Below are 72,089 nucleotides of genomic sequence, written 5' to 3' on the forward strand. Positions count from 1 at the left end.
CGAAGAGAAAACGTCAACGTCTGAACCCCTACCCGACATGGGCTTGGGTGAAAAATATGACTCATCAGGCTGAACAAACACTGAAAGTTACTGGAACTCCCATGACTCCAGATAAGCTGTTTGTGGCAATGCTAGCTGTTCTCTTGTTCCTCTGGGGTAAGTGCGGAATATGTTTACTGGGCATACATACCTAATCCACCCTTGTTATCCATAATGGATTGGGTCGACAAGGCCCCTGTGGTATTCACCAGTGACAGCCTGCACTTCCCAGCTCCATGGTCAACACGAAGACCAGTTCATGAAGAAGATGAAGGAAGAAAAATAAATATTTCTATTGGATTCAAAACCTTACCCAAATGTTTTGGATCTCACCCTTTATGCATGACCATATTTGCACAATGGTAGGCTTACTCAGCACACAATGGTTCTGCCTATCGTATAGGAATGTTTGCAACCGCATCCTTCCTGCTAAATGGCTCTGAGAGGCATTATCCTGGACAAATAGTTAACTATACTAATTCACTCTTCCGGCCTGAAGAACCAATATGTGATGTTGTATCATGAAGAAGGAACTAATCAATTCAATCTCTATATTGGTCAGATTGTTGGGGACAGTTTGGGAAAACCTCTATCATTCAGCAAAATCAATTTATATTTAAATTCATTGACTGGGGACCCCACGGATTGTTTGTGAACTGCTCTGAGGAACAAGAAAAGAACCATAACTGTTCCTGGTATAATAAGTCCAACGTGTGGGGATTTCATAAGACCAATACTAGATTTTGGACTGATAAGGACGTACTGTTAAATTGGTATAATGGGGGATTGTCTCCACCTTGACCCAGAATCATAGTCCCTATTGTGGGACCTGAGCAATGGCATGTGTGGAAGATTCCTGCTGCATTGGAGCGCTTTGCCAGTGTGTATGGGACTGCAAAAGCCTTAAAACCTCAAAACTATACCTTTTTATACAATAGTACAGGTTATATCCAATCTTGTGTGCACCTCCCATACATGTTTATTGTAGGTAACTTTGATATAGATCTTTCTGCTAAGATTGTTAATTGTATAGCATGTGCCTTGTATACATGTTTAAACCATACTATTTCATATCATAATGTCAACATTGCAATAGTCGAGCAGAGATCTGAATTGTGGCTTCCTGTTAACCTAACAGAACCATGGACCGACTCTGTATTTCTCTCAGTGTTACTCAAAAATGGCTTAAAGACGTCAAAGTGCATAATGCTAATGCTAAGCTAAGTCACTTCAGTCGTGTCCAACTCTGTGAGACCCCATAGACAGCAGCCCGCCAGGCTCCACCGTCCCTGGGATTCTCCAGGCAAGAAGATCCTTAGTCTAATATCTATTACAGTAGGAACCCTATCTGGTATGGCACTACACAATTCTATACAGAATCATGATTTTATAACTGCTTGGCACAAAGATTCCCATGATCTCTGGACTCGACAAGCTCAAATAGATCAACAATTGCAAACACAAATTAATGAATTACAAACAGCGGTAATTAATGTAGGAGATCAAGTACAGCAACTTACTTTCCAAACACATATACGTTGTCACTGGAATTTTACTTCTTTCTGTATGACTAACATGCCCTATAATGGCACTGAATATCCTTGGGATAAAGTTAAATCACATTTGCAGGATCTCACGGATAACTCAAGTTTGGACATCAACCTTCTAAAATGACAAATTGCTAATTTTCAAGTTAAAATATCTAAGGAATTATATAGCACCCAATTTTATGATACTTTAACCAAAACATTATCTTCTCTGGATCCCAGGACTTGGTTTTCAGGAGGCAACCTTTTTATGTATATATTAATTGCTCTGCTTTTTCTGTCCTTGTTTGTAGGATACAGACGTCTCTACTCAAGACTCCGTGCCTCCCACAAAGGAGTCCAGTTAGCAGCTGCCGTGCTTAAACTAAAAACAAAAAGAGGATATGTTGGGAGGCACAGTGCAAAATAGCCTTGAAGGAGAATGTCCTCAGGGAAATGGCAAAGGGCCAGAAGTACCCAGGCATTGTGTACTGATAGCTGAAAAACATTTCCTGCCTTTGGCTATGCTCAGAGCCAAAATTTAGTGATTAAACATTAAAGACGTTGCTTGAGAAAATGGGTCATGGATAAACACATGGGTCGTTAAGAACGCACTGGTCCTTGAAGTATCTTTTACTGATTATATCTTAGCCTTGTAGGTGCCCTGCTGGCCATATGTTCTAAGCTCTTTGTTCCTTGCTCCTATAAAAAGGCTTGACTACAGAAATAAAGTTGTCAGTCTTTGCAGAGACTGTCCGAGCGTTGTTCTTTCAGGTTCGCTGTTTCCAAGTCCCGGGAAAGAAAATTCCCACAGGGTGCATATATATTTATAATTGTTATACCTTCTTCGATTTATCCTTTGATCATTATGTAGTGTCCTTCTTTGTCTCTTTTTACAGCCTTTGTTTTAAAGTCTATTTTATCTGATATGAGTATTGCTACTCCTGCTTTCTTTTGATCTCTATTTGCATGGAATATCTTTTTCCAGTCCTTCACTTTCAGTCTGTATGTGTCCCCTGTTTTGAGGTGGGTCTCCTGTAGACAACATATATAGGGGTCTTGTTTTTGTATCCATTCAGCCAGTCTTTGTCTTTTGGTTGGGGCATTCAACCCATTTACGTTTAAGGTAATTACTGATAAGTATGATCCCATTGCCATTTACTTTATTGTTTTGGGTTCGAGTTTATATACCGTTTTTGTGTCTCCTGTCTAGAGAATATCCTTTAGTATTTGTTGGAGAGCTGGTTTGGTGGTGCTGAATTCTCTCAGCTTTTGCTTGTCTGAGAAGCTTTTGATTTCTCCTTCATATTTGAATGAGATCCTTGCTGGGTACAGTAATCTGGGCTGTAGGTTATTTTCTTTCATCACTTTAAGTATGTCTTGCTATTCCCTCCTGGCCTGAAGAGTTTCTATTGAAAGATCAGCTGTTATCCTTATGGGAATCCCCTTGTGTGTTATTTGTTGTTTTTCCCTTGCTGCTTTTAATATTTGTTCTTTGTATTTGATCTTTGTTAAATTGATTAATATGTGTCTTGGGGTGTTTTGCCTTGGGTTTATCCTGTTTGGGACTCTCTGGGTTTCTTGGACTTGGGTGATTATTTCCTTTGCCATTTTAGGGAAGTTTTCAACTATTATCTCCTCAAGTAAATACTCATGGTCTCATGGTCTTTCTTTTTGTCTTCTTCTTCTGGGACTCCTATGATTAGAATGTTGTGGTGTTTAATATTGTCCTGGAGGTCTCTGAGATTGTCCTCATTTCTTTTAATTCGTTTTTATTTTTTCCTCTCTGATTCATTTATTTCTACCATTCTATCTTCTATTTCACTAATCCTATCTTTTGCCTCCATTATTCTACTATTTGTTGCCTCCAGAGTGTTTTTGATCTCATTTATTGCATTATTCATTATATATTGACTCTTTTTTTATTTCTTCTAGGTCCTTGTTAAACCTTTCTTGCATTTTCTCAATTCTTGCCTCCAGGCTATTTATTAATGATTCCATTTTGATTTCAAGATTTTGGATCAATTTCACTATCATTATTCGGAATTCTTTATCAGGTAGATTCCCTATCTCTTCCTCTTTTGTTTGGTTTGGTGGGCATTTATCCTGTTCCTTTACCTGCTGGGTATTCCTCTGTCTCTTCATCTTGTTTATATTGCTGAGTTTGGGGTGGCCTTTCTGTATTCTGGCAGTTTGTGGAGTTCTCTTTATTATGGAGTTTCCTCACTGTGGGTGGGGTTGTATCAGTAGCTTGTCAAGGTTTCTTGGTTAGGGAAGCTTGTGTCAGTGTTCTGGTGGGTGGAGCTACATTTCTTCTCTCTGGAGTGCAATTAAGTGTCTAGTAACAAGTTATGAGATGTCAATGGATTTGGAGTAACTTTGGGCTGCCTGTATATTGAATCTCAGGGCTGTGTTCCTGTGTTACTGGAGAATTTGCGTGGTATGTCTTGCTCTGGAACTTGTTGGCCCTTGGGTGGTGCTTGGTTTCAGTGTAGGTATGGAGGCATTTGATGAACTCCTATCGCTTAATGTTCCCTGGAGTCAGGTGTTCTATGATGTTCTCAGGATTTGGACTTGAGCCTCCTTAAGGACTTAAGCCTTTTCAGTCTTATTTTTACAGTAGTCTCAAGACTTCTTCTATACAGCACCGTTGATAAAACATCTAGGTTAAAGATGAAAAGTTTCTCCACAGTGAGGGACACCCAGAGAGGTTCACAGGTTTACACAGAGAAGAGAAGAGGGAGGAGGGAGTTAGAGGTGACCCTAATGAGATGAGGTGGAATCAAAAGAGGAGAGAGCAAACTAGCAAGTAATCACTTCATTATGTGTGCTCCACAGTTTGGACCACTCAGAGATGTTCATGGAGTTATACCGAGAAGAGAAGAGGGAGGAAGGAGACAGAGGTGGCCAGGAGGATAAAAGCGGGGAATGAAAAGGAGAGAGACAGATCCAGCCAGTAATCAGTTCCCTAAGTGTCCTCCACCATCTGGAATACACAGAGATTCAGAAAGTTGGGTAGAGAAGAGAAGGAGGAGAGAGGAGACAGAGGCGACCTAGTGGAGAGAAAGGAGAGTCCAAAGGGGGAGAGAGCAGTCAAACCAGTAATCTCGCTCCCAAGTAAAAATAGGTACTGAAGATTGGGTTCTTAAAGGTACAAAATTGATAACAAATACCAAAAAGCAAAGATTAAAATTCTAGAGTAGAGGTTGTATTTTCAAAAATACCATATTAAAGAAAAGAAGAAGAAAAAAAAATTCACAAAAGTTATTAAAAATATATATATATATGAAGTTTGCTTTTAGTCTTTTTTGAAAAGTAATAGTAAGTTATAAAAATGAAAATTAAAGGAGTAATAGAGGACTTAAAAAAAGTTAAAAAGAAAAGAAAAAGAAAAAAAGAAGAAGAAGAAAAAAGAAAAGAATGATCATAAAAATAGTAAAAATATATCTAGGACTTTCTCTGGTGTTGTTGTGGGCAGTGTGGGGTCAGTTCATTTTCGGATAGTTTCTTGGTCTGGCTTATATTTCTCAGATCTATAGGCCCCTTCCTATGTAGTTGGTACTAACTACAGGGTTTTAGTCTATTGCACCTGTCACTTCCAAGGCAGTTCCCTCGGGTTTAGCTTCTGTTTGCTGGTCTCTTCAGTGTCTGATTTCTGTCCTGACACAAGGAGGGTGGTGGTGGACACTTTTTTAGGCTCACTTGTTCAGTTGTGCTGTGGGGAGGGAGGGATGCTGCAAACAAATAACACTGGTGTGTGCTTGTAGTGTCTCAGCCACACTGGGCTTGCACCCACTCATGGCGCGTGCACCCTCCCTGCCCACACAGCTCAGGCTCTAGGTTGCTCTTCCTGGAACCGTCCAAGGCCGCCCCTGGGCTGCATGCACCTCCCAGGTCTAAGCCACTCAGGTTCAGGCACTCAGGTAATCCTCAGAGGCTCAGACTCCATTGGGCCTGCGTTTTGTGCCCTTCCCAGCTCCGAGCAGCTCAGGTAATGAGGTGTTTGGCGAGCACGGTCACTGCGACTTATCGCCTCTCCCGTCGCTGCCACTCGGTTTTCTGGGTGTACAACCGGTGCACCTTCTCGGTGGATGACTGTCCAGAACCCCAAGAAGTCTTAGTAAGCAAAGAAGCCTGCTTGAAGTTTGGTAGATAATGTCTCTCTGGGGCTGTGATTGCCCCCTTCCGGTTCTGGCTGCCTGTCGCCTGTCACCGGAGGGGGAAGGTCTGCAGCCGGCTAGTTCTGTTCTGCCCTTTGTTCTGTGCGCGGCCCTGGTGGTGTCTTAGGGCTTTTTGCGGTAGCTATCCCACAGTCTGGTTTGCTAGCCCAAATTAGTTCACTCTGATTACCCTCGGGGGCATTCAGGCCCGATTCTTACTCTAAGCAATGCAGCCCGCACCTCCCTGCCCAGCCCCCGCTTGCTAGTGGCGGGCGCAGGCGTCTGTGTTGCTTCTCCACTGGGGGAGTTACCATTGGGCTCGTAATCTGTGGGTTTTAATTATTTATTTATTTTTCCTCCGTATTATGTTGCCCTCTGTGCTTCCAAGGCTCGGCACAGACTCGGCAGTGAGAGTGTTTCCTGGTGTTTGAAAACTTCTCTCTTTTTAAGACTCCCTTCCCGGGACAGAGCTCCATCCCCACCTCTTTTGTCTCTTTTTTTGCCTTTTATATTTTTCCTACCTCCTTTTGAAGACAATGGGCTGCTTTTCTGGGTGCCTGATGTCCTCTGTCGGCTTTCAGAAGATGTTTTGTGGATTTTACTCAGTGTTTAAATGTTCTTTTGATGAATTTGTGGGGGAGAAAGTGATCTCCCCATCCTATTCTTCCGCCATCTTAGGACCGCCTCTAAAACTATTTTTTTATATCTCAATTACAGTTCCCATGGTGTGTATTTCAACAAATGTTTGGACTATAAATTAATTTTCAAATTAATAAGATGGTATGTGTTCATGTGTAAAGATTATGTAGATTAGATTAGTTCTTCCCTGCTGGCAGGTAATACCAGATATATACCAGATAAATATATATGTATATATACATACATATATACACATGCACATTATATATTCCTGTAAAAATGCCTGTGTATATGTATGTGTGTTTACATATACATGTAGATGTATATACATATGTATTCTTTTCCTTTACTCTCTATTTTATTCATCTATTTATTGTCAATATAAATATAGGTTCTCTTACTTAAGTTTATAATTTCTTGATATCTAAATTGTTCCCATTTGCAGAAGCCTTGTGTTATATGGTCCTTTTAGTTCCCATAGGCGTATTAGAATAATTTGTCTAAGACAATAATAACTGTGAATCAATTATTTCCCTAAGAATCCCTGATTTCTTATATTGGAGAAAACATATACCAAGAAAAGGTATGCTTATTCTACTGGGTGTCCATTGCACCTAAGCCTTTTCAACGTACAGAGCTAGGAAATATATGAAATATATGTAGACACACACATGTGTATCCATATATGTTTTAATTGCAGTCTATATATTGCTCAAACTCCTTTCATTCATCCGGAGAAGGCAATGGCAAGCCACTCCAGTACTCTTGCCTGGAAAATCCCATGGGCAGAAGAGCCTGGTAGGCTGCAGTCCATGAGGTTGCTAAGACTCCGAAACGACGGAGCGACTTCATTTTCACTTTTCACTTTCAGGCATTGGAGAAGGAAATGGCAACCCACTCCAGTGTTCTTGCCTGGAGAATCCCAGGGATGGCGGAGCCCGGTGGGCTGCCATCTATGGGGCCGCATAGAGTCAGCACAACTGAAGTGACTTAGCAGCAGCAGGAGCATTCATTCATACTGGTATCTCCATCACCATAGAGTTCTCTCAGGGCATTCACCCTTTATTTGCAATTCCTTTCTCTGACAATAGCAAGCTGAGTTTTATTGTCTACAATGTATTTACTGATTTTTGCAGCCCAAGTTAAAGCAGTGTAAGAATTGGTATCCTAAAACTGTGAAAAACACTTCCAAAATAGAGTGCATAACTTGCAGTTATTTTTCTTTCAGTGTATTTTACAGCATATTCAATATTTTTATTTATTCAACATTTTTGCACATCTTTTCCTTTCTTACATAAAAGGTAGCTTATTAGGGATATTCTTTTGCACACAATGCTTTTTCAATGAAATTACCTAAAAAAGAGAAAGTTAAATGCAAGAGTCTGTCAGTTTTAAAGTAACATGTCATTTGAAAATCCTAATGCATTACATAAAAGACATTAAACATTAAAGTTAGGATTTGTTATGGTTCTAGTTTTTATTCTTACCAATTGGTGTTGGTATCAGCAGAAGGCCAACACCGAAATCAGATTGATTATATTCTTTGCAGCCAAAGATGGAGAAGCTCTAAACAGTCAGCAAAAACAAGACCAGGAACTGACTGTGGCTCAGATCAGGAACACCTTATTGCCAAATTCAGACTTACATTGAAGAAAGTGGGGAAAACCACTAGACTATTCAGGTATGACCTAAATCAAATCCCTTATGATTATACAGTGGAAATGAGAAATAGATTTAAGGGACTAGATCTGATAGATAGAGTACCTGATGAACTATGGATGGAGGTTCATGACATTGTACAGGAGACAGGGATCAAGACCATCCCCAAGAAAAAGAAATGCAAAAAGGCAAAATGGCTGTCTGAGGAGGTCTTACCAACAGCTGAGGAAAGAAGAGAAGCAAAAAGCAAAGGAGAAAAGGAAAGATATAAGCATCTGAATGCAGAGTTCCAAAGAAGAGCAAGGAGAGATAAGAAAGCCTTCTTCAGTGATCAATGCAAAGAAATAGAGGGAAACAACAGAATGGGAAAGACTAGAGATTTCTTCAAGAAAATTAGAGATACCAAGGGAACATTTCATGCAAAGATGGGATCAATAAAGGATAGAAATGGTATGGACCTAACATAAGCAGAAGATATTAAGATGAGGTGGCAAGAATACATAGAGGAACTGTATAAAAAAGATCTTCACGACCCAGATAATCAAGATGGTGTGATCACTGACCTAGAGCCAGACATCCTGGAATGTGAAATCAAGTGGACCTTAGGAAGCATCACTATGAACAAAGCTAGTAGAGGTGACAGAATTCTAGTTGAGCTATTTCAAGTCCTAAAAGATAATGCTGTGAAAGTGCTGCACTATATGCCAGCATATTTGGAAAACTCAGCAGTGGCCACAGAACTGGAAAAGGTCAGTTTTCATTCCAATCTCAAAGAGAAGCAATGACAAAGAATGCTCAAACTACCACACAGTTGCACTCATCTCACACACTAGTAAAGTAATGCTCAAAATTCTCCAGGCCAGGCTTCAGCAATATGTGAACCATGAACTTCCAGATGTTCAAGCTGGTTTTAAAAAAGGCAGAGGAACCAGAGATCGAATTCCCAACATGTGCTCGATCATCAGAAAAGCAGGAGAATTCCATAAAAACATCTATTTCTGCTTTATTAACTATGCCAAAGCCTTGACTGTGTGGACCACAATAAACTGTGGAAAACTCTGAAAGGGGGGAATACCAGACCACCTGACCTGCCTCGAAATATGTATGCATGTCAGGAAGCAACAGTTAGAACTGGACATGGAACAACAGACTTGTTCCAAATAGGAAAAGAAGTACGTTAAGGCTGTATATTGTCACCCTGCTTATTTAACTTATATGCAGAGTACATCATGAGAAACGCTGGGCTGGAAGAAGCACAAGCTGGAAACAAGATTGCTGGGAGAAATATCAATAACCTCAGATATGCAGATGACACCATCTTTATGGCAGAAAGTGAAGAGGAACTAAAGAGCCTCTTGATGAAAGTGAAAGAGGAGAGTGAAAAAGTTGGCTTAAAGCTCAACATTCAGAAAACTAAGATTATGGCATCTGGTCCCATCACTTCATGGCAAATAGATGGGGAAACAGTGGAAACAGTGGCTGACTTTGTTTTGGGGCTCCAAAAATCACTGCAGATGGTGATTGCGGCCATGAAATTAAAAGACGCTTACTCCTTGGATGAAAAGTGATGACCGAGCTAGACAGCATATTAAAAAGCAGAGACATTACTGTGCCAACAAAGGTCTGTCTAGTCAAAGCTATGGTTTTTCCAGTAGTTATGTATGGATGTGACAGTTGGACTACAAAGAAAGCTGAGCACTGAAGAACTGATGCTTTTGTAGTGTGGTGTTGGAGAAGAATCTTGAGAGTCCCTAGGACTGCAAGGAGATCCCACCAGTCCATCCTAAAGGAGATCAGTCCTGGGTGTTCATTGGAAGGACTGATGTTGAAGTTTAAACTCCAACACTGTGGCCACCTGATGCGAAGAAGTGATTCATTGGAAAAGACCCTGATGCTGGGAAAGATTGAGGGCAGAAGGATAAGGGGATGATAGAGGTTGAGATGGTTGGATGGCATCACCGACTCAATGGACATGGGTTTGGGTAGACTCTGGGGGTTGGTGATAGACAGGGAGGCCTGGCGTGCTGTGGTTCATGGGGTTGGACAGATTCGGACATGACTGAGCAACTGAATGACTGAACTGAAGTGAACTGAAGAGACTGTTTGATTAAATTAACCATGGGAAATCACAAAGTTATACTTTCCCAGAACAGAGAAGGCTATCTTATAGGCAGCATGTGAGGAAAATGCTATATGAAAACATTTACATATTTTACAATAATAATTTACAATAAAATTATCTTAAATATTTAGTAGGGGATAAAAAGCATTTAATGTACTCATTGGATCTGTTGATGGGGAAACACTTGTCTATGGTTCTTATTTTAGACTACACAGTTCATGCTAAATAATTGTGCTGACTCAGCAACTCTAGGGCAAAATAAAACCCTGATAGTAATGCAGAATGGACTATCCACCAACAATTAGCAAAATTTTCATACATTTTACGTAAGGCCGTCCATCTTACAGAATTCTTTTTTTATTTATAACCACCAAGTCTCTCTGCCAAAATTTTCCTATAAATGCTTTATTAAAGAGAAGGAGATAGAAAAAACTTTATATTATTTTCTGCAAATCAAAATAAAAATTACCAGTTTGGTAAAATATCGTTATTTCTAGTGAGTTCACTAAGGTTTCACAAAACTGGGAAAAGTCTAAGAAATAACTACATACACAACATATACATGTACAACATAAAGAACAAATCTCACAACAAATTAAAGTGTTTTCTTTCCAAAAATATGACTGTCTCTAGGGACCTTTGTTACCCTTTCTCAAAGCATGTCTCCACGTTGGTACCACAAGCACAGCAATTACTAAAAATCTACATTATACATGCTATATGATTTGATCTTAAATTGGATCTACCTTATCACTGAAGTAACATGAATATATTTATTTTTCCACCTGAAATGAAAAGGTGTCAGATCAATTCTTACTCTCTGATTTCTGCCTTTGACTCTGACATTATTACAAATTGCCCTAAGGCATATCTTTTCTTTTAATACACTGTCTCAAATGCAAATATTCAATGGTAGTTATTGTTCAACATTATATAACCAAGAAGAAATGCCACCTAGTTATTAAACTGTCAGAACATTAAAAGTGAATAAATCATAACAAGCTTCATAGTCTATAAAGCCATAGCAACAGTCAGTTTCTTCAGAAGAGAACTTGGAAAGTGCATAGAGGGAACTAAAGGACCAAAACTGAGAGGAACAATTTATTATCTTCAAACATTTTTGACTCTGTCATGAAAATTAATAAGGATGTAGAATTTCCCTTGTACTAACCATCCTTTTATTTTCTAATATGTGACTTAGTTAAGGGAATATTTCTAACTATTAAAATATAGTTCCTTGCTGAGTAGCTCTAACAAAACACCACCATCTGATATTTAATTGTAAAATGAAGTCACCCCAGATATCTATTTGTGAATACTTTGGATTTAGCTTTACATAAGTTTCTGTTACATGAGAAACATATTTTTTTTCACAGGAAAGAAATATTATAATTTTCTTTCTTATTCTCTCAGTGGCCATATCAACATAATTGAGCCATATCATCTTTAATTACAGATTTTTTTCTACAGTGTGTAAAAACGGATGCTTTCATCAGGTATCCTCTTAGGACAAAGATAGCAAAAGGTTTTGTATAGTAACTCAAATGGAGTTTTGTTGAGTTTAATTAACATAATGCACTATTTACCTTTCATTGCAAACTGAACAAACATAAAAGTAGAGCCTATGAAAGCAAAGTCTTTGACGTGTTTATAAAGTCCTAAATTAATGTTGCAAATTACAGGGTTGTACAAAACAAAAGTAGCATGGTATCAAGTGACCTAAATGACTGTTCTTTCAGAAAGTAAATAGGGAAAGATATAAAACTGGGCATTCCATGGCAAAACTATGTTACAATGTCTTTCAGCTGCTCCCTGTATTTTGGACACAGTGTAGCCAGTAGAGATCATCAGCAGGTACTGGAGTAATATATGTGTTTTCACTCCTTCTGACCATCTGAAGTGACCACCAAAGTTGAGATTGAAATTTCAACCCCAACTAATCTATTTAAGCTATTCTAATTAATCTATCATCAATAATCTCAGCTAATTTCTACAATAAATTATAGTCCTTATTGCTGCCTAAGAATATAACTGAATCTCAAACTCTTTTAGCCTACCATAAGCAATGAACTTTAATAGGTAGATATGCATTCCTTGTACTAGTTGGTGAGACATTAACTGCCCATAGTTTTCTTAGTACAGGATGACTTGATGGATGATGGTTGTCATCCTCTTATCTTGCAAATTTATTTTAATAATGGGACAATATTTGGCATGTTTTTGTTACATAATCGACTTCCAGGTACAAAGGCAGAACAGGTCAATCTGCACATGTAACTATTTGTTGCCATCAGATATAATTATATTAAGGTATAATCTAAAAGATAAAATTTCATATTTGATATTTCTCACACAGATGTGTAATTTCCTCCATTCTTTGACTTATGATCAGGAAGGAACTTAGAATATCTCTACTTTATAATGAGGGAGAAAGAGTAAGTCTTTTGTACTTTTCTAATTCTGATTTTCAGATTTAAAGTGATAATGGGTCACTCATAGATAAAAGAGAGAATGCCAGGCAAAACACAAAAGAATGTCAAGAGGGAGATATATCTGACACTTACTTCTAAATAGCATATACTATTGTACATCCTTCCAGGGAATCACTTAGTACATTTGTTAGTGAGGAGGCTGTTACCGTATTCATCTACTCATCATGTAGCAGCTGTTAACGTCATTGTCACAGATGAAATGCACTTGGATTCCACAACAACAAAAAAAAGGGGAGGGGGAGGGAGAATCAACATAAAAAATGTATTCAATTTTATTTGTATTATTTCATTTTCATGTTCATTTGGTAATAGTTCAGCTTTTTATTTTCTTACATATAATTGAGCTATTTTAACAAATAAAATACCATGTAGGAAAAATGCAACAAATTGGTTTTAATGCAACAATTTCATTTTTTAAAGATTGCTTCCATTACTTAGTGCAAACAATAAGGATGAGGTGGTGCTCCAGAAAATGTTGGAGAAGGGGAATTTTTGAATTTTGGGGTGGAAGATTTCAGCATCCTATTGTGAGAAACTTGGTATAGAAAGATACCTTTAAGTGCTGTAAATTATGTGAGGAGATATCAAAGGATGAAAGGTCAAATAGATTTAGGAAACACTGAGTTTATTAAAAGTAAACAAGTTTCTTTCATTCAGATCTTCTTTGAGCTTTAAATAAACAATTTGAGCCCATGTGAGAAGATAGCAAAATAGAAAATGTGGAGAAACCAATGAGGAATGTTATATAAGGAAAGCTTTGAAAAGATAAGGTCAGGCTTTATAAATTCCAGATCTGTTGTATAGCAGATTACCTTGGATGAAAATTTTAATTTATTTAAACTTATTGCCTAATTAATAAAAAATTTAAAATTATACCTACCTTTGAGGAATGTTGTGAGATATATGTGAGGAAAATGCTAAATGCAATTTCTAGGCAATAACAAACCTAATCTTCCAGGTACATTAATAAACTTCATACTAGCAAAAAAAGACCGATGAGATCATGTTTTATGTCCCATAAAATCTTTAAGAAGATAAAAATAATTTTTTTCTTTTTTCATTGTTCAATTGGTGTATCTTAGTGCCTGAAAGTGATACAATGAATCAGTACTCAAATGATTTTTTTTAAAATTAAGTGTATGAGGAGGAGGAGCTAAGATGGCGGAGGAGTAGGATGGGGAGAACACTTTCTCCCCCACAAATTCATCAAAAGAACATTTAAATGCCGAGTAAATTCCACAAAACAACTTCTGAATGCCGGCAGAGGACATCAGGCACCCAGAAAAGCAACCCAAGTCTTCGAAAGGAGGTAGGAAAAAATATAAAAGACAAAAAAAGGGACAAAAGAGGGAGGGATAGTGTTCCATCCCGGGAAGGAAGTCTTAAAAAGAGAAGTTTCCAAACACCAGGAAACCTTCTCATTGCCGAATCTGTGCCGAGCCTTGGAAGCACAGAGGGCAACATAACAGGGAGGAAAAATAAATAAACAATTAAAACCCGCACATTGCGAGCCCTACGGTAACTCCCCCAGCGGAGAAGCAGTGCAGACGCCTGCATCCGCCATTAGCAAGCGGGGGCTGGGCAGGGAGGCGTGGCTCGGGCTGCATCGCAAGAATCTGGCCTGAATACCCCAAGCGCTATCTGAGCGAAATAATTTGGGCTAGCAAACCAGACTGTGGGATATCTACCACGCGAAAAGCCAGCCCTAACCTAAGACATCGCCAGGCCCGCGCACGGAACAAAGGACTGAACAGAGATAGCCGGCAGCAGACCATCCCCCTCCGGTGATAGGCAGCCAGAGCTGGAAGGGGACAATCACAGCCCCAGAGAGACATTATCTATAAAACTGTAAGCAGGCTTCTTTGCTAACTAAAACTTCTTGGGGGTCTGGACGGTCAACATCTGCCTGAGAAGGTGTGCCGGTGCACACCTAGATAACCGAGCGCCAGGGAGGCGATAAGTCGCAGCAATCGCGTGCGCCAAACACCTCATCACCTGAGCTGCTTGGATCTGGGAAGGGCACAAAACGCAGGCCCAACCGAGAGTCTGCACCTCTGAGGACTACCCGAGTGCCTGAACCTGAGCGGCTTGGACCTGGGAAGTGCAGGCAGCCCAGGGCTGGCCACGAATGGTTCCCGGCGGAGCAACCTAGAGCCTGAGCAGTGTGGGCAGAGAGGCTACACGCGCCGTGAACGGGGGGCAGACCCAGGGTGGTTGAGGCACTGCGAGCACACGCCAGTGTTATTTGTTTGCAGCATCCCTCCTTACCTCCCCTCAGCGCGACTGAACAAGTGAGCCTAAAAAAAAAAAAAAAAAAGTGTCCTCCACTGTCCCCTTTGTGTCAGGGCGGTAACCAGACACTGAAGAGACCATCAAACATAAGAAGCTATAACAGAGGGAACCGCCTTGGAAGCTACAGGCAATAGATTAAAACCCTGAAGTTACTACCAACTACATAGGAAGGGGCCTACAGATCTTGAGAAATATAAGTCGGATCAAGGAACTAGCCAAAAATGAACTGAACCCACAATACTCACAACAAAACTGGAGAAAGTCCTAGATATATTTTTACTATTTGTATGATCGTTCTTTCTTTCTTTCTTTCTTTTATTATTATTTTTTTAGTTAAAAAAAATTTTAAGTCCTCTATTATTCCTTTAATTTCCACTTTTATAATCGATTACTTTGCAAAAAAAAAAAAAAAGAAGACCCTATTTTTTTAAGCAAACTTCATATATATATTTTTATAAATTTTTGACCTTTTTTTCCTTTTCTTTTTCTTTAACATTGTATTTTTGAAATTCCAAACTCTACTCTAGATTTTTAATTTTAGCTTTTTGGTATTTGTTATCAATTTTGTACCTAAAGTTATTATTATTTTTTTTTTATAATTTCTGTGACCCTTTTTTTTTTTTTTTTTCTCTGTTTCTTTCTCTTCTTCTTTTAAATAACATTGTATATCTGAAATTCCAAAATCTACTCTAGATTTTTAATTTATGCTTTTTTGGTATTTGTTATCAATTTTGTACCTGTATTTTTTTTTTTTTATAATTTATGTGACTTTGTTTGTTCTTGTTTTTTTTTTTTCCCTCTCTCTTGCTTTTTCTTCTTCTTTTTTTAACATTGTATTTTTGAAATTCCAAACTCTACTCTAGATTTTTAACTTTTGCTTTTTGGTACTAGTTATCAATTTTGTACCTATATTTTCTTTATAATTTTCACAACGTTGTTTGTTTTTGTTTGTTCATTTTTTCTCTCTTTCTTTTCCTTCTTCTTTTATTTAACATCGTATTTTTGAAATTCCAAACTCTACTCTAGATTTTTAATTTTTGCTTTTATGTATTTGTTACCAATTTTGTACATTTAAGAACCCAATCTTCAGTACCCATTTTTCACTAGGGAGCGAGATTACTGGCTTAACTGCTCTCTCTCCCTTTGGACTCTCCTTTTTCTCCACCAGGTTGCCTGTGTTTCCTCCCTAACGCCTCTCTACTCTACCCAACTCTGTGAATTTCTGTATGTTCCAGACGGTGGAGAACACTTAGAGAACTGATTACTGGCTGGATCTGTCTCCCTCCTTTTCATTGCCCCCATTTATCCTCCTGGCCACCTCTGTCACCTTCCTCCTTCTTCTCTTCTCTGTATAACTCTCTGAACAACTCTGAGCGGTCCAGTTGTGGAGTGCACATAAGGAAGAGATTACTGAATAGCGCACTCTCTCCTCTACTGATTCCACCTCATCTCATTCGGGTCACCTCTAACTCCCTCCTCCCTCTTCTCTTCTCCATATAACGCTGTAAACCTCTCTGGGTGACCCTCACGGTAGAGAAACTTCTCATCTTTAATGTAGATGTTTTATCAGTGGTGCTGTATAGAAGGAGAAGCTTTGAAACTACTGTAAAAATAAGACTGATAACTGGAAGCAGGAGGCTTAAGTCCAAACCCTGACTCCAGGGAGCTCCTGACTCCAAGGAACATTAATTGACAGGAGCTCATCAAATGCCTCCATACCTGCACTGAAACCAAGCACCACACAAGGGCCAACAAGTTTCAGGGCAAGACATACCAAGCAAATTCTCCAGCAACAAGGAACACAGCCCTGAGCTCCAAGATACAAGCAGCCAAAAGTCACCCCAAAACCATAGACATCCCATAACTCATTACTGGACATTTAATTGCACTCCAGAGAGAAGAAATACAGCTCCACCCACCAGAACACTGACACAAGCTTCCCTAACCAAGAAACCTTGACAAGCCACCTGTACAAACCCACACACAGCGAGGAAACGCCACAATAAAGAGAACTCCACAAACTGCCAGAATACAGAAAGGACACCCCAAACTCAGCAATTTAAACAAGATGAAGAGACAGAGGAATACCCAGCAGATAAAGGAACAGGATAAATGCCCACCAAACCAAACAAAAGTGGAAGAGATAGGGAATCTACCTGATAATGAATTCTGAATAATGATAGTGAAATTGATCCAAAATCTTGAAATCAAAATGGAATTACGGATAAATAGCCTGGAGACAAAGATTGAGAAGATGCAAGAAAGGTTTAACAAGGACCTAGAAGAAATAAAAGAGAGTCAATATATAATGAATAATGCAATAAATGAAATTAAAAACACTCTGGAGGCAACAAATAGTAGAATAACAGAGGCAGAAGATAGGATTAGTGAAATAGAAGATAGAATGGTAGAAATAAATGAATCAGAGAGGATAAAAGAAAAATGAATTAAAAGAAATGAGGACAATCTCAGAGACTTCCAGGACAATATTAAATGCTACAACATTCGAATCATAGGGGTCCCAGAAGAAGAAGACAAAAGAAAGACCATGAGAAAATACTTGAAGAGATAATAGTTGAAAACTTCCCTAAAATGGCGAAGGAAATAATCACCCAAGTCCAAGAAACCCAGAGAGTCCCAAACAGGATAAACCCAAGGCAAAACACCCCAAGACACGTATTAATCAAACTAACAAAGATCAAATACAAAGAACAAATATTAAAAGCAGCAAGGGAAAAACAACAAATAACACACAAGGGAATTCCCATAAGGATAACAGCTGATCTTTCAATAGAAACTCTTCAAGCCAGGAGGGAATGGCAAGACATACTTAAAGTGATGAAAGAAAATAACCTACAGCCCAGATTACTGTCATTCAAATATGAAGGAGAAATCAAAAGCTTCTCAGACAAGCAAAAGCTGAGAGAATTCAGCACCACCAAACCAGCTCTCCAACAAATACTAAAGGATATTCTCTAGACAGGAGACACAAAAACGGTGTATAAACTCGAACCCCAAACAATAAAGTAAATGGCAACGGGATCATACTTATCAGTAATTACCTTAAACGTAAATGGGTTGAATGCCCCAACCAAAAGACAAAGACTGGCTGAATGGATACAAAGACAAGACCCCTAAATATGTTGTCTACAAGAAACCCACCTCAAAACAGGGGACACATACAGACTGAAAGTGAAGGGCTGGAAAAAGATTTTCCATGCAAATAGGGACCAAAAGAAAGCAGGAGTAGCAATACTTATATCAGATAAAATAGACTTTAAAACAAAGGCTGTGAAAAGAGACAAAGATGGTCACTACATAATGATCAAAGGATCAATCCAAGAAGAAGATATAACAATTATAAATATATATGCACCCAACACGGGAGCGCCACAATATGTAAGACCAATGCTAACAAGTATGAAAGGAGAAATGAACAATAACACAATAATAGTGGGAGACTTTAATACCCAACTCACACCTATGGATAGATCAACTAAACAGAAAATTAACAAAGAAACACAAACTTTAAACGAAACAATAGACCAGTTAGACCTAATTGATATCTATAGGACATTTCATCAAAAAACAATGAATTTCACCTTTTTCTCAAGCGCACATGGAACCTTCTCCAGGATAGATCACATCCTGGGCCATAAATCTAGCCTTGGTAAATTCAAAAAATAGAAATCATTCCAAGCATCTTTTCTGACCACAACGCAGTAAGATTAGATCTCAACTACAGGAGAAAAAATATTTAAAATTCCAACATATGGAGGCTGAACAACACACTGCTGAATAACCAACAAATCACAGAAGATATAAAAAAAGAAATCAAAATTTGCATAGAAATGAATGAAAATGAAAACACAACAACCCAAAACCTGTGGGACACTGTAAAAGCATTCCTAAGGGGAAAGTTCATAGCAATACAGGCATACCTCAAGAAACAAGAAAAAAAGTCAAATAAATAACCTAACCCTACACCTAAAGCAACTAGAAAAGGAAGAAATGAAGAAGCCCAGTGTTAGTAGAAGGAAAGAAATCTTAAAAATTAGGGCAGAAATAAATGCAAAAGAAACAAAGGAGACCATAGCAAAAATCAACAAAGCCAAAAGCTGGTTCTTCGAAAGGATAAATAAAATTGACAAACCATTAGCCAGACTCATCAAGAAACAAAGGGAGAAAAATCAAATCAATAAAATTAGAAATGAAAATGGAGAGATCACATAATACAACAGAAATACAAAGGATCATAAGAGACTACTATCAACAATTATATGCCAATAAAATGGACAACGTGGAAGAAATGGACAAATTCTTAGAAAAGTACAACTTTCCAAAACTGGACCAGGAAGAAATAAAAAATCTTAACAGACCCATCACAAGCACGGAAATTGAAACTGTAGTCAAAAATCTTCCAGCAAACAAAAGCCCAGGTCCAGATGGCTTCACAGCTGAATTCTACCAAAAATTTAGAGAAGAGCTAACACCTATCCTGCTCAAACTCTTCCGGAAAATTGCAGAGGAAGGCAAACTTCCAAACTCATTCTATGAGGCCACCATCACCCTAATACCAAAACCTGACAAAGATGCCACAAAAAAAGAAAACTACAGGCCAATATCACTGATGAATATAGATGCAAAAATCCTTAACAAAATTCTAGCAATCAGAATCCAACAACACATTAAAAAGATCATACACCATGACCAAGTGGGCTTTATCCCAGGGATGCAAGGATTCTTCAATATCTGCAAATCAATCAATGTAATACACCACATTAACAAATTGAAAAATAACAACCATACGATTATCTCAAAAGATGCAGAGAAAGCCTTTGACAAAATTCAACATCCATTTATGATAAAAACTCTCAAGAAAGCAGGAATAGAAGGAACATACCTCAACATAATAAAAGCTATATATGACAAACCCACAGCAAACATTATCTTCAATGGTGAAAAATTGAAAGCATTTCCTCTAAAGTCAGGAACAAGACAAGGGTGCCCACTTTCACCATTACTATTCAACATAGTTTTGGAAGTTTTGGCCACAGCAATCAGAGCAGAAAAAGAAATAAAAGGAATCCAAATTGGAAAAGAAGAAGTAAAACTCTCACTGTTTGCAGATGACATGATCCTCTACATGGAAAACCCTAAAGACTCCACCAGAAAATTACTAGAACTAATCAATGATTATAGTAAAGTTGCAGGATATAAAATCAACACACAGAAATCCCTTGCATTCCTATACACTAATAATGAGAAAACAGAAAGAGAAATTAAGGAAACAATTCCATTCACCATTGCAACGGAAAGAATAAAATACTTAGGAATATATCTACCTAAAGAAACTAAAGACCTATATATAGAAAACTATAAAACACTGGTGAAAGAAATCAAAGAGGACACTAATAGATGGAGAAATATACCATGTTCATGGATTGGAAGAATCAATATAGTGAAAATGAGTATACTACCCAAAGCAATTTATAGATTCAATGCAATCCCTATCAAGCTACCAACGGTATTCTTCACAGAGCTAGAACAAATAATTTCACAATTTGTATGGAAATACAAAAAACCTCGAATAGCCAAAGCTATCTTGAGAAAGAAGAATGAAACTGGAGGAATCAACCTGCCTGACTTCAGACTCTATTACAAAGCCACAGTTATCAAGACAGTATGGTACTGGCACAAAGACAGAAATGTTGATCAATGCAACAAAATAGAAAGCCCAGAGATAAATCCATGCACATATGGACACCTTATCTTTGACAAAGTAGGCAAGAATATACAATGGATTAAAGACAATCTCTTTAACAAGTGGTGCTGGGAAAACTGGTCAACCACTTGTAAAAGAATGAAACTAGAACACTTTCTAACACCATACACAAAAATAAACTCAAAATGGATTAAAGATCTCAACGTAAGACCAGAAACTATAAAACTCCTAGAGGAGAACATAGGCAAAACACTCTCCGACATACATCACAGCAGGATCCTCTATGACCCACCTCCCAGAATATTGGAAATAAAAGCAAAAGTAAACAAATGGGACCTAATTAAACTTAAAAGCTTCTGCACAACAAAGGAAACTATTAGCAAGGTGAAAAGGCAGCCTTCAGAATGGGAGAAAATAATAGCAAATGAAGCAACTGACAAACAACTAATCTCAAAAATATACAAGCAACTCCTGCAGCTCAACTCCAGAAAAATAAATGACCCAATCAAAATATGGGCCAAAGAACTAAATAGACATTTCTCCAAAGAAGACATACAGATGGCTAACAAACACATGAAAAGATGCTCAACATCACTCATTATCAGAGAAATGCAAATCAAACCCACTCTGAGGTACCATTTCACACCAGTCAGAATGGCTGCGATCCAAAAGTCTACAAGCAATAAATGCTGGAGAGGGTGTGGAGAAAAGGGAACCCTCTTACACTGTTGGTGGGAATGCAAACTAGTACAGCCACTATGGAGAACAGTGTGGAGATTCCTTAAAAAACTGGAAATAGAACTGCCTTATGATCCAGCAATCCCACTGCTGGGCATACACACTGAGGAAACCAGAAGGGAAAGAGACACATGTACCCCAATGTTCATCACATCACTGTTTCTAATAGCCAGGACATGGAAGCAACCTAGATGCCCATCAGCAGATGAATGGATAAGAAAGCAGTGGAACATATACACAATGGAGTATTACTCAGCCATTAAAAAGAATACATTTGAATCAGTTCTAATGAGGTGGATGAAATTGGAGTCGATTATACAGAGTGAAGTAAGCCAGAAGGAAAAACACCAATACAGTATACTAATGCATATATATGGAATTTAGAAAGATGGTAACAATAACCCTGTGTATGAGACAGCAAAAGAGACACTGATGTATACATTAGTCTTATGGACTCTGTGGGAGAGGGAGAGGGTGGGAAGATTTGAGAGAATTACATTGAAACATGTAAAATATCATGTATGAAACGAGTCACCAGTCCAGGTTTGATGCACGATACTGGATGCTTGGGGCTGGTGCACTGGGATGACCCAGAGGGAGGGTATGGGGAGGGAGGAGGGAGGAGGGTTCAGTATGGGGAACACATGTATACCTGTGGCAGATTCATTTCAATATTTGGCAAAACTAATACAATATTGTAAATTTTAAAAATAAAATAAAATTTAAAAAATTAAAAAAATAATAATAAATGATAAATAGTTTTAAAAAATTAAGTGTTTGAATAAAATGATAAAGCACCATTCAAAATCTATGCAGTTTGGTCCCAGAATCTCTGTTCTCAATCACAGTGTGCTGTGGACTTCAGGGAGAGGTGTAACTTTTATGTTTTTAATGTTTTTTTGAGGAAGTAGAGCTTTTAAAATTCAAAATATACAACTAAATAAATGCATCTAATTTTTTCTGCTTTTGTGAAATTCTTATATTTATCCAGTTACTTGTCAATCATTTGTTAAATTATAACTATGTGTGAAATACTGAACTGGCAATAGAAAAATTCATACAAAATTGAAAGACAAAGCTTCTGCTTTTCAGCTCTAATATAATAGAGAAGTGCATGTGTGAGTGCTCAGTCTCTTCAGTTGTGTCCGACTGTTTGTGACCCTGTGGACTGTAGCCCGCCAGGCTCCTCAGTCTGTCCTCCCTCCCCTCCTTCAGAGGATCTTCCAGACCCAAGGATCGAACCAACATTTCCCGTATCTCCTGCATTGCATGAGTATTCTTTACCGCTAAGCCATCAGAGAGAAGAGGAGCATGTAAACAGTTACTTATAAACACAGTTCAACTTCTCATTTATTTATTATTTACTGGATACCAACTGTTTTCTGGGCACTGCACTTTGAACAGATGAGATAAATGAAGAACAAGTAAATAGCTTTATGTGCTTTATACAAAAAGAGCAGAAAACTTTTAGAAAAGGGAAGTCGTTAATCCAGAGGTTACAAGCAGCAAGTTCAAAAACTGGATTGGATATTTCTAAAAACTGTATGCAGGGCACAAAAATAGAACTGAAATTTGCTTGTTTCTACAATTATTGAGCACCTATGAAGTGCATGGCATATAATGAGATCTCAACGTATTGTTCTAATAAGTGAATGAATGATGGTTTAAAGAATTATTTTTAAAGAGTTGGGAGTAGAAGGGATTTACATTGGGAAAATATGTTTAACATTCATTTTGTACTTTTTTTTAGTTAGGGAAAACTGTTTAATATTTCTAGATCAGTTCAGTCACTCAGTCGTGTCTGACTCTTTGCAACCCTAAGGACTAGAGCACGCCAGCCTTCCCTGACCATCACCAACTCCTGGAGCCTGGTCAAGTTCATGTCCATCGAGTTGTTGATGGCATCCAGTCATCTTATCCTCTGTCATCCCCTTCTCCTCCCACCTTCAATCTTTCCCAGCATCAGGGGCTTTTTCCAGTGAATCAGTTCTTCACATCAGGTGGTCAAATTATTGAAGCTTCAGCTTCAGCATCAGTCCTTCCAGTGAATATTCAGGACTGATTTCCTTTAGAATTGACTGGTTGGATCTCCTTGCAGTCCAGGGGACTCTCAAGAGTCTTCTCCAACACCACAGTGCAAAAGCATCAATTCTTCAGCGGTCAGCTTTCTTTATAGTCCAACTCTCACATCCAAACATAACTACTGGAAAAACCATAGCTTTGACTAGATGGACCTTTGTTGGTAAAGTAATGTCTCTGCTTTTTACATGCTGTCTAGGTTTGTCATAGCTTTCTTCCAAGGAGCAACCATCTTTTAATTTCATGGCTGCAGTCACCATCTGCAGTGATTTGCGAGCCCAAGAAAATAAAGTCTGTCACTGTTAAAATTATTTTCCCATCTATTTGCTATGAAGTGTTGGGACCAGATGCCATGATCTTAGTTTTTCTTAATATTTAGTTTTAAGCCAACTTTTTCACTCTCCTCTTTCACTTTCATCAAGAGGCTCTTTAGTTCCTCTTCACTTTCTACCATAAGGGTGGGGTCATCTGCATCTCTGAGGTTATTGATATTTCTCCCAGAAATCTTGATTCCAGCTTGTGCTTCATCCAGCCTGGCATTTCGCTTGATGTACTCTGCATGTAAGTTAACAAGCAGGATTCAAGGTCAGGAGAGGTGGCCTTGAGGAGATACCCCACGTCCAAGGTAAGAGAAACCCAAGTAAGATGGTAGGTGTTGCGAGAGGGCATCAGAGGGCAGACACACTGAAAGCATAATCACAGAAAACTAGCCAGTCTGATCACATGGACCACAGCCTTGTCTAACTCAATGAAACTAAGCCATGCCTTGTGGGGCCACCCAAGACAGGAGGGCCATGGTGGAGAGGTCTGAGAGAATGTGGTCCACTGGAGAAGGGAATGGCAAACCACTTGTTTTATTGCCTTGAGAACCCCATGAACAGCATAAAACAGACAATTTAAGCAGGCTGATCGCTAGAAGGAAATTGAAATTATTTTTAAAAAGTTAAAAACATATAAAGAACTAACATCCATCCTTTAAAAAGCATTCCAAAAAAATTGAAGAGAAAAGAACACTTCCAGATTCATTCTACCTGGGCACCATTACCCTGATACCCAAACCGAACAAACACACCACAAAAAAAAAAAAGAAAAAAGAAAAAGAAAAGAAAATTACAGGTCAAAATCTTTGAATATACATGCAAAGATCCTCAACAAATATTAGCAAACTGAATTCAACAATATATTAAAAGGACCCAAATCCAATGATCCAATTAGATTTATTCCAGAGACATAAGATGGTTCATCATTCAAAAACCAGTTGATACACCACATTAACAAAATTAAGGATAAAAATCACATGATAATCTCAATAGATGCAGAAAAAGCCCTTGAGAAAATTCAACATTTATTCTTGATAAAAACTGTCATCACAGTGGGAACATATTTCAATAAAATAAAGGCCATTTATGACAAACCCATAGCCAACATACTACTGAATGATGAAAAGTTTAAATCCTTTCCACTTAACTCAGGAGCAGGACAAGAATGACCACTCTCAGGCTGCTATTTAACACTGTATTGGAAGTCCTAGCCACAGCAATCAGACAAGAAAAAAGAAATCCAAATGGAAAGGGAACAGGTAAAACTATTTGCAAATAACATGATACTCTGTATAGAATACGCTAAAATTTACACTTAAAAACTCTTAGAACTAATAAGTAAATTCAGTAAGGTAAAATACAAGATTAATGTACAGAAATCTGTTGTTTTTCTATACACTAATAACGAACTATCAGAAAGAGAAAAATTTTAAGTCTCATTTAAAATCACATCAAAAAGAATAAAATAGCTAAAAGTAAACTTAACCAAGGAGGTGACAGACCTATACTCTGATAAACTATAAAATATTGATGAAGAAAAGTGAAGATAAGATAAAGAAATGGAAAGATATATTATGGTCTCAGATGGGAAGAATTAATTTTATTAAAATGGCTGTACTATCCAGAGCAATCTACAGATTAACACAATTTCTATCAAAATACTAGTGACATTTTCACATCACTAGAAAAAATCTATAATTCATATTGAACCACAAGAGATCCCAAATTTCTAAATCAATCTTGAGCAAAAAGAACAAACCTAGAGGTGTCATCCCCCAATACGTCAAGCTATACTACAAAGCTACAGTAATTAAAACAGCATGATATTGGTACAAAAATAGACATATAGATCAATGAAACAGAACAGAGAGCCTAGAAACAAACCCATGCAACTGTGTTTAGTTAATCTATGACAAAAGCAAAAAAATATACAATGGAAGAAAGGCAGTCTAGTCTCTTCAATAAGTGAGGCTGGGAAAAATGGACAATTACATGTGAAAAATAAGACTAGAAAGTAATTTAAAATATATTGAAGCCCTAAATGTTATAACTGAAAGCATAAATCTCCTAGAAAAAAACATAGAGTACTCTTTGACATAAATTGTAACTGCTTTTTTAAGTGTACCTCCTAAGGCAAAAGAAAAAAAAGTTAATATGAATGAATAGGACCCAATTAAAATTTAAATATTTTTAACAATGGAAACCGTTGACAAAATGAAAAGACAACCTACTGAATGGTAAAAAAATATTTGCAAATATTATGATGAACAGGGGATCAGTTCAGTTCAGTTCAGTTGCTCAGTCATGTCCGACTCCTTGAGACCCCATGAATCGCAGCACTCCAGGCCTCCCTGTCCATCACCAAATCCCGGAGTTCACCCAGACTCACATCCATCGAGTCAGTGATGCCATCCATCCATCTCATCCTTTGTCATTCCCTTCTCCTCCTGCCCCCAATCCCTCCCAGCATCAGAGTCTTTAACAATGAGTCAACTCTTTGCATGAGGTGGCCAAAGTACTGGAGTTTCAGCTTTAGCATCAGTCCTTCCAAAGAAATCCCAGGGGTGATCTCCTTCAGAATGGACTGGTTGGATCTCCTTGCAGTCCAAGGGATTCTCAAGAGTCTTCTCCAACACCACAGTTCAAAAGCATCAATTCTTCAGTGCTCAGCCTTCTTCACAGTCCAACTTACATCCATACATGACCACTGGAAAAACCATAGCCTTGACTAGACGAATCTTTGTTGGCAAAGTAATGTCTCTGCTTTTGAATATGCTATCTAGGTTGGTCATAACTTTCCTTCCAAGGAGTAAGCATCTTTTAATTTCATGACTGCAGTCACCATCTGCAGTGATTTTGGAGCCCCCCAAAAAATAAAGTCTGACACTGTTTCCACTGTTTCCCCATCTATTTCCCATGAAGTGATGGGACCAGATGCCATAATCTTAGTTTTCTTTAAGCTAACTTTTTCACTCTCCTCTTTCACTTTCATCAAGAGGCTCTTTAGTTCCTCTTCACTTTCTGCCATAAGGGTGGTATCATCTGCATATCTGAGGTTATTCATATTTCTCCCGGCAATCTTGATTCCAGCTTGTGTTTCTTCCAGTCCAGTGTTTCTCATGATGAACTCTGCATATAAGTTAAATAAGCAGGGTGACAATATACAGCCTTGACGTACTCCTTTTCCTATTTGGAACCAGTCTGTTGTTCCATGTCCAGTTCTAACTGTTGCTTCCTGACCTACATACAAATTTCTCAAGAGGCAGGGCAGGTGGTCTGGTATTCCCATCTCTTTCAGAATTTTCCACAGTTTATTGTGATCCACACAGTCAAAGGCTTTGGCATAGTCAATAAAGCAGGGGATAATGCCCCCAGTATATGAACAGCTTATTATAACTCAATATTAAAGAAACAAACCAATCAAAAAATGGGCAGAAGACATGAGTAGATGTTTCTCCAAAGAAGACATACGGATGGTTGGCTAAGGGACCACATGAAAAGATACTCAGCATCACTATCTATTAGCAAAAGGAAAATTACAGCAATGAGATAATCCCATCACACCTGTCAAAATGTTGATCATCAAAAAGTCTACAAATAACAAATGAAGAAGAGGGGAGCCTATATACTGTTGATGGGAACGTAAATTGATGCAGTCACTACAGAAAACAGTATGGAGGTCCCAAAAAAAAAAAAAAAAATAGAACTGCCACATAATCCAACAGTTTCAGTGCTTGGAATATATCTGGAAAAGAACAAAAAAACTAGTTCAAAAATATGCATTCACCCCATATTCATAGCAGTACTATTTACAATAGTCAAGTTATGGAAACAACCCCCGTGTTTATCAACAGACAAATGGAAACAGTATATACAATAAAATATTACTCAACCATAAAAAAGAATGAAATTTTGCCATTTTCAGCAATGTGGGTGGACCAATAGAATGTTATGCTTAGGACAATAAGTCAGACAGAAAGACAGAAAAATACTACCTGACATCCCTTATACATGGAATCTAAAAAATAAATGAATGTATGTTTAAGGCAGAAATGGGTTAATTGATACAGAAAACAAACTAATGGCTACCAGAGAGGAGATGGAAGGGCAAGTTAGTGTATGAGATTAAGAGATACAAACTATTATGTATAAAATATATAAACAAGAAGGATATATTCTTTAGCATAGGGAGTTATAGACATTACCATGTAATAACTTTTAATATATAATCTGTAAAAATACTGAGTCTTTATGCTGTACACTTGAAACTAATATATTAAATCAACTAAACTTCAATAAAATTATTTCCTTATAAACCTAAAAAACTCCCCGTTGTAATAAAACTTCAATTGTTAGAAAGACTTTTTATCAAATAGACAGTATTTATGATCTTAGATCTTTCTAATGAGCCATTTGTAAAACTAGCTTGAGTTTAAGAAAAGGTACATTGGTAAAGAGACCGAGGAAAAGTGATGAATCAAATCAGAGATCAGGGGTAAAAATAGACTCACTAAAGTTGCAGATTATCATAGCTTAAAAATTTTTTTTTCATTTGTGATTGTTGTTTCATAAGTCAAGACTAATACATAAGGGTGCCAAATTTTTCACAAAATATTCTATAGTCAAAATAATCTTAATTAAATTTTGGAAGCATGTTGAAGTTTTACATGGGTAAATTTAATGTCAGTCATTCAAAAGCCTTGGTAGAGTGGGATGTGCTTGCCTGAGAGACCAGCTAGCCAGCCCCAAGGGCCTCCCAAGGCCACATTAGTCACCTTCTGTTTACCAGATAGTTTCTTCCCTCAGTCTTTCAAAAATAGACGGCTAATTTTTTTTTCAATATCCAAATGTAAAGTCTATCTCTCAGTAGATTCATGTAAACTAAGCTCATAAAACTGATCTGTACAGTATAACTGGCTATTTACTAAATTGTATCTAGGAATTGTTGTCATAGATTTAGATTCCTAAAATCATATATAAATTACATGGAAACAAAATAAGGTTGCAATAGGATACCAAGGGGCAACTATAGAAGTTAATTGAATGTTTGTGTTAGATTGCAATGGTGACCTCATTTTTTAAATTTTCAGCTTTATCTGCACTTTGTCATGTTGTACTACAGTTTCTCACAGTAAGGTAGTGTTTTTATCCCTAAGACTTGTGTTGGTGGTACTCTTTCAATTTGCCACAGATAAGTGATTGAAGTAAAAGCAATGATATACTTGTCTCAAGGCCAGGCTTCAAGAAACATTGTATGGTTTTCATCTATGCCTCCACCTTCACTTGGATAATAGAATTGGGGAGGGTTTAGCCAGAAGATGAGTGACTGTAGATGAAACCTAAGGCCAGCAGAGGTCAACTGACAGATCACTGATTCCAGGACTTGTGAGCAAGTCCAGCCAAAATTATCAGATGCAAGAGCATAAACTCTTACTGTCATATGCCACTGAGCAGCATGATTGTGGTAATATTTGATAGTTAACTGATACATTATTAAACAGAATCAGGTTACACTGTTCTAAAGACTCCAATTAAAACAAGCATGCTTTTGAGAACATGCTTTTTCATCTGTCTCAAAAATATGACAGTGGTGCTGCATATGTTTTTGGACTACACTGGCTTAAGATGTCCTTGTTGCTGTTGTTTAGTCATCAAGTTGTGTCTGACTCTTTTGTGATCCCATGGACTGTAGCCCACCAGGTTCCTCTCTTCATGGGATTTCCCAGGCAAGAATACTGGAATGGGTTGCCATTTCCTCCTCCAGAGGAATCTTCCCAATCCAGAGATTGAACCTGCATTTCCTGCTTGGCAGGTGGATTCTTTACCACTGAGTCACCTGGGAAGCCCCAAAGATGTCCTTACCCAGAGCAGTATACATGGATATATACCAATGATATTTGTTTCATTTCTCTTTTTATGCTTCTGAATTAACATTTTGGCACACAGCTCTCATTTATGACTGTATGTGTTATTAGAGATCTAATTCTTTAGAGAAAATAAATCACACAAAAATACACATCTTTGTATGTATGAAATATAGTAGTAGTCTCACCATTGACACAAAATTCCATTTACTTTCAAAATATGTTCCTTTAGCTTATACTCATATTTTCCACAATTTGCACAACTTTATGACCACTTTTTTTGTCTTTTGAAATCTTTCTGATACTCCAACAATCGTTTTATTTTATTATTATTTTTTATTTTATTTTATTTTTTAACTTTACAATATTTTATTGGTTTTGCCATATATCAAAATGAATCCACCACAGGTATACATGTGTTCCCCATCCTGAATCCTCCTCCCTCCTCCCTCCCCATACCATCCCTCTGGGTCATCCCAGTGCACCAGCCCCAAGCATCCAGTATTGTGCATTGAACCTGGACTGGCGACTCATCTCATATATGATATTACACATGTTTCAATGCCATTCTCCTAAATCATCCCACCCTCTCCCTCTCCCACAGAGTTCAAAAGACTGTTCTATGCATCAGTGTCTCTTTTGCTGTCTTGTATACAGGGTTATTGTTACCATCTTTCTAAATTCCATATATATGTGTTAGTATACTGTATTGGTGTTTTTCTTTCTGGCTTACTTCACTCTGTATAATAGGCTCCAGTTTCATCCACCTCATTAGAATGATTCAAATGTATTCTTTTTAATGGCTGATCAATCATTTTAAATTAAACTCCTCATTTGAGTGTTATTTAGAAACTGTGTACTCCTGAAGTATACAGTATTTGAAATTTTGGATGTCTAATATCCCTTTAAGTCCTTAGCTCATTAAGAGAATGAATAATTCTTTCCCCTTATATTTCTTTTGCTCTCCTGCTTACCTCTTTCTGTCCCCTAGCGTAAAACTGTGTACAGAGTAAATATACAGTAAGTGTGTGTTAACCTCAGTTTATTCTTGAAAGTTAACTTGGTACATAATTTAAGGAACTTAACCCTAGGATTTTATGGTCTCCAGTCAGTTTAAGCTCCTCATGTCATTGATTTGAATTTAATGATGCTAATGCACTTTGCACCTGTATTAACTTCTTAGGGCTACTATAACAAGGTAATAACAACTGGGTGGCTTAAAATATCAAAATGTATGTTTTCACAGTTCTGGAGGCTAGGCACATACAATCAGGTGTCTGCAGAGCTGGCCTCCCTTTGAGACTCTGGGTAGGATCCTTCCTTGCCTCTTCCTAGCTTCTCGTTGTGGCCAGGCTTCCATCTGCCTCTCTCCAATCTGTCATCATACTATGTTCTCCTCCTCTTCTTACAAGTAAACCAGTTATATTGGGTGAGGGCCCACCCCAGTGACCTCATCTTGACTTGATTACCTTGGCAAAGATCCTGTTTCCAAACTTAATCACATTCAGATGTACAGGATTTAAGATGTTAACATATCATTTTGGAGGACACATTTCAACCCATGACAGCCCCTGAGTCCCAGATGATGTTTTGCCCAACTCAGAATTATTAAGAATAAATCCTAAGTAACTAGTGAAATTCTAGAAAATAAATTTGTTCTACTGAACTATAATGCTGGACAATTTTCTGTCAAGCTATTGCAATGCCCACTTAGAAAACCAGTGATAGCATTTACAAACTAGAGACCATTAACCATTATGTTAAAAGGAAAGGGAGGCGGCTGCGACGGGCGCGCTAAAGCGCAGGCGGCTGCGACGGGCGCGCTGGAGTTACCCCACGTCCGAGGTCAGGGGCAGCAGCGGAGAGTGCCAGACTGCGATGGTGCAGGAACGGCCGAGAGGAGCAACCCCATGTCCGAGGTCGGGGGGGGTGGGGGGCGGCCTAGAGGAGTTACCCCATGTCAGAGGTCAGGGGTGGCCGCCGGGAGGAGGTACCCCACGCCCTTAAGCCCGAGGCCAGGGGTGGTGGGTGGGAGGAGCTACCCCACGCCCACACGTCTGAGGTCAGGGGCAGTGGCCGGGAGGACCAACCCCACGCGGTGGCTGCACGCAGGCACAGGAGGGCCTAGAGGAGCTATCCCATGTTGAAGGTCAGGAAGGGCGGCGGTGAGGAGATACCCCTCGTCCAAGGTAAGGAGCATTGGCTGAGCTTTGCTGGAGCAGACGTGAAGAGATACCCCAAGCCCAAGGTAAGAGAACCCCAAGTAAGACACCAGGTGTTGCAAGAGGGCAGCAGAGGGCAAACACACTGAAACCATACTCACAGAAAACTAGTCAATCTAATCACACTAGGACCACAGCCTTGTCTAACTCAATGAAACTAAGCCATGCCCGTGGGGCAACCCAAGATGGGTGAGTCATGGTGGAGAGATCTGACAGAATGTGGTCCACTGGAGAAGGGAATGGCAAACCACTTGAGTATTCTTGCCCTCAGGACCCCATGAACAGTATGAAAAGGCAAAATGATAGGATACTGAAAGAGGACCTCCCCAGGTCAGTAGGTGCCCAATATGCTACTGAAGATCAGTGGAGAAATAACTCCAGAAAGAATGAAGGGATGGAGCCAAAGCAAAAAGAATACCCAGCCATGGATGTAACTGGTGATAGAAGCAAGGTCCGATGCTGTAAAGAGCAATATTGCATAGGAACCTGGAATGTCAGGTCCATGAATCAAGGCAAATTGGAAGTGGTCAAACAAGAGTGAATGGCAACATTCTAGGAATCAGCGAACTCAAATGGACTGGAATGGGTGAATTTAACTCAGATGACCACTATATCTATTACTGCGGGCAGGAATCCCTCAGAAGAAATGGAGTAGCCATCATGGTCAACAAAAGAGTCTGAAATGCAGTACTTGGATGCATTCTCAAAAACGACAGAATGATCTCTGTTCGTTTCCAAGGCAAACCATTCAATACCACAGTAATCCAAGTCTATGCCCCAACCAGTAACGCTGAAGAAGCTAAATTTGAACGGTTCTATGAAGACCTACAAGACCTTTTAGAACTAACACCCAAAAAAGATGTCCTTTTCATTATAGGGGACTGGAATGCAAAAGTAGGAAGTCAAGAAACACCTGAAGTAACAGGCAAATTTGGCCATGGAATACGGAATGAATCAGGGCAAAGACTAATAGAGTTTTGCCAAGAAAATGCATGGGTCATAACAAATACCCACTTCCAACAACACAAGAGAAGACTCTATACATGCATATCACCAGATGGTCAACACCGAAATCAGATTGATTATATTTTTTGCAGCCAAAGATGGACAAGCTCTATACAGTCAGCAAAAACAAGACCAGGAGCTGACTGTGGCTCAGACCATGAACTCCTTATTGCCAAATTCAGACTTAAATTGAAGAAAGCAGGGAAAACCACTAGACCATTCAAGTATGACCTAAATCAAATCCCTTATGATTATACAGTGGCAGTGAGAAACAGATTTAAGGGCCTAGATGTGATAGATAGAGTGCCTGATGAGCTATGGAATGAGGTTCGTGACATTGTACAGGAGACAGGGATCAAGACCATTCCCATGGAAAATAAATGCAAAAAAGCAAAATGGCTGTCTGGGGAGGCCTTACAAATAGCTATGAAAAGAAGAGAAGTGAAAAGCAAAGGAGAAAAGGAAAGATATAAACATCTGAATGCAGAGTTCCAAAAAATAGCAAGAAGAGATAAGAAGGCCTTCTTCAGCGATCAATGCAAAGAAATAGAGGAAAACAACAGAATGGGAAAGACTAGAGATCTCTTCAAGAAAATCAGAGATACCAAAGGAACATTTCAGGGCAAAGATGGGCTCGATAAAGGACAGAAATGGTATGGACCTAACAGAAGCAGAAGATATTAAGAAGAGATGGCAAGAATACACAGAAGAACTGTACTAAAAAGATCTTCACGACCCAAATAATCAGGATGGTGTGATCACTGACCTAGAGCCAGACATCCTGGAATGTGAAATCAAGTGGGCCTTAGAAAGCATCACTACGAACAAAGCTAGTGGAGGTGATGGAATTCCAGTTGAGCTATTTCGAATCCTGAAAGATGATGCTGTGAAAAGTGCTACACTCAATATGCCAGCAAATTTGGAAAACTCAGCAGTGGCCACAGGACTGGAAAAGGACAGTTTTCATTCCAATCCCAAAGAAAGGCAATGCCAAAGAATGCTCAAACTACTGCACAATTGCACTCATCTCACACGCTAGTAAAGTAATGCTTAAAGTTCTCCAAGCCACGCTTCAGCAATATGTGAACCATGAACTTCCTGATGTTCAAGCTGGTTTTAGAAAAGGCAGAGGAACCAGAGATCAAATTGCTAACATATGCTGGATCATGGAAAAAGCAAGAGAGTTCCAGAAAAACATCTATTTCTGCTTTATTGACTATGCCAAAGCCTTTGACTGTGTGGATCACATAAACTATGGAAAATTCTGAAAGAGATGGGAATACCAGACCACCTGTCCTGCCTCTTGAGAAATTTGTATGCAGGTCAGGAAGCAACAGTTAGAACTGGACATGAACAACAGACTGGTTTCAAATAGGAAAAGGAGTATGTCAAAGCTGTATATTGTCACCCTGTTTATTTAACTTATATGCAGAGTACATCATGAGAAACTATGGACTGGAAGAAACACAAGCTGGAATCAAGATTGCTGGGAGAAATATCAATAACCTCAGATATGCAGATGACACCACCCTTATGGCAGAAAGTGAAGAGGAACTCAAAAGCCTCTTGATGAAGGTGAAAGTGGAGAGTGAAAAAGTTGGCTTAAAGCTCAACATTCAGAAAACGAAGATCATGGCATCCGGTCCCATCACTTCATGGGAAATAGATGGGCAAACAGTGGAAACAGTGTCAGACTTTATTTTTGGGGCTCCAAAATCACTGCAGATGGTGACTGCAGCCATGAAATTAAAAGATGCTTACTCCTTGGAAGGAAAGTTATGACCAACCTAGATAGCATATTCAAAAGCAGAGACATTACTTTGCCAACAAAGGTCCATCTAGTCAAGGCTATGGTTTTTCCTGTGGTCATGTATGGATGTGAGAGTTGGACTGTGAAGAAGGCTGAGCGCTGAAGAATTGATGCTTTTGAACTGTGGTGTTGGAAAAGACTCTTGAGAGTCCCTTGGACTGCAAGGAGATCCAACCAGTCCATTCTGAAGGAGATCAGCCCTGGGATTTCTTTGGAAGGAATGATGCTAAAGCTGAAACTCCAGTACTTTGGCCACCTCATGCAAAGAGTTGACTCATTGTTAAAGACTCTGATGCTGGGAGGGATTGCGGGCAAGAGGAGAAGGGGACGACAGAGGATGAGATGGCTGGATGGCATCACTGACTCGATGGACATGAGTCTGTGTGAACTCTGGGAGTTGGTGATGGACAGGGATGCCTGGCGTGCTGCGATTCATGGGGTCACAAGAAGTCGAACACAACTGAGTGACTGATCTGATCTGATCTAAAAGTAAAGGGAACTACAGATGGAGATTTTTCATGTATAGCAGCACAATGATCAGCAATGTTGCATGGATGGTTTGCCAAGCAGACAAGTGTCAATAGCAGTTATTAGATTAAAAAAAAAATTGAGGGTGTATTGTATAACACATGGAAATATAGCATTTATCATGTAATTTTTAATGTAATATAATCTATAAAAATACTGAATCACTATGCTATAGACTTGAAAACTAATGTAATATTATATATCAACTATATTACATCTAAATAAATAGAAATAACATTTGTTAAAAGACTTGAAAAACTTTAATGTCAAAAGATAATGTTTCCCTTCTTCAGGGGATCTTCCAAACCCAGGGATTGAAGCTGTCAAACCCAGGTCCCCTGCTTTGCCGGTGGATCCTTTACTAGCTGAGCCACCAGGGAAGTCCTGGAGTAGGTAGCTTATCCCTTCTCCATGGGATCTTCCTGACCCAGGAATTGAACCAGGGTCTCCTGCATTGCAGGTAGATTCCTTACCAACTGAGCTATGAGGGAAGCCCTCACTATAGATGGAAATTTTTCACATATAGCAGCACAACCATCAGCAATGCTGTATGGATAGTTGCCAATCATACATGTGTCTATAGCAGTTATTAGATTAAAAAAAAAATCTAATTGCCTAGAGCTATCCATCATTTGGATCTGTGAATCAGATCTTTTAGATAGACACTTATCTAGGAACATTGCCAAACTTAGATAACCAATCTTTGTAGTCATACAAACAGCTCATTTGTATACAAATATTGATAAATCTACTAAGAGTAAAGGGAACATAATGCTCATTTTGTGAATTGTCAATTCATAAATTTGATCCATAAGCATAACTTTATGCAGAAGTTTAGAAAATGGTATCTCGTCACCAATTTAAAAGCATATAATTTTAATATTAATAGCAGTCTTCACATGTTGTTAACAAAATAATTACTATTGGAATCTGTATCCTGAATGACCTAGTTCTCAGTAACATTTTTAATATATCATTTAAGATATATGATATGTGAGATTTCTCTCACAGTCATATAAAGACATATATGCTGTACTTTAGTATGTGTATTGAATCGAAAGGGCTTTAAGCCATCAAGGCAGTGATATATTATCACAGTAATGTTATACTATAAATAAATATATTTTCCATCAACACCATCAAAGTTTTTTTAAAGTCTTTTTAAGAATGTTATTTATTTGTATTTATAATGTATTTACAATGTATACAACAAATACATTTATTTAAATGAAATACATTGATATATATATTACTTTAGTTTTCAAGTGTATAGCATAGTGATTCAGTATTTTTATGGATTATATTAAAAATTATTAGATGGTAAAGGCTGTATTTCCATGTGTTATAAGATACATATAGTGGTTTGTATTTATTAATCCTATACCCCTCACTTGCCCCTCTCTTTTTTCCTCTCCCATCTGGTAACCACTGGTTTGTTTTCTATATCTGTGAGTCTGCTTCTGTTTTATGTATAAATTTATTTATGTTTTCCAGATTCTACATATAACTTATATCATACAGTGTTCGTCTTTTTCTGTCTGACTTATTTCCCTAAGCATACATAATATTCTCTAGGTCTATCCATGTTGCTGCAAATGGCAGAATTTTATTCCTTTTTGCAACTAATATTCCATTGTATGTCTTCTTTATCCATTAGTTTGTTGATTTTGTATCTTAACTATTGTAAATAGTGCTGCTATGACCATGGGGTGAATGTATCTTTTTGAATTACTATTTTTGTTTTCTTTCACATGTATACCTAGGAGTGGAATTGATAGATTGTATGGATGTTCTACTTTTAGGTTTTTAGGGAACCTCTTATTGTTTTTTATAGTGGTTGCATCGGTTTACTTTCCTACTAACAAGTGTTCAAGGATTCCCTTTTATCCACATCTTCACCAACATTTGTTATCCGTAGACCTTTTGATGATGGCCTTCTGATAAGTGGGAGATGTTCCTTCTTCCTGTTGTGATTCACACTTCTCTAAGTAGTGATTTTGAGCATCTTTTCATGTGCTTATTACCCTTCCATATGTCTTCTCTATAAAAATGCCTATTAGGGCTTATGCCTATTTTTGATTTTTTTTTTTTTTTTTGGTATTGAGTTGTATGAGCTGTTCATATATTTTAGATGTTAATCTCTGTTGATCATATCATTTACACATATTTTTCTCACTCTATAGGTTGTCTATTGTTTTGTCAGTGGTTTTCTTTCACATCATCAAATTTTCATTCCAAAATAAGATGTTAAAATTAGGTCCAAGTTTAAAATGACTTACCTAAAGTCTTAAAGATATGTGAATATTGTCTTTTGTGTAACGCAAGTAAAGTCCACTTCACTGAATTATCAAAGTATAGAGATGTTGAGACCTTGAGGTGCTATTATAAGCCAATCAAGGAATTGGTTTATGTGATTTTATACACAAGAGATATCAATTACCTAATTTGCAATTCTTACTCATTAATTTCAGAGGTTTCTCCAAAGCTTATTAATACCACAGCTATTGGATATGATTACAATTAATATTTCATGATTTAAATGCCCAATATGAGAGAAAATTTGAACATAAAACCTGAGCTTTATCTAAATAACTGTTTGAATTATCTAATTGTTATAACTATGACTTAGTATGTATATATAATTACTATAACTATCAAATGAGGCTTCCCTGGTGGCTCAGTGGTAAAGAATCTGTCTGCTGGCATAGGAGATGTAAGGTTCAATCCTTGGATCGGAAAGATCCCTGGAGAAGGAAATGGCACCCTACTCCAGTATTCTTGCCTGGGAAATCCCATGGACAGAGAAACCTGATGGACTGCAGTCCCTGGGGTTGCAAAGAGTCAGACACAACTGATCGACTAAGCATGCATATCTATTAAACATACAATTATAAAAATCAGGAATAAAAATCTTGTTATAAAACTGTAATATGACATCATAAAAGTACATATATTTATACATTAAAGAAAAGATATTTTCCAAATTCCTGGCACAGAGCTACTAAAACTTTTGGAATTTGCTGAATGACAGATCTTTTGTATTCATAAAGAGTTTGCCTGCAATGTGGGAGATCTGGGTTCCATCCCTGGGTTGGGAAGATCCCCTGGAAGAGGACATGGCAACCTCCTCCTGTTGGAATGATTGACCTCTAGTCAATCATTAGAATTTTCAGGCCTACCCCCAACCTCTGGGAAAGAAGGGGTGCTGGATACTGATCCATTGGGCAATGATTTTTGTCAATTATGTCTGTATAATGAAACCTTCATAGAATTCCTAAATGACAGGCTTTGGAGAGCTTTTGAGTTACTGAACACATCAAGTTCTGGGAAGGCGGTATGCCTAGAAATGGTATGGGAAATCTGTACCCTTATCTCAGAATTCACTGTGTCTCTCTTCCATGTGGTTATTCCAGATTGTATCCTTTATACTACACTAATTCCAGTAAATAAAGTCTTTCCCTAAATTCTTTGTGCTGTGGTAGCAAATTATTGGGAGAAGGCAATGGCAACCCACTCCAGTACTCTTGCCTGGAAAATCCCATGGACGGAGGAGCCTGGTAGGCTGCAATCCATGGGGTTGCTAAGAGTCGGGCACAACTGAGCGACTTCACTTTCACTTTTCTCTTTCATGCATTGGAGAAGGAAATGGCAACCCACTCCAGTATTCTTGCCTGGAGAATCCCAGGAACAGAGGAGCCTAGTGGGCTGCTGTCTATGGGGTGGCACAGAGTCGGACACAACTGAAGTGACTTAGCATCAGCAGCAGCAAATTATTGAACTTGAAGAGGGGGTCCTTTGGAATCCTTGATTTGTAGCCAAGTTACTCAGAAGTATGGCAAGCCTGGGACCCACTAATTGTGCTTGGAGTCTGAGGTAGAGAGCAGTTTTGGGGGATTGAGCCCTTAACCTGTGGTGTTGGCACTAAATCAGGACATTCTGTATCAAAATTACTTAATGTGAGGTGAAAACCTACATACATAGTGTCAGAAATGTTGTGATTAGCAAAGAAATAGTTTTTTATTTTCTTTTAATAGCTACTCAACAAGCCTTCATAGACCTCAAAAAATGAAGCAGTTTTAATTGAAAACTTTGTAAATGTTTTCTTCCCTTTGATATACCACTCAAAGTTGGCTTATATCCAAACTAAAATACCATCTGTTTCATAGATTGAGACATTTTATTACCTTGACAGATAGGACAGCCTTAAGGGAGGCTCAATCACTTTTGTCCTTAATTACTTTTTTAAAACAACCTGATCTCTTATGACATAATGAGATATTTAAGAAAAATACCATTTTAGGAAGATGATGCTGGTGAGTTTAAAAGTATATTCAGAATTATTTAACACAGTGATTTGTTAACTTCACTTTTTCAGAACTATGTATATATAAGCATTACAAGATTCTGATATTTTGAATGTGAAGGTTGTTAGTTATCCAAGGTCATCCTCAAATATCTTCCATCTGTTTTACCACGGGTGACATTTTCTGCAATGAATAGGCATTTGTAGGTGTTGATTTATACATCTCAAATTCACTTAATTTACATCCAATTCAAATTTAACCCAAGAAAATGATTTTAACCTTTCAATACACCTAATATTATCTTACATAAGCCTAGCTCAGTGCATGGTTGGGATTCATGATGACTTAACCATGTGATATGCTGACACTAGTAAATTTGTTTTAGAAACAAAACAAAAACATAAAACAGATTTTCTGCCATCTTCTAAGACAGGTAAGCCACATTATTTGATGAGTGACTCAGTCAATATTTATTAAATTTCTAATATGAAAATAACAAACACAATTTTGGAAACTGCAAGAGAACTTAAGCATACAGAATGGTTTCATTGTCATTATAGTCTAGTCGTGGAGACAAACATTAAACGTAAAAGAGAATCATATGACAGGGCATAATTACAACCTAGAATAGTCTAAAATTGGCTTAATTTTTTTAAAGGAACTATCTTCAGCAGAATTCCATACAAATTCTGTATGGAAAAAGATACAGAATTTTCAACTAAGTAGCTAAGTAGTTACCATCTTTAACTCTTTAAAGTTGTTAAACACTCAAATGTGTAAATATTAAATTGAAATATGTTTTGTCTTTGTTTAGGAGGAATAATTTCTGTCAACCTGGTTAAGAATGAGAACACATACTTAAGGCAGATTCTATCTGTCCAATAACAATTAAAAATTGGAGTAATTTGAGCATACAACTTTGCATTCAATAAAAATATAATGTTCTGGAGAAATGTCCTACTGAGTCCCAATCTGCTGAACTATGCTGTGACGGTTGAAAATAGAGCTTGTGAGAAAAGTCTCCGAGCTAAATTCAACACATGGGAAAATCAAAGAGATAGGACACTTTGTTTCAAGTACAGAAGGAGGGTTAAAGTGACATGGCCCAAACAGTTCAGCAACACACATATGTTAATTTATTCCAGTCCATAAAAGGCTCCAGAAAGTTGTTTACTGGGTAGAAAAAAATCTACCCAGTGAAGAGTCAGCTGCTAAATCTAGTAACAGAAAATGGCTGATTTACTGGGAGCACTATTGTCAGAAAGATGAGGGTAAACAGTTTCTATATTCTCCACACTGGCAATTCTGGAAAAGAAAAAATGGGGGGAGGTAACAAAACTTGCTTTCATATTCAAGACATGATGATGATAACCCCATTATATACTTTAAAACAAAATGAAGATGCAGCCTATCAGCTTGTAATATGGATTAAGCATCCAGTTTTCTGTAGTGATGAGTTTGTTTCTACTGTTAAAAACAAAACTTTGATTGTGATATACTGGAATTAGGTAGTTAAGGTTAGAAGAGAATACTTAATTAAGTGAAATCTCAGTAGATTAAAAGAAGAGCCAGAAAGAAGATAAGTAGTGATATATTTAAAGGAGACAAACAAGAGGCTTTCCTCTTTCCCCTGCTCTTGCTATCCCTCTTTCCTTCATTGTTTTTTTAATCCCTCAACACAGTACTCAGTGTGTCTCCCATTCATTCTTCCCTGTCCAAAGCTTGAAAAATGAAAAGTCTCACACTCAAACTGCAGAAGGAAGAATCTAGAGTAACTAAAACTAAAAGACATTTTTGTAAGTATCAGTAATAGTTTTTAAAATAGATGGCTGTTTGAGGCTTTATCATTTCTTCTTCAGAGAAAACAGAAGTGAAGACTGACATTCTATTTCCCTTTCTATGATTTAGATATAATACTGGTAGAAAACTGGGGAATGAATAGAAAACTTGTTGAGGTCCTTTGTCTCCTCAATTTTACAAATTATTTTTGTACGGTGGTAAAATATGGGCTGCTGCTGCTGCTGCTGCTGCTAAATCGCTTCAGTCGTGTCCGACTCTGTGCAACCCCATATGGGCATGATTGTGTAAACAGGCTGTTAAAATAGCTAGGTATATTTAGAGTGGAATACAAAGTGAACATTTTAGTTTCTTCTCATAAATATTTTATGACCCTATGTGGTTTAAAATAATACACTATTGGTAAAAGTTATCATAACTCTAAGGAGGAACTGTGTGAAACAAGGAGGCTGCCATAAAATAATTTGATCTTGAAAGTAATTATTAATACATGGCATAACAAGTACATGTATAGATAAAGTCTTGTAATGTCCATTGAAATTAGGAAGCCATTTTAACTTCCAAGGCATTTTTTGGCTCTTGACTATAAACCACATCTTATTATATCTACTATTATATATTTTGTTAATGTAGTCCACAGTTACTATCTGTACCTGTTAGAGAATAACAGTGTACCAGTTATTGAGTGTACCAGTCACTCAAGAAACAACTCTTCAAAGAATAATAGAATGCAATATTTACAACAGACTGCATGGCTCTTCATTACCGAAGGTCTATCCAAACCGAATGTGAATGTAGAAAGTATTAAACCAAGCATTAATAAAACATGATATTATACAAATTAGTTACCCTGACTAGTGTAATTTTTGTCAACTCAAATATGTAGAGGGGACATGAAGAAGCCAGACTACATCTATGATTGGAAGGAACAAGAGATTTGACAGAAAAAGCAACAATAACCTGATAAGTTCAGTGAATTTGCTGTTGAAACAAAGAACAAAGGAAAATGAACATGTCTTTATGTAATATAACTTACCAGGTTATTAGTGACTTTTTTCATCTTTTTTTCTACTAGCAGTATAACTTCCACTATCTGTATCTCACACAGTAAAAGAAAACTGCATTATTGAATAAAGACTCTATATAATCATTGGGCACAGCAGCACAGTGACAAGGAAGCACAAACACATTCGGTGATTTTTAGAGGTGATATACTTAGAAAAGTAAATACAAAAAATAACTTAATAATTCAGCAAGATAACATGTCCTAGTATTCTGAAGTTATGGTAAATTATATACTTTGCAGAAATGTATTTTTGCTTGTGTTTGTATTTATATAGTGTTCTTTGGAGTTGTAAAATTGTTAATATTTGCTTTTAAATTTTAGCAGCTTACCTTTAGATTCTTTGGAGTTTCCTAGGTATGCCATGATGTGGCTACAGATCATTTCTTATACATATTGTTTTTAATATTACTTTACTGTATTGCAATGGACTAGCTCTCTGTAAAATGCGACACATAAGTGATGGCAGGCATTCTTCAGAAGAAATTATTTCAGTATTTTACCATCAAGTATGGTACCTCCATATGATGTATAGATTTTCTTAATTGAAAACTTTAATATTTCCATCTGATTTCCATTTCTTAAGAATGTGAGGTTCTTTTGACAAGAATATTGAATTGTGTTCACTACCTTCACTTTGTATATTGAGGTAAACACATGCTTTTTTGTTTTCTGATTTGTTAAAGTGGTGAGTTACATTGTTAAGCTAGTGTTGTATTTCTAGAATAAACACAAAGAGTTTGTAATTGTTTTTTAATTTGTATGTATTGCTTCAATGTGTTTGTAAATGTTTTAGTAGAATTTCTGCATTTACATTCTGTAGGTTTTGTTTCTTATAATATCATGTGAGTTTACGAATACACATGCCTCTATGCATATATGTATATATATGACTAGCAGTTTAGATATATTTTGTGGCAATTTTGATAAATGTTTCTCCTAGATTATTAGGACCCTCTTATTTTTCCCCTTCCCTAAAGAACACTCTTTAGATTTCCTTTAGTTCACTAATAGTCTTTCTTTTCTTTTCCTGACTAGTATTTATTTCACTGTTATTTTTGAAGGCTATTTTTATTGGATATAGACTTCTAGGTTGGCATTTTCCCCCCAGCAATTTGAATATATCATTTCCTTATTTTCTGTCCTTCCTTGTTTATTGCTGTTGCCAGCTCCCAGTGTGTCTTGTTGCTCATTTAAAAACACTGGTCTTTTTTTCAGATGACTTTTAGCATTAGTTATTATATAGTTTTTATATTATTAGTTATCATAATATATATTATATTATTATTAGTTATTATATAGTTTTCAACAATTATACCATGATGTGCCTTGGTGTGATTTTCTTCTATTTTTCCTGTTTGAAGTTTATCAGATTTCTTGACTCTGTGGTTTGGTGCCTTTCAAGTTTTAAAAAAAACAAGTTTTAGAAAAAATTATGAACCATTATGTCTTCAGATATTACTTTTCTCATCTGCTGGCAATCCATTTTTATAATTTTTTATTATCTGCCATATGTCTTTTAATATACTTTGCTGCATTTTATCTTTTTATCTTCCCTACTTCAGTCTGTGTCTTTTCTCCTGACCCACCTCTCAGTCTTTTCTGTTTTTAAAAATAACTACTGATTTTGATAATTTAGCTCTTATGTTTCTAGTACTAGACTTTTCATGTAGTTATTTTAAAGTTTCTACTTCTTTGGAAATTTTCCCAATCTCACCTTCCATTTCACTGGCTATTAAGTATTATTATTTTAATGCTCATAGCTGGTTAAGTCCCTTATGTGGATCTCCTATGAGTATATTTCTTTTGATTCCTTTATCTTTTATTAAAAACCAGGTCTTCTATGCATGAGGATTTTGATAACTTTGTGAAAATTGTGTGTAAAAAATACTGAAGATACTTTTTGGCTCTAGTTGATATAAATTTACTTCCCAACATTGCAAACTAGCAATAATAAATTGCTAAAAGACTAGAATATTTTCTTTAAATTCAGATAATCTGAGGAGAAAGTACAAATTTAGTAGGTTGAATATGATTACTTCAATGAGAGATAACACAACATGTGAAGAATCAAACAAGATATGGGGAAGGATTCATTGGAAATATTGGTTTTTAAACTGTAAGAGTCAGAGAGCTATAGAAATATTTTGAGTAGAATACTGATAAAATTGATTTAAGTTTTAATAGAATTACTCTGGCTGCTGAGGTAAAATAAATTTTAGGAGAATTTTATTAATTCTAGGGCAGAATTAAGAAAACATAAGGTATTGTAATAATACAATTGCAAGATAATGGCAGTTTGAATGTGGAGGTGAGGAAGTTGGTGAGAAGTTATCAGACACAGGATAAGCTTTTGTAGAATAGTAACATTTGCCACCCAAAATATGCCACTCCTGTGAAGGTTATTTTCAACTGAAAGTAATTGAGAGCAACTACAAGAATAGCTTTCTACCTTTCCCCTATGTTCCTAAAGTAGGACATAAATTTACAGCTGTGTCCCTTCACTCCTCTCTATAATGAAGAGCAAGAGTTAATCACCAGAGACAACTTTAGACCCTTATCAATCCAAAGATAGCAACCGAGGAACCCATGTAACAAACTCCACAAACTAGCCTTTAACTGCCCTTTGTTTTCCCCCACATATTTACCTTCTTGTAGACCTTGGAAGTCTAAAATGTTGTTTCTTTACAAGTGTACTTTCTGCTGTTGTTAAAGATTCTTTGTAAACCTGAGTTCTAAGCCACCTCTTGAGTTATTCATCCCTGAGTTTCTTCCATGTGTACATGAGATATGTGTGCATGTGGGTTAGTTGCTCAGTCATGTCTGACTCTTTGCGATCCCATGGACTGTAGCCCACCAGGTTCTGCCATCCATGGAATTCTCCAGGCAAGAATACTGGAGTGGGTTGCCGTTCCCTTCTCCAATATATGAGATATACATGTTAATAAACTTATTGTCTTCATTATTGTTATTCTGTCTTTTGGTACAGAACCCCAGATGAGAACCTAAGATGGGCAGAGAACACCTTTTTTTTTTTTCCCTCCTGGACACTCAGTAGAGGAAGTACATTCATGGATTGGATGTGGGATATGAGGGGAAAAGAGAGGGCTTTAACATTAAGGTTTTTGCCTGGTAAACTGAAGTATGCAGATGTCAACACCTGAGATGTGGAAGAATTTGGTAGAAGCAGGATGGTAGGTTGAACAAGATGATTATTTGGCATCCAGTTAAAAATATCAAGTATGAAATTGGTTATATAAGTCTGGGGTGTCAGGGAGATGTACTAGTTATACATATAAATTTGGAAATTATCAGTATGTGGGTGGTTAAAACCATCTTTGCAACTGGGTAAGATCACTGAGGATAAACAAAGGTAAGAAGTAGTTGGGGAATGTTGTTTAAAAATGTGTCCCCAATTCTTTACTGTCCTTTGATTCAAATCCTTCCCACTGTGACTTCTTAGTTCTTCAAGAAATAGCTTCTACTCAAACCCTTTTGAATCTAGGTCACCCTTGTGACATGCTTTGGCCAGTAGATTGCAGTGGAAATGTCAAACTAGGCCTCTAGAAAACCGCACGTGCTTCTGATTTCTCTTTCTGAAGTTTGCCAGTGCCCCATGAACAAGCCTAGGCTAGTCTGCTGGGTGTGGAAAGTCACGTGGTTTGGTCACCTCTATCGTCCAGGCCAACTAGCCAGCCAGCCAGAAATGTGAGTGAGGCTATTCAAACCAACCATACGTCAGAGAACACACCAGCTGAACACATGAGTATGAATAAACAGTAAAATCATCAGAGCCTGTCCCAGGTCAGCAGAACCACTCAGAGGACATGGACTCTTTGGCAGTAATAAGTATTGTTTTAAGCCACTGAATTTAGGGATAGCTTATTACTCCAGATGAGATGGTTGAATGGCATCACTGATTCAGTGGATGTGAACTTGGGCAAGCTCTGGGAACTGGTAAGGGACAAGGAAGCCTGGCATGCTGCAGTCCATGGGTTCACAAAAAGTCAGACATGACTTGGTGACTGAACAACAACATTACTCCAGAATAATTAAAAGAATCCAGAAGGCATGACAGTTATTAAGGAATTAGAGAAATGGAAAGGAATCAAAGAAAACTAAGAGCAACCAGGAGGGTTGGGGGGGAAAAAAAAGCCAGGTTATTTATGGTATTTTTTAACCTGGAAAAATATTTCAAAAGAACCAGAATTGTCACCTCTGTCCAGTGCTGTTAACTCATGTACAAGGAAGGTTGCTGGTTGACCACGGGTTTTAGTAGATGCTGTTGACCTTATTTCAAAGATGCTTTCTCAGCCATGTTGACAGGATGAGAACAAGGCAAATTTTATGAAAGACGCTAAAGATTTCTACATGAATATAATTATAAATTTTAAAACTTTGAATTATACATAGTCTCATTTTGGCTGTAGTTTTTCTAGTATAATCAAATGTATAACTCTATTATGACATATTAAACAGAAACATCAATTACACCTTAAATTGTTGATACAGACAGAAAATAAAATCGAAGCACTCTTGCTGTGCAAACCATTATATATGTGACTTATGTTGCACACTCCATTCACTGAATCAAAGGACAGTTTTATGCAAGATTGCATAGGAACCTGCCTGCCAATGCAGGAGATATAGAGATGCAGGTTTGATCCCTGGGTCAGGAAAATCCTCTGGAGAAGGGCATGGCAACCCACTCTAGTATTCTTGCCTGGAGAATTCCATGCACAGAAGAGCCTGGTGGGCTACAGTCCCTGGGGCTGCAAAGAGTTAGACATGATTGAAGCAAATTTAGCATACATGCAAGCATGTAAATAAGATTCCAAGGAAATATACGGAAGGAATTCATTAAAAGTATTTTGAAGCCTTTTAAAAACTATAATAGCATCTCATAGTTATTTTGACCTATTAGTTACATTAAAGATAGACCTTCATTTATAAGCATTAAAAGTAATTTTCTAGGCCAATATAAAAAAAAAAAAACATTTGTACTAAAATTTGGCATTAAAAGTAAATCATTGATGTTTGTTTATTAATAGACTTTCTGAAAGTGAGGTTGGTGTATTGTTTAGGCAGGTTTGTTCATTTATGGTGATTTTGCTGAATGTCACATAAGATTAAGAGAATTATACAGCCTGAGTCAACTCTATCCCTTTGTTGCCCAGAAGGCCATGGTTATCTTCTGCCTCCTGCCTTACCCCCTCCCCACCCCCACCGCAACTGAAATAGAGAACACGATATTACGAGTCTCTCATTCGGTGTTTAACATGGGTTGGAAGAGAATATTGAGGCACTGCTCGTAACCTTTGTGCATCCAGGCCCAACAATAGTCAGATAGAAATAATTACTGCCACTTCAAAGTGATTAAAAGCAGTTCTGTGCAAAGGAAAAGAATCATCTTAATTGTGCCCTAGGGAAGAACTGCTTCAGAGGGATACTTCTGATTACTTTGAAGTAGAGGTAACTACTCGCGTCCTCTCAGCAGGCTTCACTAAGTAGAAATGTATAAGCTCTCCTGGACTCAAGGGAGAGAATAAACTGAATACCTGGTAGAAGCATTGATTTCTTATTCTCAGGCGGTAAACTCCTGCAGAACAAGATGCAAAAGCAAGCCATGTGATTTCAACTTGAGTGACCCCACTGCATTAAAACTAAATTAGACCAATGTCGATAAGCCTCAAGAAATGAATGTCCTTCTAAAGAAAGCAATAGTTTAATTTATAATTCTGCCTAAAGGTTTCTCTTTTAAAAACAATCAAATAGAATAGATCTAATATTTTCTGTTTAATATAACATCAAATAAATGTGATAACTGACTAGTAGTGATCACATATTTCAAAAGCACACAGTGACATTTACTTACTCGAAGCTATAGGAAAATGTAAAATTTGTCACCCAGTTGTATTCTGGTGCCTGGAAGATTATAACTCCTGCATTTAACTTTCAGTTCAGTTCAGTCGCTTAATCATGTCCAACTCTTTGTGACCCCCATGGACGGCAGCACACCAGCCTTCCCTGTCCAACTCCCTGCTAAGAAATGAACTAAAAGCTGAGAAGAGGCATTTATGTAAATAGATTGATGCTCTAAATTTCCTTTATTAGTGACAGTTTCCCTTCTGACTTGATCTTTGTTACTTAAAAATACATGCCTACTTAAATGCTGTCTGTTCCAAACTCAGCATGTTACAGAAATTATATAAACTAGCAGAAACTATACCTGCTATTGAACTATAATAATAATTGCAAGTGGTCTAATTCAAGAATAAATACTCTTTGTATAAACATCCTGATTCAATATTTTAAATGCTTCTTAAAATATATTCCTTTTTTACTCAGATTATTAAAAATTCATCATAGGCATTCTAATTGTACTGCTAAGTCGCTTCAGTCGTGTCTGACTCTGTACGACCCCATGGACAGCAGCCCATGAGGCTCCCCTGTCCCTGGGATTCTCCAGGGAAGAACTGGAGTGGGTTGCCATTTCCTTCTCCAATGCATAAAAGTGAAAAGTGAAAGTGAAGTCGCTCAGTCAGTCGTGTCAGACTCTTAGTGACCCCATGGACTGCGGCCCACCAGGCTCCTCCATCCATGGGATTTTCCAGGCAAGAGTACTGGAGTGGGGTGCCATTGCCTTCTCCATTTAACTATACACTAGTTTATAATTGATTTTGAAAAAGAGAAAATAGAGTTATGAGTGTTAGGGACACTGAAAGTGTTACATCAGTCTTGTCTTTGAAAAGTAAAATTTAGTCTGTTGTAAATCTTTTTGTTTGTTTATTTTACAAACAAAAAAAGTAACAGGATCTTAAAATAGAAATTGCTTCTAATTTGACCTTAAGTATCACAACTACATGTTAGGAAAATATATAAATGGGTAATTTAAAATTAATGGGTAGATGTTTTTTTTTTTTTTTTCTTGTTTTAGTTATTTAGAAACAGATTAGAAGTATCAGTAGAGAAGACTGAAATGTTACAAATCACCTATTTCATGTTATCACTTAGTAAAAAAAATTTTTTACTACTTTTCTAGAAGGTTACACAGTACTGTACATTTTAGTATTAAAAAACCTTCTAGTTGTATGGGATTATAAAACACCAGTACAAAAGAGTATTTGTTTTCTGCACTATTGACTGTGCTTGATCTCTATTTAAGTTTGTTTATCTCTCAGCAAGTGCTTAACAGCATAATACTGTGTGGAATGGAATATGTTTTTTCCTCCTCAGATTTTTACTAGTTGTTGAATGCTATTGGAAGACTACCATATGGTGTAAAATAAAGATTTCATTTCAGCATGCTACAATATGTTGTATTAAAGCCATAAGGAAAGGACACTTGGCTATAAAGGTCATAAAATTGTAATGTACCACACAGAAAAAGAAGTCGTTACTGTGTAAGTCATCTTGCAAACATAATGATATACATTTCAATATGTGCACTAAATAAATAGATTTAAAATATTTTTAAAAGATGCTTTCCTTATGCAAAAAAAAAAAAATCATAATAAAGCAAGCAGTAAGGCTGGATATTGAAGTCTCAAAAGAAACATATTTATGAACTTGGGTCCATTCACACATTTAATAAAATTTATTGATTACTTACAATATAGTAACCACCAGGCAGAAAGATGTACAAACTCAGAATCAGTTCTCTGGGGGCTTATCATCTACTAATGGTGGTTGTAGACAGATAATCAAATAACCATAAAAATGCAGTAGGTTCTATTTTTAGTAGACATTTGAAAATGATGTTCTATGGACCCAGAGAAGAAACCACTTAACTCTGTATAATAATTCAGGGTAGATTCCCAGAGGAACTATCATTTCAGCTACAAGTTTTGTTTCCATTATTCAGATCTCCCCAAATGGTAAATCTATGTGTCCATAAGTTTGATATTGATAAAAAAGAATGATTTCACAGCTTCTACCCTGGGCCCCGCAGCCCATTTCTACAGAGCATTCCTGAGTAATCTCTTCAAAATGTCATTCTAAGCAAGCCATTCTTTTGCTTAAAACATCTGCCTCTCATACTATGATTCATAAAGCTGAACTTGCATCACATTCTTGATGTTTATATGAACTCAGCTCTCTCCACTCTTCCTTTCACTTAGTCTTTCCTCTTGACATGCCTATACTGCTCTTGTCCCATGTATTTAAGAACACTTTGTGAAGGCATCAGATATATTAATCCTTTATTCTAGTATCTCAGTTCAGTTCAGTTCAGTTCAGTCGCTCAGTCATGTCTGACTCTTTGCGACCCCATGAATCGCAGCACGCCAGGCCTCCCTGTATATCACCAACTCCTGGAGTTGCCCCCAAACTCATGGGCATCGAGTCGGTGATGCCATCCAACCATCCCATCCTCTGTCATCGCCTTCTCCTCCTGCCCCCAATCCCTCCCAGCATCAGAGTCTTTAACAATGAGTCAACTCTTCGCATGAGGTGGCCAAAGTACTGGAGTTTCAGCTTTAGCATCATTCCTTCCAAAGAAATCCCAGGGCTGATCTCCTTCAGAATGGACTGGTTGGATATCCTTGCAGTCCAAGGGGCTCTCAAGAGTCTTCACCAACACCACAGTTCAAAAGCATCAATTCTTCGGCGCTCAGCCTTCTTCACAGTCCAACTCTCACATCCATACATGACCACAGGAAAAACCATAGCCTTGACTAGACGAACCTTTGTTGGCAAAGTAATGTCTCTGCTTTTGAATATGCTGTCTAGGTTGGTCATAACTTTCCTTCCAAGGAGTAAGCATCTTTTAATTTAATGGCTGCAGTCACCATCTGCAGTGATTTTGAAGCCGAAAAAAATAAAGTCTGACACTATTTCCACTGTTTCCCCATCTATTTCCCATGAAGTGATTGGACTTGATGCCATGATCTTTGTTTTCTGAATGTTGAGCTTTAAGCCAACTTTTTCACTCTCTACTTTCACTTTCATCAAGAGGCTTTTGAGTTCCTCTTCACTTTCTGCCATCAGGGTGGTGTCATCTGCATATCTGAGGTTATTGATATTTCTCCCAGCAATCTTGATTCCAGCTTGTGTTTCTTCCAGTCCAGCGTTTCTCATGATGTACTCTGCATATAAGTTAAATAAGCAGGGTGACAATATACAGCCTTAACGTACTTCTTTTCCTATTTGGAACCAGTCTGTTGTTCCATGTCCAGTTCTAACTGTTGCTTCCTTACATGCATATAGGTTTCTCAAGAGGCAGGTCAGGTAGTCTGGTATTCCCATCTCTTTCAGAATTTTCCACAGTTAATTGTGATCCACACAGTCAAAGGCTTTGGCATAGTCAATAAAGCAGAAATAGATGTTTTTCTGGAACTCTCTTGCTTTTTCCATGATCCAGCGCATGTTGGCAATTTGATCTCTGGTTCCTCTGCCTTTTATAAAACCAGCTTTAACATCAGGAAGTTCACGGTTCACATATTGCTGAAGTGTGGCTTGGAGAATTTTAAGCATTACTTTACTAGCATGTGAGATGAGTGCAATTGTGCGGTAGTTTGAGCATTCTTTGGCATTGCAGAGAAGACTCTACACATGGACATCACCAGATGGTCAACACCAAAATCAGATTGATTATATTCTTTGCAGCCAAAGATGGAGAAGCTCTATACAGTCAAAAAAAAAAAAAACAAGACCAGGAGCTGACTGTGGCTCAGATCATGAACTCCTTATTGCCAAATTCTAGTATCTACTCAAACCTAATTCTGAGAGAGAAAGAACTTTACTGGTCACCCTATGAAAAATTTGGAGAAGGCAATGGCACCTTACTCCAGTACTTTCGCCTGGAAAATCCCATGGATGGAGGAGCCTGGTAGGCTGCAGTCCATGGGCTTGTGAAGAGTCGGACACGACTGAGCGACTTCCCTTTCAGTTTTCACCTTCATGCATTGGAGAAGGAAATGGCAACCCACTCCAGTGTTCTTGCCTGGAGAATCCCAGGGATGGGGGAGCCTGGTGGGCTGCCGTCTATGGGGTCACACAGAGTCGGACACGACTGAAGCGACTTAGCAGCTTACCAGCTATGAAAAATTGCATCTTCTAGCCTACTGTGTTTCAATGAAAAATAAGTATTTGGTCTTTATCCCCATTTCCTGCACAGAGCTAATGAACCCCACAAGGGCTCCTGAATGATGGGTGTCTTTGGTTGCTGCAGAGATGGTGGGAGCCTCCAGACAGCCTCAGTCTTGGGGCTGGGATCCAGAAAGACTAAACCAGGATTCCAGGGTTGGAATGTTCAGTCTCAGCTCCAACCTATCAGGAGGGGAGGGGTAATAGAGATTAAGTCACCAGCTATTGGTGATTGAATTCAATGAATCACGCCAATGTAATGAAACCTCCCTAAAAGCTCCTACTCTTCAGGATTCAGAAAATTTCATGTGGATGAACCTGCTGAGTTTGCAGAAAGGGCAGAGACCTGAGAGCATTGAGGCTCTGGGCAAACTGCCCACACCCTCCCGTACCTTGCCCTGTATGCTACTCCCATTCCAGGTTCTGAGTTGTATTAATTATAATTTATGATAAGCTAGTAGATATAAGATTATCATTTTCTTTTATTCTGTGAGTCATTCTAGCAAATTATTGAACCTAAGGAAGGGGTTGTGGAAATTCCTCATTTATAGCCAGTTGGGCAGAAGGACAGGTTACCTTGGACCTGAGATTAGTGTCTGAAGTGAGGGCAGGCTTCTGGGACTGAGTCCATAACTTGTGGGGACGCATTAACTCAAAATAGTGTCAACATTATTTAAACTAATAGATGACCCATTGGTGTCAAAATCACAGATGTGCTCGTTATACATTCCTTTTAATCTGTTTTGTTTTCTCTGAAGTACGTATCTTTACCTAAAATTATAGTAAAAGTGAAACCGAGTTCACCTAAAACCGTATTACTATGCTGACTTTATTTTCTATTTTATTTTTATTTTTTTGAATATAGTTAACTTACAGTGTTGTGTTAGTTCCAGGTATACAGCAAAGTTTTCAGTTATACATATATATTCTATTTTGAGATTCTTTACCCATATAGGTTCTTAAAGAATATTGAGTAGAGTTACATGTGCTACACAATAGGTCCTTGTTAGATATCTATTTTATCTGTAGTAGTGTGTGTATCTATATCCCAATCTCTCAATTTATCCCTCCACCCTTCTTACCTTTCTAGTAACCATAAGTTTTCTACATCTGTAACTCTGTTTCTGCTTTATAGATAAGTTCATGTGTATCTTTTTTTTTTTTTTAAGATTCTACATATGTGTGTGTGCGGGCTCAGTTGTGTCTGACTCTTGGTGACCCCATTGACTATAGCCTACAAGGCTCCTCTGTCCCTGGAATTTTCTAGGCATGAATATTAGAGTGGGTTGTCATTTTCTACTCCAGAGGTTCTTCTGACCCAGGGATCCAATCTGCATTGGCAGGCAGGTTCTTTACCACTGTGCCACCTGGGAACCCCAGATTCTACTTATAAGTGATATCATATATTTGTCTTTCAATGTCTGACTTACGTGTGTGACAATCCCTAGGTCCATTTGTGTTGCTGCAAATGGCATTATTTTACTCCTTTTGGTGGCTGAGAAATATTTCATTGTATATATGCATATACACATCTTTATCCATTCCTCAGTCAGTGGACATTAATGTTGCTCCCATTTCTTGGCTATTGTGAATAATGCTGTATTGCACCTTGGGATTCATGCATATTTTCAAAGTATGGTTTTCTACACATATATGCCCAAGAGTGGGGTTGCTCTATCGAATGGTAGCTCGATTTTTAGTTTTTTAAGGAACCTCCATGCTGGCTATATCAATTTACATTTCCACCAGCAGTGTGTGTGTGGGTTTCCCCTTTTTTCCATGCCCTCTCCAGTATTTAATATCTGTAGACTTTTTGATGATGTCCATTCTGACTGGTATGAGGTGATACCTTGTTGTCATGTTGATTTGCATTTCTCAAATAATTAGCGATGTTGAGAATATTTTCATGTAATTTTGGACAGCTATATATCTTCTTTGTAGAAATGTTTATATCTTTGGCCCTTTTTAAAAAAAATATATCCAGCCATATGTGCTCTTTTTAAATTTTGGTGAGGGATCCTGTGTCAGTTGCTTCATTTGCACGTATTTTCTCACATTGTGTGCATTGTCTTTTCATTTTGCTTATGGTTTCCTTTGGTATGCAAAAGGTTTTAAGTTTACTAAGCCCCCCCCCTTTTTTTTTTATTCTAGGAGGTGGACCCAACAAGGTGCTACTGTCATTTATGTCAAAGACTGTTCTGCTTATGTTTTACTCTAAGAGTTTTGTAGTATATGGCTTTACAGTTAGTTAGGCATTTAATTCATGTTGAGTAAAGTTTTTTGTATGGTATTAAGAGAATGTTGTAATTTCATTCTTTTACACATAGCTGTTCAATTTTCCAAACACCATTTTTGTTGGAGAGACTATCTTGTCTCTGTTGTATATTCTTGCCTACTTTGTCGTGGACTGATTGACCATCAGTGTGTGGGTTTACCTCTGGACTTCTGTCTTGTTCCATTTATCTGTATTTATGTTTTTGTACTAGTACCTTAACTGTTTTGATAACAGTTGCTTCCTAGTATAATCTGAAGGCAGGGAGTCTGATTCCTCCAGCTCTGTTTTTCTTTCTTAAGATTGCTTTGATCACTCATGGTTTTTTTGTTTACACATAAATGTTAAGTTTTTTTTTCTAGTTCTGTGAAAAATGCCATTGGTAATTTGATATAGATTGCACTGAATCTATAGATTACCTTGAATAGTATAGTCATTTTAACAATATTGAGTCTTCCAATCAAGAATATGGTATATCTTTCCATGTGTTCATGTCATCTTTCTTTCATCAGTGTTTTAAAGTTTTTGGAGTACAGGTTTTTTCCTCCTTAGATAGGTGTATTCCTAGCTATTTTATTAATTTTGATGGCATGCTAAATGCGATTATTTCCTTAATTTCTCTTTCTGATCTTTCATTGTTAGTGTACAGGGATGCAAGAGATTTCTCTGTATTCACTTTGTATTTTGAAACTTTACCAAATTGATGAGCTCTAGTAGTTTTCTGGTAGCATCTTTAGGATTTTCTATGCATAGTGTCATGTCATCTGCAGACACGGACAGTTTTACTTCTTTTCCAAATTGGATTCCTTTTACTTCTTTTCATCTACAGTTGCCATGGCTGGGACTTCCAAAACTATGTTGAATAAAAGTGGCTCTAGTGGACATCTTATTACTGATCTTAGAGGGAATGCTTTCAGCTTTTCACCACTGAGAATGATGTTAGCTGTGTGTTTGTCATACATTGCCTTTATTATGTTGAGGAAGTTCCCTCTGTGCCCACTTTCTGGAGAGTTTTCATTATAAATGGATGTTGAATTTTGTCAAAGGCCTTTTCTGTATCTATTGAGATCATTGTGTGATTTTTATATTTCAGTTTGCTATTGTGGTGTATCACACCGATTGATTTGTGGATATTGAAAAACCCTTGCATCCCTGAGATAAATCCCTTTTGACTCTATCATATGATCCTTTTAATGTGTTGTTGAATTTGGTTTGCAAGTATTTTGTTGAGTATTTTTGCATCTATGTTCATCAGTGATATTGGCATATAATTTTCTGTATTTGTGGTACTTTGTTTTGGTATCAGGGTGATGGTGGCCTCATAGATGTGTTTGGGAGTATACCTTCCTCTGCAAATTTTTGGAAGAGTTTCAGAAGGATTGGTCTTAGCTCTTCACTAAATGTTTGATAGAATTCACCTGTGAAGCCATCTGGTCCTGGACTTTCATTTGTTGGAAGTTTTTAAATCACTGTTTCAATTTTAGTACACGTGAGTAGCCTGTGGATATTTTCTATTTCTTCCTGGCTCAGTATTGGAAGATTGTACTTTTCTAAGAATTTATCCTTATTTTTTTTTTTTTTTTTGGTTGCCCATGTTATTGGCATGTAGTCGTTTGTAGTATTCATTTATGATCCTTTTTTATTTCTGTGGTGTCAGTTGTAACTTTGTTTTCATTTTTAATTTTATTGATTTGAGCCATCTCCATTTTTCTTTAATTCTGGTTAAAGGTTGATCAACTTTGGTTATCTTTCCAAAGAACCAGGGTTTAGTTACATTGATCTTTGCTATTATTTTGTCTCCATTTCATTTATTTCTGCTCTGATCTTTATTATTTCTTTCCTTCTACCAACACTGGGTGTTCTTTATTCCTGCTTTAGGTGTAAGGTTAGGTTGTTTGAAATTTTTCTTGTTTCCTGAGGTAAGATTTTTGTGCTGTAAAATTTCCTCTTAAAACTGCTTTTGCTTTGTCCCACAGCCAAGGATGTTTCAGATCACTATATTTTCATTGTCATTTGTCTGTGTATTTTCTAATTTCTTTTTTTTTTTTTAATTACTTCAGTGATCCGTTGATTGGTTAGTAACATGTTGTTTGGCCTCCCCATGTTTGTGTGTTTTACAGTTTTCTATCATTGATTTCTAATCTCACAGCACTGTGGTTTGGAAAAGATGCCTGATATGATTTCAATTTTCTTAAATTTACTGACCATGTGCACTTAAGAAGAAAGTTTATTTTGCTGCTTTCAGATGAAATGTTCTATAAATAGCAGTTAGCCGTTGTGCTATATGTCAGTTAAGGCCTATGTTTCTTAATTGATTTTCTGTCTAGATGATCTGCCCATTGATGTAAGTGGGGTTTTATAATCCCCCACAATTATTGTTACTATTTCTTCTTTTATGGCTTTTAGTATTTGCTTTACATGTTGAGGTATTTCTATGTTGGGTGCATATATACTTAAAAATTTTATGTCTTCTTGGATTGATCCCTTAATCATTCTATAATGTCCTTTTTTGTCTCTTGTAACAATCTTTACAAGATTTAGGCTACTTTGTCTGATATGAGTACTGCTATTGCAGCTTTCTTTTGATTTCCATTGTCATGGAGTATCATTTCCATTCCATCACTTTCAGTCCGTATATATCCCGTATATATCCCTAGGTCTGAACTGGGTCTCATATATAACATATATACGTCTTGTTTTTGTATCCAATCAGCTAGTCTATATCTTCTGGTTGGAGCATTTAATCTATTCATGTTTAAGGTAACTATCAATATGTATGTTCTTATTGTCATTTTGTTACTTGTTTTGAATTTGTGTTTGTATTTTTTTATTTTTCCTCTCGTGATATGAGGACTATATTTAGTGTTGTGGTTGTACTGCTTTTTCTTATTGTGTATGTATCCATTGTGGCTTTTTGTTGTTTGATTCCCCTGCAGGTTTGATATAGCAGTCTATATACGTGCAAGATTGTTTTCAGTTGTTAGTCTCAATTTCAGATGCATTTCCAATATCCTATATTTGTGCTGTCTTCTTCCAGTTGCTGGTTTTGATACTGTATTTGTGTGTGGATGATTCCTACCTTTACTTTCTGTTTTCCTTTACCGGTGAGATTTCCCATTTGGAAATTTCTTATTTCTATTTGTGGCCTTTTAATCTAGAGAAGTTCCTTTAGCATTTGATATGAAGCTGGTTTGATGGTCCTGAATTATCTTAGTTTTTGCTTCTCTGTGAAGCTTCTGGTTTCTCCATCAAATCTGAATGAGAGCATTGCTGAATATTCTTGGTTGTAGGTTTTTCCCTTTCATCACCTTAAGCGTATCATGCCGCTTCCTTCTGGCCTGAAGAATTTCTGCTAAAAAAGTATGTTTATAACCTTATGGGGATTCCTTGTATGTTATTTGTTGATTTTCCCTTGTTGCTTTTAATATTTTTTTTTGTCTTTAATTTTTGTCAGTTTGATTAATATGTGTCTCACCTGGTTTCTCCTTGGGTTCATCCTATATGGGACTCTCTGTGCTTCCTTAAGTGATTGTTTTCTTTCTCATGTTAGTGATGTTCTCAGCAATAATCTCTTCAAATACTTTCTTAGGCCCCTTCTGTCTCTTCTCTCCTCCCTTTCTGGGGCTCCTATAATGTGAATGTGCTTTTAAAGTTGTCCCAGAGGTCTCTGTTATTGTCCTTACTCCTTTTCATTATTTTTTCTTTTTTTTTTTCCTGTTATTTCTTTTTTTTTTTTAATTTTATTTTTAAACTTTACATAATTGCATTAGTTTTGCCAAATATCAAAATGAATCCGCTACAGGTATACATGTCTTTACCTGTTTCATGGTAGTGATTTCTACCACTCTCTTCTAGCTCATTTATTCATTCTTCTTCCTCATTGATTCTGCTATTGATTCTTTTAGTGTATTTTTCATTCAGTTATTGTATTGTTTAACTCTGCTCTTTAAACCTTCTAGCTCTCTGTTAAATATTATCCTTTTGGACTATGCCTCCATTATTTTTCCTGCGTCTTGGATCATCTTTACTATCGTAACTCAAAATTATTTTTTAGGTAGATTGCCTATCCACTTCACTCTGTTGCTCTTGTTGGTTTTTATAATCTTCTTTGTCTGGAACATATTTCTCTGTCATCCCATTTACAATTAACTTCTCCATCCAAAAGGTTATTCTCTTTCTTGTCTAATATCTGTTATCCTCAGTATTGAGAAGCATCAAAGAAGAGGGGAGATTAAAACTGAGCAGGACCTTGTGGGGCTCTCCCCATTGCAAAATATTTTCTATGTGTCTCTGTTTCTTGTTTGTAGGAAAAAGGCTTCAGCCTCCTAGACATTCCCAGAGTTATGAAGGACAGAGTCAAATAGTTACTAATTGGGGAAGGAAGGAGGAGCAGAAATAGAGGAGGAGCAGTCAAGAAACCATAGTGCAGTGATGCCGCAGGGTCCTGTTTCCTCCTCAGCAGATGTAGATTACAATGTATATAACTGAGTTGTTCTAGAGAAACTACCCAGGTGGCAGATGGTAACTTCAGGCTGAAAACAAGTACAGGGACCCAAGACTGGCTGGAACCAGAAGGTGATTATTGAGATTCTGGGAACACCACCCTGTTAACTCACTAGAAACCAATCAGAGGAAGGTCACACACCCTGCAGACCTCCCAAATTTTTCCTACGAGGACTCTTCCCTGAAAACCATCAGGGAGTTTGGGTTTTGGGGAATGAGCTTCCCATTTTCATTGTATAGCCCTGGAAAAAACTTTTCTGTACTCTGGAGTTAAACATTTTGGTTTGTTAGGTGTCACTGTGCATTGGGCCCAGGAACTTACATCCTACAACAGAAGTACTTTGTTTCCCGCAGACCCAGGATAACAAGTGACATTTCTGTCATGTTCATTATGCTGCTGCTGCTAAGTCGCTTCAGTCGTGTCTGACTCTGTGCGACCCCATAGATGGCAGCCCACCAGGCTCCCCCGTCCCTGGGATTCTCCAGGCAAGAACACTGGAGTGGGTTGCCATTTCCTTCTCCAATGCATGAAAAGTGATTCACTTTCACTTTCATGTTCATTATAGAATCCTTGAAACAAGAAACAGTACTTTGCATACATTAGGCATGCAATAAAATTTGCAAATTAATATATGAATGAATGTGTAACTGCTATCTGACAATGGACTACTATGTGGCTATTTCTTTTATCATTAGTCACATGGGATATAATAAATGTATTAAAAAAACAAGCATATCTGTTACAAGGTTCCATTAGCCTTGGGAAGAAATTTTAAATGAAGGATGGGAAGAAATTTTAAATGAAGGATGGGAAGTTATTTATTTTGTACACCGATAATCCAAATTAATACAATCAAACAAGAAAAGCCAAATATCTTTGAATAAAAATATTTTATGTGTTACCTAAATGCTCTTCCTATCACTTAGAGTTTTACAAAGTTCATTCCTTGCCCTGAAATAGAAATTATATGTCTTTCCCCCTTGTTTGCTTATAGGCTGTAAGATCTAAGTATCCCAGCAGGTTTTAGTTGCAAATACAAAAGGAGAAAATTCCCCCATATGGCTTTTGCATTATCCATATGAGGGTAATCAAACAAACTAGCTAGGGAAATAAAAGGGATCAGCTGGAGACTTCCTTTTTTTCCAGAACTAAACAGATCAAACAGTATGCCTCTTTGAAATATTATTTTGCAAAAACTAGCTCTCATCCTTTATGAAAATGGTGTATATTCAAAAGTATTAAGGTATATTTAAAGTATAAGTTATATTTGTAAAATGTATTTCTCTTACCAGTTTTGTTTGTTAAAAGATTGCCTCTGCAGCAAACCCAACTCTAACGGTAGCAAAATTTGATTTGAATTCTATTTTCCTTAGTGAACTTCTTGAATGTAGTTCTGGACAACTATGGAGAATTTTAACAGAAAATACTGACTTAAGTAACAATATCTAAGACTGTAGTATTTTCACATATATGGCTGGCATTATTTTCCTGTGGAGATAATTTATAAGATCTTTTCTCTGGTTAATAATGTGTGCTGGGGGAGGAGAAAGTTTTTCCTCTACCCTTCTAGATTCCATGGCTGAGATAACCTTGTTATAAAAGACTTATTAATAGGAAAAAAGCAAACAGAAGTTAAATTAACATTGCTACCTCATGTATACATGGAAGATACCTAGGAAAACTGATTAAAACTCCCTCCCAATCTTAAATATCATCTTTAGCTACAAACAAAAGATTTTAAATTGGTTGGAGGCCAGTTATGGAAGGATACCAGGATAAGCATGATTAATATGGATAAGGTTTATTGTGCAGGTTTAAGATGATTCATTTGCCATTGATGAGTTTCTGGAAATTTAGTTATTCTGTCTCTGATATGGAAAAGGACTCTAATACTAAGGAGATTTCCCTGTTAAAAACAAATTTCGCCCACTAAAGGGTAATTCCTACTCTGTTTTCAGGGATTCTCCTGTGTCTGAGCGTCTCAAAAATAATCATCTCAAAACAATCCTTATTCCAAAAAGGTACATTTTGGGATGTCACACTCTATTATTCCTGAATACCAATACTGATTTCCTATTCTTGATAATTATACTATGGTTACATAAGGTGTCAACACTAGAGGAAATGGGGATATAGGAGAATTTTATCCACTATTTTTGCAACTTCTCTAAAATTAGTTTAGAACAGTTTAAGATATAAAGAAGAGAAAACTTTAGCTTTTGTCTCCATAATTAATAGACTGTGACATAAACTATTTTTAAAATATATCCTAAAATAGAATTATGAGAAATCTAGGTAAATCAAGTTTTTAAAAAGCGTTTATTATTCCACTTTCAATTAAGATAGAATATGTAGTTCTTGACTTTCTTTCTCACTTTAAACAATTATGAAACTAGACAAAATATGAGATAATGGTTTTGGACATTAAAAAAAAAAAACAAAACAAAACAGGCAGAACATCACTGTGGTTCCTAGAAAGTGAAAAATCCATGAGGAAGCCCTATAACTTATCCAACTCTCTTATTGAGGGTATATACCCAATTGTGACAGGAATGAAAGATCAGAGCTCTTGAAGAGACTGGAATTCATGCTGCTTGATCCTCAAAGGGGAAAGTGAATGTTACTGAACTAAGGTTCAGCTGCTCACCACTGAAAAGCCAATAATTGAGAGGCAAGTGTCAGTGAAAAGGAAAAGTACTTTAATCAGAAAAGTAGCAGTTCAGGGAGAAGGTGAACTCATGTCCTGGACAAACTGAAGATCCTGCTCAATCATGACAGTTTTTAAAAGGAAATGGGAAAAGACTCTCAGGGATCATCGAGGTAGGAGGCTGGATTCTGCATCATTTTCCATTGCATGTAGACAGGCTGACTCTTTTTTTGAATGTTACCTTGCCCATGTGATCTGTCTACAGGATTGCTAATGGAGCTGTTAGGTGTAGGCAGCTAGTCGTTTTTTAACTACTTGATTCTTTTCCTAGAGAAAGAGGATAAAAAATTAACAGTTTCGGCAAGGCACAGTGTGCATTCAGGAGAGTTTAAGTCAGGAGTTGCGTTAAATTGTCTAGTGAGCTCATTCCTATAATTAGGTTCTTTTAAAGCTAGAGGGGGGAAAAGAAATGAGAAAACAGCAAAGGGGTGAAAGAGCTGCTTTTAGTTCCCCACTATCAAACATCATTTCATTCTGTGGAATTAGGCCTGAAGATCAGTCTTCTGTAACTTCATTCTGATTTAGGGCACCATATTCTCAGAGTGGAAAATGTTGACATGGGTATATAACATCTCTTTGAAATTTTTATCTACCAGCTTACATATGTGGGAAGAGCGAGCTATGATTATTTTGATGCCATGAGGATATAGATTATTATGAGTAAAAGTGTTAATCCCATTCCCTTGAGGCCAGTTCTTGGAATTGTGCTAGCTATATATTCAGTACTGCTCAAGATGGAGCAGCTTATGGCATGGCTACAGTCTGGTCATCATGCAGTTAGCTTTTGATTCACACGGTTAAGGTTTTGATGTCTAATTAGAGTTATAGTTTCTGTTAAAAAACTCAGGAATGCGTTGTCTGAATCAATAACTGCTTGACACTGTTCTTTTGTGGCTCAGTGAGGCATGGGAGATTTCAGTTTTTTTGTTTTGTTTTTTTCATACAAGAGACAGGGGACATGAGGAGGGAGTCTTTACACTTGGGGTCCTGAAAGGATTCTGCTTGAACAGAGATGATCCCTAGGAATCTGAAAGAGGCTCTCCACTGAGTCTTTGGTTAAGGTTTGAGCTGTCTATATGCAGGATGAGATTCTGTGAGTCCTGTCAGAACCCAGACACTCTGGGGTAGACTGACACAAAGTGAAATAGAACTAACTCATGAAAGGATAAAACCAAGCTGAAGAGTAAAAGGGAGGTGCCAGTGAGTTAACTGCATGATGGGACAAAATTCAACATCATTCAACGATGGTGGAATAATCATGCCATACAGAATACAGAATGTTCAATATAACATAAAAATTGCTAGTCGTGTGAAGAAACAGGAAAGTGTGATATACAATGAAGTATGAGGGTTACTCAATACAAATCAACCCCAAGCAGCTAAAGAATTTAGAATTAATAGACCAGGACTTGTAAACAGATATAATGAATATATGTGTGTGTGTATATATATGTATTTTTAATTGTCATTGAAGTATAGTTGATTTGCAATGGTGTGTTAATTTCTTCTGTACAGCAAGGTGCCTCAGTCATATATATATGTGTGTGTGTGTGTGTGTGTGTATATATATAATTTTTATATTCTTTTCCATCATTATGGTTTGACATAGGATATAGTTCCCTATACAGTAAGACCTTTTGTTTATCCATCCCTTACATAATAGTTTGTCTTTGTTAATCCCAAACTTCCATTCCTTTCCTCTCCTATTCACCTTCCCTCTTGGCAACCACATCTGTTCTCTGTATCTGTGAATCTGTTTTGTTTCTTAGATACATTTATTTGTATGGTATTTTATTAATAGATTTCACATCTAAGTGATATCTTATGATATTTGCCTTTCTCTGACTTATTTCACTAAGTATGATAATCTCTAGATCTATCCATGTTGCTACAGATGGCACTATTTCATTCTTCTTATGGCTGAGTAAGAGTCCATTGTGTGCATGTACATATACATACATACACAGCACACATACAGACACACACATACCACATCTTTATCCATTCCTTTGTCAGACATTTTACTGTTTCTGTGACTTGGCTGTTGTGAATACTGCTGCTATAAACATAGTGGTGCATGTATCTTTTTGAATTATATATTTCTCTGGGAGCAGGATTGCTGTATCTCATGACAACTCTATTTTTAGTTTATTGAGGAACCTCCATCATGTGTTTCATAGTGGTTGCACTGATTTACATTCCCACCAACAGTGGTAAGCGGTTCCCTTTTCTCTACTCCTTATCCAGCATTTGTTATTTGTAGACTTTTTAATGATGGCTATTCAGATCTATGTGTGGTAGTACCTCATTGTATTAGTTTTGATTTTTGTTTCTCTAATAGTAATGTTGAGCATCTTTTCATGTGTCTATCGGCCATCTCTGTCTTCTTTGGAGAAATGTCTGTTTAGGTCCTCTGCCCATTTTTTGATTGGGTTGTTTATTGTGTGTCTGTGCGGTCAGTCATGTCTGACTCTTTGAGACCCAATGGACTGTAGCCTGCCAGGCTCCTCTGTCCATGGGATTTTTAAGGTAAGAATACTGAAGTGAGTTGCCATTTCTTATTCCAGGGATCTTCCAGACCCAGAAGTCAAATTTATGTCTCTTGTGTCTCCTGCATTGGCAGGTGAGTATTTTACCACTAGTGCCTACTGGAGCTATTTGTATATTTTGGACATTAAGTCACTGTCAGCATCATCCTTTGCAAAAATTTCACCCATTCCATAGGTAGTCTTTCATTTTGTTAAGATGTCCTTTGCTGTGCAAAAGCTTATGAGTTTGTTTAGGTCCTATTTGTTTATTTCTGGTACCTTGGATGACTGACCTAAGAAAGCATTGATACAATTTATTTCAGAGAATGTTTTGCTGAGTATCTTGTCTTAAAGGTTTTATGCTGTTATAGTTTCATCTTTAAGCCATTTTGAGATTATTTGGTGTGAAGTTGTGTTCTGCTGCTGCTGCTGCTGCTAAGTCACTTCAGTCGTGTCCGACTCTGTGCGACCCCATAGACGGCAGCCCACAAGGCTCCCCCGTCCCTGGGATTCTCCAGGCAAGAACACTGGAGTGGGTTGCCATTTCCTTCTCCGATGCGTGAAAGTGAAAAGTGAAAGTAAAGTCGCTCAGTCCTATCCGACTCTTAGCGACCCCATGGACTGCAGCCTACCAGGTTTCTCCGTCCATCGAGTTCTCCAGGCAAGAACACTGAAGTCAGTTGCCATGCCCTCTTTCAGGGGATCTTCCTGACCCAGGATTGAACTCACATCTCTTATGTCTCCTAGATGGGCAAGCAGGTTCTTTACCATTAGTGCCACCTGGAAATCCCATATTTGCTGTGGAATTGTCATAAATGGCTTTTATTATTTTTGAGATATATTTCCTCTATACTTATTTTTGTAAGAATTTTTTATCATGAATGGTTGTTGAATTTTACAAATGCATCTGTTGAGATGATCATGTGTTTTTTTTTTGTCCTTTACTTTGTTAATGTAGTATATCACAGTGATTTGCCATGTTGAACCATCCTTGTGACCTGGGATGAATCTTGCTTGGTTGTGGTGTGTGACCTTTTTTATGTGTTGTTGGATTCAGTTTGCTAATATTTTGTTAAGAATTTTTATGTCAATACTCATCATAGATATTGACCTATAATTTTGTTTTTCGGTAGTGCCTTTGTCTGGTTTTGGTATCATGGTGATGTTTGCTTCACAGGATATTTTTGAGAGTGTTCTTTCCTCTTTAGTGTTTTGGAAGAGTTTGAGAAGGATTAGTATAATTTCATCCTTTTTATATTTCATAGATTTCCCTAGTAAAGCCATCTGGTCCTGAACTTTTGTTCATAGGACATTTTTTTTTTTTTCCTTACAGATTTTATTTCATTTCTAGTAATTGGTCTGATCAAGTTATCTATTTTTTGTTGATGCAGTTTTGGTGGGTTGTATATTTCTAGAAAGTTGCTGTTTCTTCTAGGTTGTCAAATTTGTTGGCATGTAATTGTTCATAATATTCTATTTCTTTGGTATCAGTTCTTATTTTTCCTCTTTGATTTCTTATTTTGAGTCTCCTCTCTTTTCTTCTTGGTGAACCTGGCCAGAGGTTTGTCAAATTTGTTTACCCATCTTTCAGAGAACTTGCTCTTGGTTTTATTGATTTTTGTTCTGTTGTTTTAATCTCCATTTTATTTCTTTGCTTAAAATCCTTATTATAATCTTCTTTCTGCTAGCTTTAGGTTTTGTTTGTTCTTCTTTTTCTAATTCTTTTAGGTTGTAGGTTAGGTTGTTTATTTAAGATTTTTGTATCCCTATGAACTTCCCTCTAAGGACTGCTTTTGCTGCATCCCATAGATTTTCCATTGTTGTTTTGTCATTTGCTTAAGGTATTTGTAAACATTTCTTTGATCTTATCATTGACCCATTGGTTTTTTAGTAGCATGTTCTTTAGTCTCCATCTAGTTTTTTATCTTCGATTTTCTATGGTTGATTTCTAATTTAATGACTTTCAGTCGGAAAAGATGCTTGAAATAATTTCTCTACCCTTAAATTTGTTCAGGCTTGTTTTCTGTCCTAGTATGTGGTCAGTCCTAGAGAATGTTCCATGTACACTTAAAAAGAATGTATACTCTGATTTTTTGGATGTTAACTCCTGAAAATATTAAGTCTAAATGTCTTATTGTTTCATTTAGGATCACTGCTGACTTATTGATTTTCTGTCTTAAAAATATATCCATTAGTGTGTGGGGGGTGTTTAAGTCTCCTATTATTATTGTATTCTTGTCAATCTCTCCCTTTATGTTTGTTAGTATTTGTTTTATATATTTGAATACTCCTATATTGAGTGTGTATATGTTGACAAATGTAATATCCTCTCCTTATATTGATCCTTTTACCTTTATGTAGTGTTCTATTTTTATCTTTGTGTATTTTATTTTGTAGTCTATTGTGTCTGATGTGAATATTATAACTCTTGATTTTTTGTCATTTCCATTTGCATGAAATACTTTTTCCATCCCCTAACTTTCAATCTAAATGTGTCCTTTGCCCTAAAACAGGCCTCTTGTAGGCAGAATATTGTAGACTATTGGTTTTTTGCCCAAACAGCCACTCTGTCTTTTGATTGAAGCCTTTATCCCATAGACATTTAAGGTAATTATTGATACATATGTATTGCCACTTTAAACCTTGTTTTCCCATTGATTTTATATTTCTTTTGTCCCTTTCTTTTTGGTTTTCATTTTGTGGTTTGATGACTTTTTCATGTATTATACTAATGTTCTCTTCTTGGTTTTTGTGAATATATTGTATGTTTTTGCTTTGTGGTTGCCATTTTTCAAGTATGTTAACACCTTCCTACATCTACTTACTTTTTAGACTGGTAGTCATATAGGCTCAAACACATTCTACAAAAAAAAAAAAATCTGTTGTCTTACTCTGCTCCCCCACATTTTATGATTTTGATGTCCTCTTCTGCATCTTCATGTTCATTTTGGTGTTCATGGTGATTACCATTGCTTCCATATAAACTTTTAAATGTTGAAAATCTATGTCTGGCTTATTTAAGTGATTTACTTTCCAATTTTGATTTTTTCTTTCATATATATTCTTACTTCATTTCTCTTTAAAGAATATCTTTAAATATTTCCTTTAGGATAGGTTTAGTATATTGCTGTATTTAGCTTTTGCTTACCTGAGAAGTTCTTCTCTTTCTATTCAAAATGATCATCTTGTTGGTTAGAGTACCCTAAGTTGCAGATTTATTCCCTTTCTGGACTTTGAATGTATCTTGCCACTCCCTTCTAGCCTGCAACATTTCTGTAGAAAATTAGCTGACAGCCTTATGGGGGTTCTCTTTTTTTATGTTTTTCTTTTGATGCCTTTAGAATTCTCTCTTTACCTATAACTTTTGCCATTTTTATTATAATATGTTTTGATGTAGGTCTGTTTGGGTTTATCTTGTTTGGAGTCCTCTGTGTTTCCTATATCTGGATATCTGTTTTCTTTAACTTTGGGAAATTTTTAGCTCTAATTTCTTCAAATACATTTTCAATTCCCTTTTCTCTTTCTTCTCTTTCCAGGATCCCTGTTATTCACAGATTGGCATGCTTTATATCATCCCATAGGTCTCTTATATTGCTTTCATTTTTAAAAAAATTTGAGCTTCTATCTGCTGTTCTGGGCTTCCCAGGTGACTCAGTGGGTAAAGAATCCTCCTGTTATGAAGGAGACACAGGTTTGATCCCTGGGTATGGAAGATCCCTTGGAGGAGAGCATGGCAACCTACTCTAGTATTCTTGCCTGGAGAATCCATAGTACAGAGGAGCCTAGCAGGCTACATTCCATAGGGTCACACAGAGTCAGACATGACTGAAGCAACTGAGCATGCATGACCTGCTGTCCTGATTGGGTAGTTTCCATTATTTTGGCTTCCAAACAAGTATTTGGTGTTCTCCATTACTCATTCTGATAATCATAGCCTTTCATTCAACTTCCATCTCTTCAAATGAATTCTCTAAATTTTGGTCTCCCCCTTCTAGTTTCCAGTTCCTTTTTACAGTCATCTGCTTTTCTCTTCCGAGTTTTTCATAATTCCTTCAGTAGTTTCATTATCTCTTTTTGAACTCAGTGTCTGTTAGACTGAAGAGGTCTGTTTCATTGTTCTTTCAGGGGAATTCTCTTGATCTTTTAATTGTGAGTGATTCCTTGCTTCTTCATTTTACTTGTATTTCTCTTGCTTTATGAGTTTAGGAGAAACAATTACCTACTGTGGTTGCAGAGGGCTATTTTTATGTGGGAACATCTCTGGTTGGCCTGTGTGGGTTTAATTTTTTTAAGGCCTGTTTTTAGCATGGATGCCTATCTACCTCTGTCCTCAGTAAATGTTGGCCATTATTGCCTTGATAGGAGGTGTGACTGTTCTTGCAGTGACCAGAGACTGCCCTGGATATTTAACAAGGCCTCCTTTTTTGCTCTTTGTCACTTCCCTGTCAGGGGCAGGGTCTGTGCCTTAGTTGTTGGAGTATAAATGCCAAGGTTTTTTCTGAGCTGCATTTCTAATTGCAGTGCGACATGACTAGTGCTGTAGGGCTCCCAGTGGGAGAGGAGTACCTGAGTATTCCTCTGCTGGAAATATTCACGTGTCAGTGTTCTCTGTTGTGTCACCTTTCACCTGTTGTGTGGTCTCACAAAGTACAAGTTGTTGGCTCTCAGCCCCACCTCAATCATAGGTATGCTGGCAGTTGACCCTGGTGTCTCTCAGACATAGTTTTCTATGTCATAGGCCACCAGCACAGATCTGTTGAAATCAGGTCCCAGGACTATAGAAGTTGTGCATCTGGACCCACTGTGGGAGCTGTGGAGGCAACTGACACTGACCTGGCCCAGCCCCCCACACGTATTCATCCACTAAGCCCAGAGTTGCTAAGGTCAGACTGTCCCAGCTGCCAAAGCACACATCATCTATTTGGATGTTCTGGGGGTGGTAAATTTACAGTTCTGACAGCAGAGGTGTAAACCTGTGGTTCATGCAGCTATAGGGAACGATTTCACCTTTGCTTTCTACATTGCACAGCCCCTGAGGCTCAATTGTAATATCAGCCCTACCCTTGCATGTACGCAACCCATTGGTGCTACCACGGCTGCCGAGGCAGTGGCCAGGGTGTGCAGGTTTGCCCAGGTAGGTGACTCTCCTGGAGCCTGTAGAGGCAGAGGCTGACACGTGTGGAAAGAGGCTGCTACAGTGGCCCAACTCCTCCTTTTCATATCTTAACAATGGTGCTTCACTTCTGTGGTGACTTAGGCTTCTGAGAATGCTCCCATTTGTGCTGCCCCATTCTCCAGCCCCTTAAGGCTGTCTTTGTGCAGCCACAGCAGATCTCTTTTCAAGAGTCTATTCTCTAAACCTGCATTCCAGCAAACAGCTCCTGCCTGTACCAGCAGATGCACATTTCAGGCTGGGGTGCGCAGGGCAGTGGCACAGACATTCTCTTTAGGTCTCATTCTGTTCTACCTGCCACCAACCAGTTGTTGTGCTCTTCTCTGAGCCTCTGAGGCTCTTTTTCTGTCCCAGCTGATCTCCCTACCAGTGAGGGCCTTCCCAGGGTACAGAAGCTCTCCTTTCTTCAGCTCCTTCCCAGGGGTGCAGGTCTTGTTTTGCTTCCTCTTCTCTCTTTTTGAAAAAGTTGTTCTTTCATCCTACCATGTTATGTTTAGAGCTTCCTTGTCCTTTCAGGTGTTTGAGGTCTTCTGCTTGTGTTCTGTGAGGGTTGTTCCGGTTGTAGATATATTCTTGATATTTTTGTGGGAAGAAGTGAGTTCCAAGTCCTACTACTCTGCCATATTGATTCTATATATTGAATATGTTAAAGAACATAAATGATAAAAATGAATCAGTAGATATTCTCTATCTCATTAGAGAATTGAATATATAGAAATAAAAAGTATAACATGTGAAATGAAAATTTTACTAGTCATAATGCAAAACAAACACAGTAGAATAAATGGTGAGTAAATATGGACCCTATTCAGTTCAAGACCTTCTTCAAAAATGAAAGAATAGAGAAAAATTTTGGGTGAAAAGAACACACAGCAGTGACTTCTGATTAAACATCAAACAGACTAACATAAGTAACTGCCTTCTCCCCCAAAACAGAATAAGATGGAATAATATTTGAATAACTATTTCTAAGGTTTGATGAATTTGGTTAAAAAACACCAATTTAAAAAAGCAAGAAAACCAAGGAAGGTCGAAAAGCATTTTTTTAAAAAGCACATCAATGTAGTTCAAATTGATGAAAATCAAAGACAAAACATCTTGAAATAAGACAAAAACAATATTCAGCAGAAGAAAAATATCAATAAAGGCGGACATTCTCTTCAGAAACAAAGGCCCCAAACAGTGCAATGATATATTTAATATACTTTAATTAAAATATATTTAATACAACTCATAAACTAGGATTCTCTATCCAGTGAAAATACCATCCCAAAATTAGTAAAAGAAAATTATTATTATATTTTGAGATATAACTGATATATAATTGCATTAGATTTAGGTGTACATATAATGATTTAATAATGTGAATATTGTGAAGTTATCATAAATTTAGTTAACAATAATAAATAAATAAATTTAGTTATCAGTGTTGCAGGCTTCCCTGGTGGCTCAGTCAGTAAAGAATCCACCCACAATGCAGGAGACTGCCTGCAATGCAGGAGACCTGGGTTTGATCCCTGGGTCAGGAAGATCCCCTGGAGAAGCCAACCCACTCCAGTATTCTTGGCTTGGGAAATCTCATGGACAGAGGAGCCTATTTAATTTGTTGTATTACCACTTTTGCTTTTGTTGCCATTGCTTTTGGGGTCAAATCCACAAAATTATTGCCAATAATATGTTTTCTTCTGGGTGTTTTATGGTTTCAGATCTTATGTTTAGGCCTTTAATCCATTTTGAGTTTGATTTTGTATATGGCATAGATACTAGTTCTGTTTCTGTCTTTTGCATGTGGCTATCCAGTTTTCACAACACCAGTTGTTGAAGAGAGTGTCCTTTCCTCATTGTATATTCTTGGCTCCTTTTTTATAAGTTACTTGGCCATATATGTGTGGGTTTATATCTGGGCTCTGTATTCTGTTTCACTGATAATATGTGTCTATTTTTATGTCAGTACCATATTGTTTTGAATACAATAGTTCTGTAATATAGTTTGAAATCAGGATGTGTGATGTCTCCAGCTTTGTTTCTTTCTGAAGATTGCTTTGGCTATTCCAGGGCTGTGTGGTGCTACATAAATTTGGGTATGGTTTGTTCTATTTCTGTGAAAAATGTCATTGGAATTTAGATAGGAATAGCATTGAATCTGTAGATTACTTTGGGTAGTATGGGCATTTTAACAATATTAATTTTCCATGAGTGAAGAATATCTTTCTTTTTATTTATATCTTCCTCAATTTCTCTCATCAGCTTCTAAAATAAAATTTTTATTGATAAAGCTGAGAGAATTTGACTGTAGTAGATCTATAACATAAGACATGCTTAAAAGAATTTTAGAATTAAATAAAAATGTGGATTGCAAAAACAAATGTAAAACACCAGCTAAATGAAGCAAAAATAATTACATTGTATTCTATAATTTATAATGAACATAATAC

At 37.2% G+C, this 72,089-nt stretch overlaps 1 pseudogene; it reads left to right on the top strand.

Annotated features, from left to right (window-relative positions):
- LOC138991456 (endogenous retrovirus group K member 25 Env polyprotein-like) overlaps positions 1-1,949 on the top strand; it is a 2,064-nt pseudogene extending 115 nt beyond the window's left edge.
- Positions 1,950-72,089: the final 70,140 nt, after the last annotated feature.

This window comes from Bos mutus, chromosome 17 (genome assembly GCF_027580195.1).
Source record: "Bos mutus isolate GX-2022 chromosome 17, NWIPB_WYAK_1.1, whole genome shotgun sequence".
Lineage (NCBI taxonomy): Eukaryota > Metazoa > Chordata > Mammalia > Artiodactyla > Bovidae > Bos > Bos mutus.